Source organism: Lutra lutra, chromosome X (assembly GCF_902655055.1).
Source record: "Lutra lutra chromosome X, mLutLut1.2, whole genome shotgun sequence".
Classification (NCBI taxonomy): Eukaryota; Metazoa; Chordata; class Mammalia; order Carnivora; family Mustelidae; genus Lutra; species Lutra lutra.
This window is the reverse complement of record NC_062296.1, coordinates 77974985-78039916: the sequence shown is the minus strand read 5'-3', so window position 1 is coordinate 78039916 and position 64932 is coordinate 77974985. Positions and strand designations below refer to the sequence as shown.

Below are 64932 nucleotides of genomic sequence, written 5' to 3'. Positions count from 1 at the left end.
AAAGATCTGAAAGACTTTCCATTGAAATGTAGTCATCAGGGACGCCTGGGTGGCTCAGTTGGTTAAGCAGCTGCCTTAGGCTCAGGTCATGATCTCAGCATCCTGGGATCGAGTCCCGCATCGGGCTCCTTGCTCGGCAGGGAGCCTGCTTCTCCCTCTGCCTCTGCCTGCCATTCTGTCTGCCTGTGCTCGCTCTCTCTCCCTCTCTCTCTGACAAATAAATAAAATCTTAAAAAAAAAAAAATGTAGTCATCAAGAAAGATCAGGCCTCTCTGTCACTGTGGGAGGAAAAAAGCCACAAAACAAAAAGACCAATAACTCAACTTAAAAAACAAAAACAAGGGGCGCCTGGGTGGCTCAGTGGATTAAGCCACTGCCTTCAGCTCAGGTCATGGTCTCGGGGTCCTGGGATCGAGCCCCGCATCAGGCTCTCTGCTCCGCAGGGAGCCTGCTTCCCCCTCTCTCTCTGCCTGCTGCTCTGCCTACTTGTGATCTCTCTCTCTGTGTGTCAAATAAATAAATAAAATATTTAAAAAAAACAACAAAAACAAAACAAAAACCAAACCAAACCAAAAAACCCCACCATATTTCTCTAAAGAAAATCTACCAATGGCTAACATGAAAAGATGCTCAACATCATTAGTCATTAGGAAAATGTGAAACAAAGACACAATGGGATAGCATTTTACTAGGGTGGGGAAAAAACATGGGGGGAAATGGGGAAAAAACAAACCAACAAACAAAAAAACAAAAAACCCCACCCAAACAACTGCTCACAAGAATGTGGAGAAATTGGAACCCACATACAGTCCTGGTAGGAATATAAAATGGTTCAGGCTCTTTGCAAAACAGTTTGGCAGTCCCTCAAATTTAAACAAAGAATTACCATATGACTCAGCAGTTGTACTCCTAGGTATATAAATAATCAACATTATTTTAAGAATAGTCAAAGAAATATTGGTGTACAAATATTCATAGAAGCATTATTATTCATCAGGCCCCCAAATGCAGACAACCCAAAATTTCCATCAACAGATGAATAAACAAAACAGAGTATATCCTTGCAATGTAATATTATTTGGTCATAAAAAGGAATAACATACCAATACATGATAGACCATGGATGAACCTTGAAAACATTAGGATAGGTGAAAGAAACCAGACCCAAAAGGTCACATATTGTATGACAACAAGTATAGGAATCATCCAGTCTAAGCAAATTCAGACACAGGGATAACAGAATGATGACTGCCAGAGGCTAGGGAGAGCAGTGAATGGGAAGTAACTTTTTGAAGGGTAGGAAGGTGTTTTCTGGAATGATGATTATGTTTGGAATTAGACAGAGGTGGCTGTACAATGTTATGAGTGTACTAAAGCCACTGAATTGTTTACTTTAAATGTTATATATAAAAAAATACACATACACACAAAATCAGTGGAATGATCGAGGATACCATTCTATAGCCCCTAATGGATTTACAGAAAAGGGTGAAGATCTCAGTCAACATCACCACAAAGCAGAAACAGACATTAGGTATCTCTGAATGGTATCGCTTTGTCTCGGAAATGGACGTGTCAATAAACTGATAAATAGATCTGAATTTGAACAATATTTGTCCTGTGACATTGAGGATTATTGATGCTGAGTTTCAGGTACATTGGGTTCATTATTCTCTTCTCTGTAATGTGTGTATGATTGCTTTAAATAAGTATCATGCCTTTAAATTTGATAATCTACATAAAACGAACAAATTCTACAATACATAAACCACTGTACTGAAGATAGAGTCAAAACCTAGAGCACCATCAGAATTTTCCAAGACAAGTCAGGTTTGGAAGCCGATTATACCAAATGGTTAGGGGAAAACTAACCACCATCTTATTTAAATTCTTCCAAATCATACAAGATGATGGGAAATGGATCAACCATTTTAACAGAGTAGCTCTCCTTGATGCAAATGCCAGGTAAGAATGCCCAATAAAAGAGTACTCAAGCAAAGATCACTCACATGGAGACAAATAATCTTTAAAGTAAATTTATCGGGTGACTAAGAAACACAATGACTGTTATCACAGAAGAAAATACTGACAAATGGAAATTACTACATTCACAGAAAAAGAAAATGCGTTTGTAAAAGTAAAGAATATTTTTCTCTACACCTTTGCTTTCAGTGCTACTGACACCAAATGAATGAGTTTTGGGTTTTTTTCCCCCACACCAACTAGGTATCCTACAACTCGATTCCATTCTGACAATATTTACCTGAAATTAGCATCAAATCTCACAAGTTAAGGGCTCATTCCCGTAAGACGATCATACACTTAATCACAAATCTGGGTGGGCTATAAATCAGGGGTTCCCACAAACCCCTCTTTCGGTTTGAAAATTTTCTAAAATGCCTCACGGAACTCAAGAAAACGATTTATTTACTAGGCTACTAACTTATTATAAAAACAGAATGACCCAGTAACACCCAAACGTAAGAAATGCTTAAAGCCTGGTGTGGGGAAGGGGCACAGGGCTTCCATGCCCTCTCTCCAGCGGCACCCCACCCCCTCAGTACCTCCAGGATTTCAGCAAACTGGAAGCTCTCCAAAACACTCTGGTTAGGTTTTTGTTGTTGTTGTTGTTGTTGTTGTTGTTGAAGAGAAAGAGGGTGCAGGGGGAGGGGCAGAGGGAGAGAGGGAATCCTAAGTCTGCTTCAAGCCCAGCAGGACCCCTAAATCATGGCCTGTGCAGAAATCAAGAGTCTGACGCTTAACAGACTGCACCACCCAGGTGCCCCTGGTTAGGATGTTTACTGAGGCTTCATTACATATGCACAATTAAGTAAATCACTGGCCACTGCTGAGTAAGTGAGTCTCCAGTCTCTCTCCCCTCCCTGGAGGTCAGGAGGTGGGGCTGAAGTTTCCAACCCTTTAAATATGCAGTTCAGGGGCACCTGGGTGGCTCAGTGGGTTGAAGCCTCTGCCTTCAGCTCGGGTCATGATCTCAGGGTCCTGGGATCAAGCCCTGCATCGGGCTCTCTGCTCAGCCGGGAGCCTGCTTCCTCCTCTCTCTCTGCCTGCCTCTCTGCCTGCTTGTGATCTCTGTCTGTCAAATAAATAAATAAAATATTTTAAAAAATATGCAGTTCATTGCCCTGGCAGGCAGCACCCATATTTAGTGGCTTTCCAAAGCCACCTCATTAACATAAACTCAGGTATGGCTGAAAGGCACTTGTTCTGAATTATGCAAAAAGCACTCCTGTCACCTTTATTGCTCTTTTTTTTTTTTTTAGATTTTTTTTTTTTTATTTATTTGACAGAGAGAGAGAGATCACAAGTAGGCAGAGAGAGAGAGGGAAGCAGGCTCCCTGCTGAGCAGAGAGCCCCATGTGGGGCTCGATCCCAGGACCCCGAGATCATGACCCGAGCTGAAGGCAGAGGCTTTAACCCACTGAGCCACCCAGGTACCCCACCTTTATTGCTCTTATCACTTAGGAAATTTCAACACTTTTAGGTGTTATGTGTCAGGAATGGGGACGAAAGCACAACACATATTTCCTATTATAAATCATGATATCACAATTTAATGATATGCAAGAGTAAGGAAAAGGCCTTTGATAAAAATTCATCACCAGTTCAAGTTAAGGAATTTTAGCAAACTTACATTAGAGGGGAATTTCCACTTTGTATAATCTATAGTAAACATACATAAATGGAGAAAGTTCTAAAAATGTCCAATAAAGTAAGAAACAAGATATGGATGTTTGGTACCAACTTTACTATCTGAAATTAAACAATTTTCCTGCTTTGACGTGTAAAGATGTTAGAAGTCATCACTACCATCCTCCCAATAAGAAAATAAAGCCAAGCACACCGAAAAGTCAGTAATTGCTCTTGACCTATTAAGAGAATTGAAATTACACGGCAAACCAATGCCCCCAAACTGAAAGAGACAAGGGAATCACAGCTTACTGGGAGCAGAAGCCCCTGGATTCAGGAAGGGGCAGGAAACCTTACACTGTAAACATCCCCTGGCATCAGGGAAATACAGATCAAAACCGCAATGAGATACCACCTCACATAGGAAGGGGGGAATTAGAAATACTCTGGTGTAAGACACTTGTACTAATAGTGACAGTGCAGTGTTATTTGAAACAGGATTTGAATAAGGTGTAAATGTCTAATGAAAGCTCTGGAAGGTCACAGGAAGGAGTGGTCAGATGAGGAGTACCCGCATGATTTATCAGGAGGACTCTCAGAGAGTTGAAGTCATTGGTATGAGGCCTTAAGTCAGCAAAGGGGAGGTATCACAACTCCCACAAGAAGTCAATGAAAGACACTGAGAGACGATTAAGGGAGTCCCCACCAAAGTGCACAGCCCCCCCCCCCAAAAGCTACCACCTGCTGTCAGACCTGAGAAGCCCTGGGAATAGCAGCTAAGCTCAGACCCCCAAATTCTTACTAGAGGTTGGGAACGAAATGACACCATTGGTCTCAGGCCAGCACACTCAGCACAGCAGAGGGAGAATCCAAGGGACTTGGTAAGAGTCACTGAAAGCCCCTTTGTGAGTTCTGAGGAACTCTCCTCTACAATCCAGCACACCACACACTACCCACATCACTCCCCACCGCAACCACAGGGCCCCGCCCACAGGGCCCCGCCCACAGAGTCCCCTCCAGGGTCCTCCTTGGGGCCCAGACTCACAGGAACGGAAGTGGACCGCCTGGCCCTCAAGAACTTCCTCCTGACCACGCCGTGGGCAGTGAGGCGTTGTCCGACAGCTCCTGCTTAGGGTGAGCCCAGACAGGGGTCCTGCATACTGTTAGGGGTCGAGGTGCGAGGAGTCCCGGGTTACAGTTGGGGGACACAACCTCGACAACCCCCAGCCCCAACTCCCCCGGAAAGAGAGGTCCAACAGGCCCTGCCCCGCTCCGCCCCTGCTCTTGGGGCTCAGAGGCCCCAATATGGCAGTTAAACCCCAGGTCCCTTCACTTATCTCGCGGGGTCTCGGGGATTGCAGGCCTTGTCCCGGGACTGCCGGGCTCTGGCTCAGCTCAGCATAGGCAGAGACCCCCAGGCCTACTGGCGGGAAGGAGATGGCCTTTGTGACGACTGGGGGGAATCCATACTCCAGAACAGAGGCCACGTGGAGTCTCCGCTCCTGGCCTTGGCCTGGGAGGGTCTGGGCTGGTCTAAAGACTGAGGTGCTGCCTCACTTTGTGCTCCAGAAACTCAGGGAGGTAGGGGCCCAGGTCTAGGGGGCTGGCTGCCGGTCAGCAGAGGGAGGATTTCCAGGTTGTGCCGGGACTCAGGGTGAGGACCTTCAGGCTCCTAATGAGTCTCCAGCACCTGCTGCCATTACCGTGAGTGGCCAGAAGCGGGGCAAGGGAGGACCCGGAGTGAAGACTGCGGGAACCAGGAACAATAGGGCCTGTCCTCTCCTGTCGATCCTTAACATTCCAAGAAAGGGACGTCAGGCTGAGACATCCCATCATTTCTCCCATCAGGTCTCAGGCAGGTTTCAGCTTTAATCTGCAGGGGCAGCCTGCAGTCAGAGGAAGGGAGGGTCCCAGGTCCTACACGGAGTCAGAGTGGGGGTTCTGCGTCATTTCGAGGACCCCACGAATTCAGGGCAGAGAAGCCCTCCCATCAGTGGTCAGCACTAGGTGCCCCTGACTTCAGCGGTGGGCTGAAGGCTCCCTCCTTCCCTCCTTGAGGGTACCATGGAAGATCCCAGGGTCGCCTTCAGAGCAGGGGAGGGGGGTGGGGGCCCAGGTCTTCCCAACACTTAACAGGGGACCCTCTCCCCCACCCCCCACTCCTCAGGCCTACCTAGATACTGGGGTCTTCACTGTCAGAAACACTGACGTCACCCCGGTAGTGCCCAGGCAGGGCTGGCTGGCTGGGGCCCAAGGCTCACACCACCTTCCTTCTCAGGGTCCAGGCTGACCAGGGTAACGGAGCCCTGCGGGGTCCTAGAGCAGTGCCCTGGGGGACTGTGCAGGGGTGGCCGTGGGCAAAACCAAGGTGGGATCTCTCTGGTGAAGGGTCTCCCCCCACCTCACTGTCCCCCCTCTCCAGGTGCCCTCGCTGCCGGCCAGCCCTGCCCAGTGTCACCATGCCTCGGGGCCAGAAGAGCAAGGTCCGTGCCCGGGAGAAACGCCACCAGGGCCGCGGTGAGGCTCAGGGTGTCGGGGGTGCTCCTGCTGCTGCACCAGCAGCAGCAGAGGAGGAGCCCCCCCGCGCTCCCCCGGGCTCCCCGGAGGAGGCGGTTCCATCTTCACCACCCCAGGGTGGCTCAGCCCCTGGATTTCCTGGCCCAGGGTCCCCAGACCTGCCAGGCGACCAGGGCGCAGAGAACCCAGCCACGACTGCGGCCCCGGCTGCCCCCCTGGCCGCTCCCCGGGCCGCTCCCCGGGTTGCCCTCCGGGCCATTCGCAAAAACCCTCTGATCCGCAAGGTCGGGATGTTGGTGCAGTTCCTGCTGGGGAAGCACAGCTCTGGGGAGCCCATCACACGAGCGGCGCTGCTGAAGATCGTTGGCAGGAAGTATGGCGAGCACTTTGCCGAGATCTTCAAGCTCACCTCCCAGCGCATGCAGCTGGTCTTCGGGCTGGAGGTCCGGGAGGTCGATGCCCGCGGCCAGTCCTACAGGCTGGTCAGCAAGCTGGCCCAACCCGGCGAGGGCACCCTGGGCGGCGGCAGCAAGGGGCTGCCCAAGTCCGGCCTCCTGATGGCGCTCCTGGGCGTGATCTTCATGAAGGGCAACCGCGCCAGCGAGGAGGAGGTCTGGGAGTTCCTCAACGTGCTGGGCGTGCAGGAGGGCAGGAGGCACCTGGTCTTCGGTGAGCCGCGCAAGCTCATCACCGAAGACCTGGTGCGCCAGGGCTACCTGGAGTACCGCCCGGTGCCCGCCAGCGACCCTCCGCGCCACGAGTTCCTGTGGGGCCCGCGGGCCCGCGTGGAGACCAGCAAGATGCAGGTGCTGCAGGTCATGGCCAAGATCAACGACACCTTGCCCAGATGCTTCCCCCAGCTATACGAGGAGGCTCTGCTAGAGGAGGAGGAGCGCGTGGTGGGCCGTAGCAGGCGCCGGTTCTAGTCAGGCAGTCGGGGCGGCTGCTTTCCCCTGGGGTGGGAGAGGGCACCTTCCCAGTAGTGCAGAGCCCTAGGGATCGGAGGGAACAAAGCATAGGTGTTCTCACAGTTAAGAAAGAATTCAACATTTTAAGTAGTGGGGTTCAAGGTGGATGTAGTTTTAACAAAACATATCTTCTTTTTGTTCCTTCCTCACATGAGTTATTCAAGGTATAGATAAAAAAAAAAAAAACAGGTAGATATTAGCTTAAGATATTTAGTATTTTTTCAAATTTTTTCTTTAATAGAAATTTTACTTAGCTTCATAATATAAATATATAAACAACGTGGGCCATATAGTTTTTGCTGTTTAAAAGGTTTTAATGTTCCAGTTTTAGTATTTATGAAACAATTTAAAAATACTCAATAATTTGTTCATGATCCAGACAAGGTAACATGCCATCAGAACACGATTTACATGGAGATGTGAAGGAATCCAATAGCAAAATAGTTGGGATCACAAAGTGTATGAAAAAGCTTTTAAAATTTAAGATGTTCAATTATTTATTTCTTTTAGTCTTTTTTCCCTAATATTAAAAGTTATCTACCCTGGATTTGTGTAATTTATTAAAGACTGTTGAAGAGCAACTGTATATTCTCTAATATCTACTCGATTAAGAACAAAAAAAATGGGAGGTTGATAACTTTGGGTTTCAAAATAATCATAAATATCAATGATTAAAGATCCAATATTTCCCCGTAAGTGTGCCAAGTGCTTTACAATACAGTGTGTATTCCAACATTCCTACAAGACAGGACTTAGGAGACTCCTTTTACTGACAAAAAACTTGTACATTTCTCACTTTCATAAGGTTGGCAAGTGACAGAGCTAGGGATGGTCACAGGGATGTGAAATCCTTGGACTAACACAGGGAGGCCCCTTCCAGAAGAGGGGCCTAACAGAAGTCAAGGCAGTAACATTGAGTAACAATAAGAATACTTTTCCAAGAAAGAATGAGGCTATATACAGCCTTGTCCCTTGTTGGACCTAGGAGACCAAGGTGTGGAAACATGATGAATCATACTCGTTTCCTCCCATGGCATCTCCTACAGGGGAGAAACCTCATCAAGTCAGCAGAGGGAGAATTTCTAGATTGTATCAGGAGTCAAGGTGAGGACCCTGAAGACTGAGGAGACCACCAACCCCATAACAGTGGGGGCTGAGGCACCAGTCTAGATCCTGACCGAGTGAGATCTAAGGGTGTCACCAGCCTCAGAACACTGCAGTCCCATAGAGCCTCACCCCTTCTACCAGTCTAGAGAGAATATAGACCAGTGGGCGGTGGGGAGCAGATGGGGCTCATGTTTGCTTTAGCCTCTGAAGTCTGGAGTGTGAGCATCTTAATCTGATGTGCAGTTCCTCAGTAGTGTTAGCAAGTTGTACAAGGAGTCCAGTTTTTTCCCTAACCCTTTATATTTTCTATTAACCAGAACAATATAACATGTTACTGGCATAGGGACTGTCATGAAAATGTGAAATAATTATATGGGAAAATTACTTGGGAATCACGAAAAAGAAAAATAGGACAGTAAATGGTTAAATTCTTGGCCAGGCTCATTCTTTTAGTCTTTAATATGTATCTGCATCTCTACCTGTCTATATTTATCTATATAAGATACATATGTAGATATATATGATTATATACATAATATTAAATATATATTTATATATATAATTCACACACACATCTGGATTTTCTCTGCTTATTCAGGAATGTGGGTGAAATGAAATCATAATACATTAGAAATCCTGCTTACTGTCTAATTACCAAGCATTAATTCAGCATCTGCTCTTTGGGAAACTCCATTGTAGTATGGGGGAATAGAAAGAAAAAGAAGACTGAGCCACTGCCCATAGATTTACAAGTCTAGGAGAAGCTATCATCAAAGGAAGATGGTGAGATATACTCTAAGACCTAAAAGTCAACAAAAAAGAAGCAGTGAGGAAGAAGAGGAATTTCCAGATGAGAGCAGTCAAGTGTAGATTATCTGAGGCCGGGCGGTTCGGGGCTGTGACTCTGGAGGCTAAGCGAATCCTAAGCAAAGGACAGACACCAGATTGTGTGTCCGGGAGTGGACAGACTGAAGCCTGGAATGAATTCTTCTTCTTCTTTTTTAAAGATTTTATTCGTTTGACAGAGAGAGACACAGCGAGAGAAGGAACACAAGCAGGGGGAGCGGGAAAGGGAGAAGCAGGCTTCCCACCTAGCAGGGAGCCCAATGCGGGACTTGATCCCAGGACCCTGGGATCATGAACTGAGCCGAAGGCAGATGCTTAACAACTGAGCCACCCAGGTGCCCCTGGAATGAATTCTTAACAGCAACCTTGGGAATGTGGGAAAACCAGAGACACCTCTCCACCTGAAGCGGGAATAGATGGGGTTCTGCACTTTTGTCCCACTGCTGATGAACACAGTGGACAAATTAGGTGTTTCGTGTACATCATATCTAAGAAACTTCTAAGAAACAGGGTTCTACTCCCTTAAAGTATGGTCAAGAAGCCACCAAGTTCACACTCTGCCTTGGATGAGGAGAGCCAGAGCCCACTCCATTGAAATGGCATTGTAATTAGGTTTTCTTGAGTACAATTCTGCAAATTCTAAGTTAGGGACCACTGAGTTGCATCTAACTGGATAAGACTCATACTGAAATTAAAATACATACCCCTCGAATAGGGACAATTTTCTTGCCAGGAAACATATTGGCTATTTTGGTGTTTTCTGGCTTGCAGTGCATTTTCTCTGACATAGGCTGAATGAAAGCAAACAAACAAAAATATTACAAAGGTGTGGGTGGTATCACCTGGGACCAAGATGATCTGAGTAAAAGTTGTCATTAATAAGAGACACAATATTTGCCAATCAGTGTACTGGGTGCTCTATATACATGGATGGATGAAGGTCCTGGGCCTTCCCTGCTCTGCCCTCACGTCCCACTCTGGAATCCCTTAATGGTGTGGTATTTGAGACTGGCCTCCGAACAAAGACACAGATGAGGGAGCTTAACCAAGTGGTCAATAACCAAAGCCTCCCTCACAATTTGGGGATGAGGAATGACCCGGGATTTCACTATGCAGCAAGCACCTGCTGACGCTGAAATCCTCGGAAGCCCAGAGTACTTCTGTGAGAAGAAAGCAGTTCCTTGGGAGACACGCGGTCTTGGAAGAGCAAAGATCAAAATAGTTCAGGTCCGTTCTGTTGCCTCTTATCTCAGTCCTTGCCGCAGAGGAATACCTTGGTTTTTCCTTGCCTACTGGTGCTTGTAAAGTGTCCTGCACGCCCAGTCATGCTGAGGGTTGCCCAGACTCACGAGTTAAGGTATGGACCATGCTTTAATAGAAAGAGAACATTCTTTTCCTACTGAGATTCTGGAATCTACTGCAATGGTTAACCCAGAAAGAAGCTTTTATGAGAAGAAGATGTTCCTTCCCTGCTGAAGTTTTATAGAATCCTTTGGATAAACCTGATGTGATCTTGTATTGTGAAGCACCTGTCACATGGTAGGGTCTTAAGAATGTTGTAGAATTTTAAGGAAGACTTAGCCTTGCCAGAAACGCCACCAGGAGTGGAGGAGATTGTTTTCATAACAAATTCTTTTTTTTCTTTTTAGATTTATTTGAGAGAGAGAGAGAAAGAGAGAGAGAGAAAGCATATGCAAGGGAGGGGCTGAAGGGAGAGGGAGGGAGTCTTAAGCAGACTCCCTGCTGAGTGCAGAGCTAAAGTGGGGCTTGATCCCATGAATCTGAGATCATGACCTGAGCTGAAATCAGGAGTCCAAAGTTTAATCGACTGAGCTACCCAGGAGTCCTGTGTTTTCATAACAAATTCTAATAACTGCTCTTTTCCTGAGCATCTACTATGTAAGTTTATGGGAGAGACTAGAGCTATTCATCCATAGCTGTCTTGCCCTCCTCTTTGGCTCACCAGTAGACTATGCTGCCCAGTTCGCTTGTAGTTAGGAAGGGTCATATGACTACCCTTGCCACTGAAATATAAGTGGAAGCATTTTTTTTCTCATTTCTGGGCCTATATATTTGACAGAGAGTATTCCACCTCCACACTTTTCTTCTTTTGCTCTATAGCAAGAACTGAAACCCATGTTTAGGTGATGGATAGAGCCTGAATCACTGGGTCACGTGATAGCACAGACCCCCCCCCCCCCCCCGCTTCCAATCCACATCCAGAAATGCGCCTTCATTCGATGAAGCTGTTCAGATTTCACATTGTGTCTGTGGCATCAGCTGGCAGTTGCTTTAATACACACCTCCTATTTCTGTTGTCAGACTTATTTAAGTATTTTAATTACCAAGATAATGGTGCATATATTCTTACAGCAAAATAATTCAATACAGAGAAATCATAACTGCCTACTCTACATCAAGCCTAGTAAATTCTGTAACAGCCTCTGTGGTGAATAAAATTAGCCCGTGACAGGTATTATTTTAAAAATAATTCTATACTTTTTTTTTTTTTTCCTACCAGGACTCATTTATTTTACAACTAGGAGTTTGTACCATTTGACTACCTTCACCCATTTTACCCACCTTACTTTCCACCTCTGGCAAAAACCAATCTGTTCTCTGTATTTATCCATTGGGGATTTTTTTTTTTTTGGTTGCTGGTGGTGTTTTTTATTTATTTTATTTATTTTTTAAAGATTTTATTTATTTATTTGACAGATGGAGATCACAAGTAGGCAGAGAGAGAGGAGGAAGCAGATTCCCCGCTGAGCAGAGAGCCCGATGTGGGGCTCGATCCCAGGACTCTGGGATCATGACCTGAGCCGAAAGCAGAGGCTTTAACCCAATGAGCCACCCAGGTGCCCCGTTGGTGGTGTTTTTTAAAGATTCTCACATATAAGTGAGATCATATGGTATTTGTCTTTCTCTGAATTATTTCACTTAGCACAATGCCCTCAAGGTCCATCCATGTTGTTGCAAATGTCAGGATTTCCTTCTTTTTATGAGTATATAATATTATATAGGTATTACATTTTATTTATCCACTCATCCATCAGTGGACACTGAGGTTTCCATGTTTCCATGTCTTGGTTACTGAAATAATGCTGCAATGAATGTGGGAGTACAGATACAGTTTTGGCTTAGTGTTTTCATGTCCTTTGGAGACACAGATGTGCTATAAAAACTTATTGTGGGGGCTCCTGGGTGGCTCAGTGGGTTAAAGCCTCTGCTTTCAGCTCGGGTCATGATCCCAGGGGTCCTGGAATCGAGCCCTGCATCGGGCTCTCTGCTCAGCGGGGAGCCTGCTTCCTCCTCTCTCTCTCTGCCTGCCTCTCTGCTACTTGTGATCTCTGTCAAATAAATATATAAAATCTTTAAAAAAAAACTTATTGTGACTTAAACATACACTAGTCTTTTCTTCTGTCATATCTAATCTGTCATTAGTCAAAAAAGAGTGTATGTTTTTATCTCAGCCACAGAAGTTAGTACCACAAAGTTCATTTGTGTTTCTTTGTCTTATGTATCTCTGTTTAACATGTTTTTTTTTAAATTTTTTAAATTTATTTTCAGTGTAACAGTATTCATTGTTTTTGCACCACACCCAGTGCTCTATGCAATCCGTGCCCTCTCCAATACCCACCACCTGGTTCCCCCAACCTCCCACCCCCCGCCCCTTCAAAACCCTCAGATTGTTTTTCAGAGTCCATAGTCTCTCATGGTTCACCTCCCCTTCCAATTTCCCCCAACTCCCTTCTCCTCTCCATCTCCCCTTGTCCTCCATGTAATTTGTTATGCTCCACAAATAAGTGAAACCATATGATAATTGACTCTCTCTGCTTGACTTATTTCACTCAGCATCATCTCTTCCAGTCCCGTCCATGTTGCTACAAAAGTTGAGTATTCATCCTTTCTGATGGAGGCATAATACTCCATCGTGTATATGGACCACATCTTATTTTTGTTTTTGAAAAAAAAATGGAATATAGTTATAACTCTTTTGATGTAATTGTCTACTCATTCTATTACCTATATCCTTTCTAGATAAATTTTAATCACTTAATTTTTATTCTTGCTAGTGGACATATTCTCCTGCTTCTTTGCATGCTGGGCAATTTTTGATTGGATGCCAAACATCGTGAATTTGGCTTTGTTCACACTTATCAAGCCCTGGTGTGTCAGATACTGTTTTTTTCCCAATACCTATATATTTTTGGGCTTTATTCTATAACTCAGACAAGATTCTTAGAAACACTTTTTTTTTTTCAATTTTTGCTTTAAAGGTTTGTTGGGTGTTGCCAAGCTGCATAAATCTAGGACAAAGCCTGTATCATGACAGAAGCAAGTTTCTGAGTACTCTCTCTGATGCTCTGGGCATGATATGGTTTTCCATTCTGACTTGTGCAAGTAGGAAATACCCCATGTGGAGTCTGAAATTCTCTCCCTGTGCACCTCTCTCAGTCTGGGACTTTGCCCTGTGAACTCGAACTTCCTGGTCACCCTCTGACCCTCAGTCTTATCTTCTCAACTCCTGAGCTATGGGTTTCACTTTAACTACCAGTCTCTGACCTGTAGATTCAAGGCAACAAGCTGGTGCAATTCTAGGCTCACTTTTTTCTTTTCAGTCTCTTGGGGGTCACTGTCTTTCCTTGCCTGATGGCCAATATATTGGAAATGGTTGTCATATATATTTTGGCACTTCTTCCTGTTTTCTTAGTTGTTTCTGGCAGGTATCTAGATCCATTTCCTATTGTTCTATCTTCGCCAGAAATATAAGTAGTATAATCCAAATTTAAAACCTTAATTTTTATAATCAACAAATGCCTTCAAACTGTAAGCCATCCAATATTTGAAATACATTAGAATAAAAACTTGGATGGAAAGACTGTGGAACACACACAAGTATGTTTGTGTGTGTATATATGTATGTATGTGTATGTGTATACATATGTATATATATTCACAGACACATTTATGTATAAGAAGCAGAATATAAACATCCAGGGCAAAATATCAAAAATATTCCTTTCCTCCTTGTGGAAAGGTATATGATTACTTATTTATGATTTCTATATTTTCCGACACTGATAAAATACATATGCATTTCCTTTATGTTTATAAAATACTATAAATATTCAAAATATGATTTACATACCTTGCAGAGAAACTGAACCTATAGGATGTTTGTGTGTATGTATGTACGTATATATATATATATATATATATATATATATATATATATATATACACACACACATCTCTGTGTATCTATGTATCTATTAATCATTCTAGAGAGATTTATTATAGGTAATTGACTCACATAATTATGGAGGCTGACAACTGCCAAGATCTGCAGGATGAGTTGACAAGCTGGACGCCCAGGACAGCTGCAGGTTTAGTTCCACTATGAAGGCCAGCAGACTTGAAACCCCAGTATTTCGAGTCTAAAGATAGGGGAAAAAATGTCCGATCTCAAAGGCAATCAGGTGGAAAGAAATCTCTCTTAGACCTTGTTCAATTCAGGCTTTCAAGTGATTATAAGAGGAGTACCCACATTAGGGAGGACAACCTATACATTTAAATGTTAATCTTATACAAAAACACCCTCACAGAAGCACCCAGAATCATGTTTGATCATGGCACCCCATGGCCCAGTTAAACTGACACAGAAATCTAAAATATCCTGACACTGAAATTAAACACACATTCTCAAAATTTACCTTTTAATAATTAGGAAAAAATTTTTAAATCTATGGATTGGGCTATATGCATTCAACCAACTTAAAGGACTCCATCTAGACAGTTTTAAGTTATATTTTAAAAGCAGAAATATATACATATGCATATACCTACATATAACTTACACAAATCTTCTCTGACATGATTGGATTCATTCACTATATTCAACATTTATATGAATTGCTGCTAGGCAACTAATCATGGCAACAACATAAAACACTGATCGCTTTTAGTATTACACATTGTATTTCTATGTTTGTTACCTGAGCTCATATAAACTGTGCTCTTTATTTTTTTAATTTAATTTTTTTTCAGTGTTCCAAAATTCATTGTTTATGCACCACAACCAGTGCTCCATGCAATACATGCCCTCCTTAATACCCACCACTGGGCTCACCTAGCCCCCCCATACCCCCTCCCCTCTAAAACCCTCAGTTTGTTTCTCAGAGTCCAGAGTCTCTCATGGTTCCTCTCCCCCTCTGATTTCCCCCAACTCACTTCTCCCAATGTCCGCCATGTTATTCTTTATGCTCCACAAGTAAGTGAAACCATATAATAATTGACTCTCTCTGATTGACTTATTTCACTTAGCATAATCTCTTCCGGTCCCATCCATGTTGATACAAAAGTTGGGTATTCATCCTTTCTGATGGATACATAATACCCCATAGTATATATGGACCATATCTTCTTTATCCATTTGTCTGTTGAAGGGCATCTTGGTTCTTTGCACAGTTTGGTGACAGTGGCCATTGCTGCTATGAACATTGGAGTACATACATACAGTGGGGCCCTTCTTTTCACTACATCTGTATCTTTGGGGTAAATACCCAGTGTGCAATTGCAGGGCCATAGGGTAGCTCTATTTTTAATTTCTTAAGGAATCTCCACACTGTTTTCCAAATTGGCTGCACCAACTTGCATTCCCACCAAGAGTGTAAGAGGGTTCCCCTTTCTCCACATCCTCTCCAACACACATTGTTTACCGTCTTGTTGATTTTGGCCATTCTAACTGGTGTAAGGTGGTATCTCAATGTGATTTTGATTTGAATCTCCCTGGCGGCTAATGATGCTGAACAATTTTTCATATATCTGTTGGCCATTTGTATGTCTTCTTTGGAGAAGTGTCTGTTCATGTCTTCTGCCATTTTTTGATGTGATTATCTGTTTTGTGTGTGTTGAGTCTGAGGAGTTCTTTATAGATCTTGGATATCAGCCCTTTGTCTGTAATGTCACTTGCCAAAATCTTCTCCCATTCCATGGGTTGCCTCTTGGTTTTTTTGACCGTTTCCTTTGCTGTGCAGAAGCTTTTGATCTTGATGAAGTCCCAAAATTTCATTTTCGCTTTTGTCTCTTCAATAAATGGTGCTGGGAAAACTGGAGAGCTATATACAGAAGAATGAAACTTGACCATTCTCTTACACCATACACAAAGATAAACTCAAAATGGATAAAAGACCTCAACATGAGGCAGGAATCTACCAAAATCCTAGAGGAGAACATAGACCTCTTCGAAAATGGCCACAGCAACTTCTTTCAAGACATGTCTCCAAAGGCAAAGGAAACGAATGCAAAACTGTGCAATTTAAAATATGTAATATTTTCACTGCTGCCATTAATTTCAAGTAGTAATTGAAAATGTATTTCTTTTTTTACTTATTTTCGTGAGGATGATGTCAGATAAAGCAGATTTTCCCTCACAGACTATTATTTAACACATCTCCTAAGTTAACATGTGAGTATCTTTCACAAAGTAAAAACCATGGAAACAGAACAGGGATCCATGATTTACTTAATTCCCCTCCCCTACTGTCAATGTTGCTAATCTCTCCGTTGTTAGTTACACATCACATACTTATTTTCTGGTTTTGACATTCTTCTATTACAAAGTTTGCATTTATAAATTGTCTTGATAACAAAGGCACTAATGAGGGGTGCCTGGGTGGCTCAGTGGGTTAAAGCCTCAGCCTTCAGCTCAGGTCATGGTCTCAGGGTCCTGGGATCGAGCCCCACATTGGGCTCTCCACTCAGCGGGGAGCCTGCTTCCCTTCCTCTCTCTCTGCCTGCTTCTCTGCCTACTTGTGATCTCTGTCTGTCGAATAAATAAATAAAAATCTTAAAAAAAAAAAACAAAGGCACTAATGATTTTGTTAACATTGATATAAATTTCTATTATTTCACGCCCAAGTAATTTTCTCCCTGTGGTATCACCTGCTCCGTGTTAGTTTCTTTTCCTTTATTAAAGAATTATATTCTTTCCTCTCCAGTGAGCATGTTTTATTTCTTTGCGTTTGAACCATGGCCTTCTTTTAAGAAATCATCAATTCCCGGGTGCCTGGGTGGCTCAGTGGGTTAAGCCGCTGCCTTCGGCTCAGGTCATGATCCCAGGTCCTGGGTTCGAGCCCCACATTGGGCTTTCTGCTCAGCGGGAAGCCTGCTTCCTCCTCTCTCTCTCTGCCTGCCTCTCTGCCTACTTGTGATTTCTGTCAAATAAATAAATAAAATCTTAAAAAAAAAAAAAAAAAAGAGGACGCCTGGGTGGCTCAGTTGGTTGGACGACTGCCTTCGGCTCAGGTCATGATCCTGGAGTACTGGGATCGAGTCCCGCATCGGGCTCCCGGCTCCGCGGGGAGTCTGCTTCTCTCTCTGACCTTCTCCTCGCTCATGCTCTCTCTCACTGTCTCTCTCTCAAATAAATAAATAAAATCTTTAAAAAAAAAAAAAAAGAAATCATCAATTCCCAAGTTTTACCACATGCTTTTGATCTGAAGGTGATTCCGCAGATTTGCCATTACACAGGGCATATACATATTAGTTGGCAGTACAATTCTTAAACTACTTTACTTTTTCTCTTTAAAAGTTTGCCCATATTCTCTAAAAAAGGTGAAAAAGAATGAATAGACATCAGTATTTTCCCTGATACCATTTTATAGTTAGAGCAGCACCTGAATATTGCAAATCGAAACTCGTCCTTCTTTTTCCAATTTATCACCTTGTTTCTTTAGCATGCCTTTGCTGCAGATCTAAACGATCTGCTGCTGCATTCTTGCTTTTAAGTAGTTATACATTCCTACCGGATCATAAAGCAGTTGCTGTTATTTTTTTTTTTAAAAGATTTATTATTTGGGGGGGAGGGAGAGGGGGCCGGGCTGAGTGTGGAGCCCAACATGGGGGTACATTTCATGACCCTGGGATCATGACCCTGAGATCACAACCCAAGTCAAAGCCAAGAGTCAGATGCTTAACGGACTGTGCCTTCCAGGACTCTTAGCAGCTGTTATTATTTTACATGATTATAACAGATGCTCGTCATTTTTGCCCTCTCTGCGACTCATGTGTTCCATATTCCTTTCTGGACATGGACATATATATGTCTGCTGTGCTGAAAACCCCCTCTGCTCAATATTCTGTTTTGTCAAACTGGCATTAGATATTCAGATTCCATGTCCCTGAACACCCAACTCTCAACAAGCAAATTTCTTAACTCCTCTATATTTTACTCGGATTTGAACATCAAGGTAGGACAATCCTCTTACCATCTAACACTGCTTCGCATCTTTTATATCTATATTCTTTGAAAAATGCTTCTGTGTCATTTTCTTACACATTTTCATTTTCCTTCATAACACGGCTTGATTTACTCATCAAAATAATTCAGTCCCATGAGTCTCAGGAACAATTTAAGGATATTTACAGTAAAAAGACTTTACAATAAAATAATGATTTAAAATTTGAATGATTAAAGATAGGTTTTAAAAAAAATTAGAGTAGAGGGGCACCTGGGTGGCTCAGTGGGTTAAAGCCTCTGCCTTCAGCTCAGGTCATGATCCCAGGGTCCTGGGATCAAGCCCCACATCGGGTTCTCTTCTCGTCCTGTCTCTCTCTCTCTGCCTGCCTCTCTGCCTCCTTGTGATCTCTATCAAATAAATAAACATTAAAAAAAAATTAGAGTAGAAATGCCATGTTGAATTCAATGAAGACCTAATACACAAAATGTCTGTTGTATATCCCTGTTTGGGAACAAAGTTTGGTCCTGTCCTTTCTAACATCCAACGTGAACAGGAGATCAAAATACAGTAAGTAATTAATCAGGCCCATAAAATGAAAACAAAAGCCATTATCTGACATAGCTCTTTTTCACACTACCAAAAGTGAAGGACAGAGAAATAGAAAAAGAGATCCATTTGCCTCCTGTCCTTCAACGTCTGAGGAGGAAAAAGCGTAGGTGGCTCACCCTGCTCTTACCTCCTCCTTCCCGCGAATGCGGCATCTGTCACAGCAATAACATTGTCGCACAGGATTATTAAGTAAATGCAATCTAATTTAGATGGTAAAGTTTGAACATACACTGATCTGACAGGGGGTAGAGTTCCTTAAGTTTTTATTTTTTTAACCCCACATGTATTGATTCATGTAACAATAACCATAATCAGGATACAGAACTGTTCTCTCACCATATAAAATGTCTCCAGCACTCCCCATCTGAAGTCTCACTTTTCCCCAAATCTTAAACCTTGACAACCATGGATCTGTTTCCATTTCCTATAATTTGGTCATTTTGAGAATGTTATAGAAGTGGAATTTTATGGTATGTAAATTTCACACTCAGGTTAGCTTTTCTGCCCAGCAAATAATCTCAAGTTCCACCCAGAATGTTTCTATCATCAATTTCCCCTTCTCTTGGGCTCACTTAGGCAGCACATTTACTAAAATTTCCCCTTTTCTTTTTAATGCTGAGGAGTAGTCCATTGTATTGATGTACCTGAGCCTTTTATACATTCCCCAGTTGAAGGACAGTTGGGTACTTAAGTTCTCTTAAATTCCGGCCTGCTACAAATAAAGTTGCTATATGCATTTGCTTGTGATGTTTTAGCTGTTGCTTGATCATATGGTAGGTGCGTGTTTAACTACACAAACCTGGCAAATTGATTTCCAGAGATCCTGGACCATTTTCCTTTCTCACCATCCGTGTATGAGCAATCCAACTGCTTGAAATCCTCACTAATACTTGGTATTTTGAGTAATTTCTATGTTAGCTAGTACAGCAGGTGTACAGTTGCATGTCATCACTGCATGAATTCACAGTTCCTTAATGGACCTTCATGCGGAACGTAATTGCATCTGCCTCTTTTCCATTCATAGATCCTCTTCTGTGAGATGTGTTCAAGTTCTATGCGTATTTTCTAATTGTACTCCTTTTTCCTTATTGTTGTTCAGCATAGTTTTTCTTATTTCATTTGGGTCCAAGTGTTTTGTCACACATGTGAGTTGCAAACATACGCAAATCTTCCTGTCTATGGTCTTTATTCTCTGTCTTTCACAGTGTGTCTTGTAAAGCAAAAGGTTTTAGTTTTGAGGAAGTACCACTGATCAGTGCTTTTGTTATGGATCTAAAGTTAGGTCCAAAAATGCTTCACAGTGGAGGGAAGGCACAAGCCATACACAGCTGTACTGGCTCTGGAGCCTGCAGTAAAAGGTAGACGGTGAGATCCCAGAAGGAAAAAGTCTTAGAGTTCCGCCCTTTTTCTTCTCAGTGAGCCTTGGAAGACTGACTTTCTACTGCTACGCTGTAGGAATCAGAAGAAGCGCCTCAGCCTACACAGAAGGAAGTTGTGGCACGGTGACTCCAGAGAATATAAAAACACCTGAAAACTATAGGTAAGTACTAGAATTTTTAATTATCATTTTAATAAACTATGAAGAATGGATGAAAAATAGAATAGTTATTATCACAGCAAATCACATGGTAAGACGAAGTAATTCATGGAATTTTTTAGATGATGCCTACATATATATGAACATGAAGTCACTAACACACAGTTGGTAGGTGTTCTTACTATTCCATATATATCTTACTATAATTGAGGGTCAAAGGCACTGCAGCAGAATTGTGATATTATGTAATATCAAAAGACAGGGAGCTCACAAAACGTCTGGTTCAGCACCTTATCTTTAGAAAATAAGTATTTTTTAGATGAGGATACATAAAGTCTGGCTGGTGAAGAGAAAGAACAGAAAAGTCTGTTTATTATCTGACAGCCTGCTAGGGCCTGAATGTTTTTGTCCCCTCCAAAATTTATACATTGAAACCTAGCGTCATTAGGCCTTAAGGGAGGAGCTCTAGTGAAAAGGCACCTGAGGGATCCTTCACCCCTTCTACCATGTGAGGACACAGTGGGAAGTCAGCAGTCTTCCACCTAGAAGAGAGCCTTCACCAAAGCTACCACACTGGCTTCCTGATCTGAGACTTCCAGCCTCTAGAACAAGAGAAATTTCTGTTGTTTACAAGCTCCCCAGTCTAGTATGTTGTTACCAGCCCAAATGGACTAAGACACGACACTTCACCTGTCTTGTGCACTATGCCTTTTGCTGCAGGTTCTTTTTTTTTTTTTTAAAGATTTTATTTATTTATTTGACAGAGATCACAAGCAGGCAGAGAGGCAGGCGGCGGGGGGGGGGGGCAGGTGAGGAAGAAGGCTCCCCACTGAGCAGAGAGCCCAATGCGGGGCTCGATCCCAGGACCCTGAGATCATGACTGAGCCGAAGGCAGAGGCTTTAACCCACTGAGCCACCCAGGTGCCCCTTGCTGCAGGTTCTTCATCTCACATCTGGCCTAGGCAAAATCTCAGAGCTTGGAGGGAGGTGCTATTGCTAGAGAGTCTTACCAAGGAGCAATGGTCACATAGGAGGACCTGCCTGGGGGAGGACTGAAGTGACCACAAACCGCAGAACAGAAGCATTCCCACATCCTTGTCTCTGCTTTCAGATCTGAGAGCGGCCAGGCAGCTGTCCTCAGCCTTGGATGAGTGGTAGCCAGGATCTAGAAGGATGTCAGGTCACTGCAGCAACAGTAGAAGCGTCCTTCATTTCCCCCTCTCCTCTTTTCTAGGTGTTCCCCAGTCGCTGCCTGCCACTAGGACACAAAGCGTTCTCCAGGCCTCTCAGATTCCCCCATCCACCACCCAGGGCACTGCAGATTCATCATGCAGCAGAACTGAGGAAGACACCAAAAGCCAAGAGGATGAAAATCCAAGCACTTCACAAGCCCCACCTGGCACAGAGAACTCATGCAGAGACCCTTTAACCAAGAAGGCAGCTTAGCTGATGCAATTTCTTTTGCTCATATAGACGATTAAACAGCCCATCACAAAAGTACATGTACTGAAAAAGGTCAACAAAATGTGTAAGGACCATTTTCCTATGATCCCGTGGAAAGCCTCTAACATGTGGAGCTGGTCTTTGCCCTTGATTTGAAGGATTCTGACACAACTAAACATTGTCCTCGTTAGCAAAATGGATTCACCCACCATGGGAACTAGAGTGCTGCCAGTGGTTGCAAAAGACTGGTCTCCTGATGACCTTCCTGAGCATGACCTTTGTGAAGGACAATTGTACCACTGAAGAGAAAATCTGAGAATTCCTGAATATGATGTAGATATATGCTGGGAGAAAGCCCTTCATCCGTGGAGAGGCCAGAAACTCATTACCAGAGATTTGGTAAAGGAAGGGTACTTAGAGTATCAAGTGAGCTCTTGATAGTGATCCTACATGCTATAAACTCCTGTGGGGTCCAAGAGCTCAAAGGAACCAACAAGATGAAAGTCCTGGAATTTCTGACCAAGGTCAATGATATGGCCCCATTTCTGCCTATGCCAGTATGAAATCTTGGTGAGATGAGCAAGGGAGAGCCTGAGCCAGAGCTGCTGATGCTATGGCTACAGCTCAGATACAGTTCGGGGTCACATCCAGCAGCTTCATTAGCCCTAGTGAGGTCTTAGGCCAGTTCTTCACTTTCTGGTTGAATAGGTCCATCAACCATATAAGTAGTGAGGGGCTGCTGCTGGGCGGGTGGGAACACATTACACACCATCATCATATTTGCTTTACCAGGTTACTTGGAGATTTTTCTTCCTTCTTTCCACCCTTCATTTCTTTCTTTCCACTTAGTTTCTAAATGTTGTTCCTTTAAATAGAAAATTTAAACAGCTTCAGAATGTAAGCTTATGAATCACCGCTTTGATTATACGTTATTGTTTTGCATCAAGTTTAGGAGTAGAAGCTATGTGGTTTCGTAAAACCAACTGGGAAAATTTCCATCTTATTTTGTGATCTAAAACAGAATAATGTGGCAATTGAGTAATTGCTTCTTTGGAAATATGAATGGATTCAACAGTAAAATTGTTGTGCTTAAGAAATAGCGAGGAAGTGAAAAACAAAGGCTCAACTCTTGAATTCCCTAAACATTCAGTTTGTTGCTCTGAAAAATCTGAACACACACAGATCTACTTAGCTTATTCAAGAATGTAGGAGAAATTCAATTTTAATAAATTAGATACTGTGTTCATTGGCTCATTCATTCCCTAAGCATTAACTGAAGATCTGCTTTTGGGAAAACACCATTCTATTTCTGGAGATGCTTGGATTTCTATTATCAGAGCAGGTGGATGTTGGTGGGGTATTATGGTAGTTCAGAGGGATAATATAAAAGAAGAAAACAGGAGGTGGGAATCTAAGCAAGAGCAATTTAGTTTAAACATCCGGAGACAAGTCTGTTCAGGATTTCGGTAACTGCAATTCTTCTGAGGTTCTGGACTTCAAGTTCTGCCCTGTGGTCTGAGAGGTAAGGCTGCAGGAGTGGTGAACTGGTGCCAAAACCTCACATGATGTGTCTCAGAGTTGAGAGGCTAAAGCCCAGAATGCAAAGAAGCTCTCACAGTTGTACATGGATCCTGAATAAGCTCGGGAGAATGTTTCTATTAGAGCAGGCAAGGTACGTGTTATGGGTACCTGTTCCACTGCGTGTGATAACCATTTGCAAAGTATTTCTCTATATTCTCCACTGCAAACACAGTCTGCCTTAAATTTAAAAAGGAAGGATAACATGTTTCATAGATCCACACATAAAGATGTAATGTGGCCAGGGGGTATCCTTAACGACTACACCTAGAAGTCTAATCATTGGTGGGTGGACCTCATTTAAGTGATAAGATTTGAATTTTGAGGTGTTGTTGTACTTGGAACAGGCTTTTAAGGATATTAGATGGGAGAGATGTATTTTGTATCAGGTGGGACTTGAGACAATGGGGCCTAGAGGACAGAGTGTGACATACAGAACTGTACTGGGGCCCATGATTCCCCACCTCCCAATGACCATACCTTTGCATACTTGTACCTTCAAGTGTAGCACTTATGGTTGGATTGACAAAAGTGTTGGGATGTCACTCCAATAATTACATTACATTACATGACATGTTAAAGGTAAGACAACACTCCTCTGATAACAGACACTATGTAAGACACCATATTGCTGTCAGATTTGCTCTTGCTATCTTGCTTATTTTTGAAGAGGAAATCTGCCGTGTTTTGAATGGCCTATGGAGCCGGCAAAGTGGCATGAAATTGCAGGCTAGGTTTAGGTACTGAGGTTAGTCCCTAAACAACAGTCAACAAGGAAAAACCCTCTAAGTCCTAGAGACAAAAGGAAATTAACTCTGGCAAACAAAATGAGTTTTAGAGTGGATTTTCCTTGGTCACTTCCAGTTTCCAGTCTAACAAGTAAGGAACTTACCTTGTCACTCCCATTCTCCCAACAAGAAAACATCTGAACCAACTGCAAACTGACGATTCTTATATCCATCAGAGAACTGAGGTCACAAGGCTAACTGCTGCCCCCCAAAATGAAGAGAGGAACTGGATGAATAGAAAATCACAGCTCAGGGCGCCTGGGTGGCTCAGTGGGTTAGAGCCTCTGCCTTTGGCTCAGGTCATGATCTGAGGGTCCTGGGATCAAGCCCTGCGTCTGGCTCTCTGCTCCATGGGAAGTCTGCTTCCTCCTCTCTCTCTGCCTGCCTCTCTGCCTACTTGTGGTTTCTGTCTGTCAAATAAATAAATAAAATCTTAAAAAAAAAAATCACAGCTCACTGGATCATAAGTCCAAGAGCAGAAACCAGGGCTGGAGCTGGCACCAGGATTGGAAAGCTTAAAGTGTATTTCACAAATTTCTGGAGACTCACTGCAGAGTAGCTTCAAGTTAAAAACTCTAGGCCTCTAGGCAGGTCTAGTCTAATAGGGACCCCAACACTTTTCTAAGTTTTACTTCCAGGAGCCCAACTAGGTTCTTATAGCGATAATAAAGGTCAGATATGCCATTGTATTTCTAGAAGGAGAAAGGACAAAGCATCCAGTTTGAAAAATGCCCAAACTGATCTGTTTTTCATAAGAAGACATTCCTACAGAGAAACTATTTACCAGAGCCAAACTGAGTAGGGTTTTATTAGAGCCTAAGCCATGTGGAGGAGGGGAAATGCCAATTCTAGATCCTCTAGCCTTCTAAGAGGAGAAAAGGAAATACCGCAAAATAGGCCCTCTTTACTTACTGTTTTAACTAAGGCATGAAAAAACTGAGAAGCACTTGTGAAGTCAGATCCCAGGGGCACAGGCTCACTATAAAACAGAGACCTAATCAGATTACAGAACACTCCCCCCACCTCATGTCCTATCCCTCACTACCACATCAACAGGGCTCCTGTCTAATAACAAAGGATTGCAACTGAAGAAGCTGTACATCTTGGGCCTTATTTAAGAAAAACAGAGAAGATGAAAAGGACACCAGAGAAAATTTAGTCACTGACAATTGCAGCTATAGCAAACAATAAACACTGCCTGACTCCAGGCCAGAGAATCATAAAATCTTTCACCCAGTACATTACATCGAGCTTTCAATGGCAACAACAAACATTATAAAGCATACTAAGAGACAAAAAAAACATAGTTTGAGGAGGGAGAGAGCAAGCATGAGATCTAGAATCAGATATGGCAGGCATTATGGCATTATCATAGCAGGAATTTAAAATAACTATGAGTAATATGCTGTGGGCTATAGTGGAAAAAGGGAAACCAGGCAAGAATAAGTAAGGGGTAATATGGGCAGAGAGATGTAAGATCTAAGAAAGAATCATAAAACAATGCTAGAAATCAAAAACATTGCAAAAGAAATGAAGAAAGCCTCTGACAGGTTCATCAATAGGCTGGACATGGCTGAGGAATGAAATCAATAAATTTGAAAACATGTCAACAGAAATATCCAGATGAAATGTAGAGAGAAAAAAGAATGAGAAAGATGGAAGAAAAGAGCCAAAAACTGTGGGATGACATAAGATGTAACATTTGTGTAATGGGAATACTAGAAGAAGGAGAAGGAGAGCAAGAAAGAGAACAAACATATGAAATAAAGACAACTGAGAATTTTCCAAAATTAACAACAGATCCTAAATCAACAGTCCAAGGAGCTGTAAGAATGCCAAGCAGTATGAGCAACAGAAACTACACCCAGGCATGGCATATGCAAACTGTAGAAAACTAGCCCAAAGCAGAAATTCTTGAGAAAAAGAGAGACACAAGAGTAAGAATCACATTGGCCTTCTCCTCACAAACAGGCAGGCAAGAAGAGAGTTAAAGTTTGAAAGATTTGAAAAACAGAACCCTACCAACCTCAAATTCTATATTGAGTAAAATTCTCCTCTCAAGTGAAGGAGAATAAAAGATGCTCACAGACAAACACAGACCGAAGAAATCTGGCACCAGGAGACCTCCCTTGCAAAAAGTGTTAAGAGAAGTTTTTCAAGGAGAAGAAAAATAAAATAGGTTGGAAACTCCCATCTATAGAAAGACGACGGGAATGCCAGAGAAGGAATAAATGAAGGTAAAATATATTTTTTTCCTTTATTTGCTCTAACAAATAATAGTCCAAAAAAAGAAGAGACCATCAATTCCGTAATTATACCTTACGAGGAAGTGGTTTGAATGATAGCAAGTTTATGAGAAACAGGAGGGAGGAGCTGGCACTACCTGCGAAACTGAGGCACATCATTAGAAAGTGGACTTGGGTGAGTTCTAAATGCGTATTCCCGAAGTGAGAGCATCCACTAAAAACAAGTAAAAATAATTGCTATGCCAAAGAGGAGAGAGAAAGGAATCATAAAGTGCTCAATTAAAGCTGGAGAAGGGAGCAAAAGGGTGAAAGATAAAAAAGAAACAAAGAACAAGAGCGGCAAATAACAGGGACAAAATGTAATGGTAAGTATAAATCCAACTATAGCAAGAATTACTTTAAAAGTCAGTGGTCTGAATACACTACTTAAAAGAATACAAAATCTCAGAGGGGATAAAAAAACAAGACCATATAATACACTTTCTACAAGAAATCCACCTTAAATGTAAAGACACCGATAGATTAAAGAACCTAAAGAGATGGAAAAAGACATACCACTCTAATACAAATGAAAGGAAAGCTGGACTAGCCAGTTTTCTTTCAGACAAGCAGAATTCAGATCAAAGAAAATTATCAGAGAGAATGTGAGGTATTACATAATCACAAAGGGGTCAATTCTCCAAGATATATTACTGTCTTTAATGGGTATGCACCAAAAAACACAGTGTCAACACACGTGAGGGAAACACGGATGAGACAAATACACAATTATAATGAAGAGACTTCAGCACACCTCTCTAAATTGCTGACAAATTAGCCAGAAAATTATTAATGGTATAATTAAACTGGATAGCACCATCAGTGAAGACGGTCTACATGATATTTTTAGAAAACATAATGACAGGAGAAAACACATTTTTTTTCCCAAGTTCACATGGAACATACATCAAGAAGAACCACATTCTGTGCCATAAAACACCATCTGATTTAAAGAACAGAAATCATACACGCATACTCCAGGGCCACAGTGGAATTCAACTGGAAATAAACAACAGAAAAAATAGCATAAAGATCTCAAATACGTGGAGATTAAACAACATACTTCTACATAAGAAGATGTTTACTACTATATTGCATTTGGAAATTGCAAATTAAAAGAAAGAGATACCACTACACACCTGTTGGAATGGCTCAAATCTAAAACTCTGACAAACCCGAACACTGGAAAGGATGCAGAGCAATGGGACCTCTCGGTGCTGGTGGGAAGGCAAAATGGTATAGCCACGTGGAAAACCATTTTAACAGAACCTTACAGAAGTAAACCTACACCTACAACCCAGCAAATGTACTCCTTAGTGTGTACCCACATGAGTTGAAACATTATGTTTAGACAAAAACCTGTACACAGAAGTTTACAGCAGCATTATTCATAAGTGCCAAAGAATGAATGCAACCAAGATCTCCTTCAACAGCTGAATAGATAAACTGTGGTACATCCAGACAATGGAACACTATTCAATGATATAAAAAATGAAGTTTCAAGCTATGAAAAGACCTGGAGGAATGCTAAATGCATACTGCTAATTTAAAGTAGCATATATGAAAAGATTACATACCCTCTTTTTTTTTTTAACTGTTCCTCATTTTCTTTTTAAATTTAATTTTATTTTTTCAGTGTTCCAAGATTCACTGTTTATGCCTCACACCCAGTGCTCCATGCAATCCATGCTCTCCATAATACCCACCACCAGGCTCACCCATCCCTGCACACCCCTCCCCTCCGAAACCCTCAGGTTGTTTCTCAAAGTCCACAGTCTCTCATGGTTCATCTCCCCTTCCAATTTCCCCCAACTCCCTTCTCCTCTCCATCTCCCTATGTCCTCCATGTTATTTGTTATGCTCCACAAATAAGTGAAACCATATGATAATTGGCTCTCTCTGCTTGACTTACTTCACTAAGCTTAATCTCCTCCAGTCCCATCCATGTTGCTACAAAAGTTGGGTATTCATCCTTTCTGATGGAGGCATAATACTCCATAGTATATATGGACCACATCTTCTTTATCCATTTGTCCGCTGAAGGGCATCTTGGCTCTTTCCACAGTTTGGCGATTGTGGACATTACTGCTCTGAACATTGGGGTACAGATGGCCCTTCTTTTCACTACATCTGTATTTTTGGCATAAATACCTAGTAGGGCAATCGCAGGGTCATAGGGTAGCTCAATTTTTAATTTCTTAAGGAATCTGCACACTGTTTTCCAAAGTGGCTGCACCAACTTGTATTACATATGCTCTTATTTTAAATATGTGCCATTCTGGAAAAATGTAAAACTATAGAGACAGGAGAAAAGATTAGGAATTCAGGGGGATGGAGGGAGGGTGCCTCCGTGGAGCACAGGGGATTTTTCACACAGCAGAACCACTTTTTGTAATACTATAATGATGGATACATGTCATTATACATTAGTCAAAACCCATTGAATGTACAATGCAAAGAATGAACCCTAATGTATGCTATCTACTTTAGTTACTAATAATATACCAATATTGGCTTATTAGTTGTAACGAACACAATAAATGAATGCAAGATAAGATGTAAATAATAGCAGAAACTGTGTGTAAGGGGATGAGAGGGTGTATGGGAACTCACTGTACTTTCTGCCCAACTTTTCTATAGATTTGAAAGAGCATAAAAAAATAAAGTTTCTGAATAAATAAATATCCCCTCAGAGCTATATTATTTCCAGTAGTTTTTGTTTTCCTGAATTATCTGAATGTTGCAGTTGGCCAATTATTTTTATTGACTTTCTCACATGAAACCTTACTTTCTCTTCTGGGAGAAAAAAAAAAAAGCAACTCTCTTACTAGTGTTTAAGTTTGCTCAAATTTCTTCTATCATTAATAAGTAAAATGAAAACAAAGCAAAATACTCCCATGAACTCTGGAACTTGAAACCTCCTCTAAACAACTCTATTTCGGTCTAGTACTTTTATGCATAAACACACACAGATGTTCAAAAAATCATAAAAGCATTGAGAGATACACTCAACTTGTAAAAACTGTGAGCACCACACATAAAGCTCTATAGCATTCTATTGCTCAAATAGCCCAAGGGGGTACGTACAGGGATATTTACTATATTAATCAGATTTATTACAAACATGTTTAAAACATCCAAACAATTCAAGAAGCTAGAGAAAGAACAGCATATTAAAGACAAAGAAGCAAAGGAAGGAAACAATACAGACAAATGCAAAAGTGGTCAATTAAAAGTAGAGCCAGCTAAAGAAAGCCCATTCTGCGCCTGGGTGGCTCAGTGGGTTAAGCCGCTGCCTTCGGCTCAGGTCATGATCTCAGGGTCCTGGGATCGAGTCCCGCATCGGGCTCTCTGCTCAGCGGGGAGCCTGCCTCCACCCCCCTCTCTCTCTGCCTGCCTGTCTACTTGTGATCTCTCTCTGTCAAATAAATAAATAAAATCTTTAAAAAAAAAAAAAAAGAAAGCCCATTCTTTGAAAGGATTTATATAACAATTTTTATAAGTATTATAAGCACAAATGAAAGAAGCACTTACACATGATAATAGGTAAATAAAACTGGACAAAATTTAGGTGGAGTAGAGACACAACAATGATAAAATAACACCGTAAGTATTACCAATATCTCAAGATGAGTGATGGGCAATGAAGAAGTTCTACCTAACAAAGAATTTCAGATACAAAACTCGGGAATTTTGGAATTAGAAAATGACCATCCTGCTGCCTCTAATGGACTTAATGGATAAAGAAGATGACTGCCAACATTACCACAAAGGAAACAACAGACATTATGGGCATCCTAATAGAAGAGCACATTTTTACCCCTGTAGTGCATTTGCTAATAAACAAACACCTAAACCTTAGTAGGAACAGGATTCTACCTATGAAAATTGAGGATTGCTATTGACTAAAATCACGTAACTGGATTCATCATTCTAGTCTCCATACTCTTGTATACATTTGAGAATTTTTATAATACAAGGGCTCTATTTAAATATCCTGCCTTTAATATGAAATGTGATGTGGGAAGCCTGGGTGGCATGGTCAGTTAAGTGTCTGACTCTCGGTTTCAGCTCAGGTCATGATCTCAGTGTCATGAGACTGAGCCCTGCATTGGGCTCCCCACTCAGTGCAGAGTCTGCTTGAAATTCTCTTTCCCTCTCCCTCTTGCCCCTCTTTCTTATGTTCTCTCTTTCTCTCTCTCTCTCAAAATATACAAATAAATCTTTAAAAAAAAGTTATGTACAGGCAGATCTCATTTTATGGGAATTCTCAGATCATTATGTTTTCTACCAAACGATGGTTTGTGGCAACTCTGTGTAAAGCAAGACTATCAGTGACATTTTTTAATGCAATTTCCTCACTTCGTATTTCTTTTTTTTTTTTAAGATTTTATTTATTTGACACACAGAGAGAGAGAGAGAGAGAGAGCACAAGAAGGCAGAGAAGCAGGCAGAGAGAGAGGGGGAAGCAGGCTCCCTGCTGAGCAGAGAGCCCGATGCAGGACTCGATCCCAGGACCCTGAGATCATGACCTGGGCTGAAGGCAGCGGCTTAAACCACTGAGCCACCCAGGCGCCCCCTCACTTCGTATTTCTATGTTATATTGTGGTAATTCTTCCAATATTTCAAATTTTTCATTATTATTATATGTGTTATGGTTATATATGATCAATGATCTCTGCTATAACTACTGCAATTGTTTTGAGGTGCCAAGAATCACACCCAGAAGATGGCAAACTTAATCAATGCTTAGGTGTGCTCTGACTCTCCCACTGACCAGTCGTTCCCAACATGTCTCCCTTTCCTCTAGATCGCCTATTCTGAAACACAACAATATTGAAATTAGGCCAATTAGTAACCCCACACTGGCTTCTTCGTGTTTAAGTGAAGGGAAGATTTCCATGTCCTTCACTTTAAATTGAAAGCTCGCAATTATTAAGCATAGTGAGAAAGGCATGTCAAAAGCCAAGACAGGGTGAAAGCTGAGGTTCTTACACCAAACAGTCAAATAGTAAATGCAAAGGAAAAGTCCTTGAAGAAAATTAAAAGTAGTACTACAATGAGCACACAAATGTGAGACATGGATAAAGTTTCAGTGGTCTGGGTAGAAGATCAAACCTGTCAGAATATACATCCCCTTAAGCCAAAACCTAATCCAGAGCAAGGCGCTAAATCTCTTAAATTCTGTGAAGTCTGAGAGAGGTGAGGAGGTCAACAAGAGAAAATCTGAACCTATCAGAAGTTGCCTCATGAGGTTTAAGGAAAGAAGCCATCTCCACAACGTAACAGTAAAACGAAATGCACCGAGTGCTAATGTAGAAGCTGCAGTAAGTTATTCCATAGATCTAGCTAAGGTAATTCGTGAAGGTGGCTACACTACACACAAATATTCAGCGTAGATGAAACATCCTTCCATTGGAAGAAGATGCCATCTAGGCTTTTGTGGCTAGAGAGGAGAACTCAAAGCGTGGTTTCAAAGCTTAACAACTCTCTTCTTAGGGACTAATGCAGCTGGTTGAAACCAAAGCCCATTTCCCATTCCAAAAATCCTGGGACCCTCAAGAATTATTAATTAATATTTGTTAATATTAATTAATTATTATCAATTAATAATTAATTCTGTCTGTGCTCTGTAAATGGAAAAACAAAGGTCGGGTGAGAGCACACCTATTTATAACATAATTTACTAAACATTTTAAGCCCACTGTTGAGACCTACTGCTCAGAAAAAAGGTTCCTTTCCAAATATTATTGCTCAGTGACAGCGCACCTGGTCCCCTGAGAGCTCTGATGGAGATGGACAATGAGATAAACATTGTTTTCATGCCTGCTAACACAACATCCATTCTGCATTCTGTGGATAAAGGAGTTAATTTCAAATTTTAAGTCTACGATTTAAGAAATACATGTCATAAGGCTATAACTATCATAGCTAATGGATCCCCTGATGGATCTGGGCAACGCCAACTGAAAACCTTCTGGAAGGAATTTGCCATTCTAGATGCAATTAGGGACATTTAAGATTCATGAAAAATAAAAATATCAATATTAATGGGGGTCTGGAAAAAGTTATTCCAATCTTCATGGATAACTTTGAGGGTTTCAAGATTTCAGGTAGAGGAAGCAATTGCAGATGTGGTAAAAATAGAAGAGGACTAGAATTAAGTGGAGCCTAAAGATACGACTGAATTGCTGTGATCTCATGATAAAGATTGAATGGATAAGGCTTTGCTTCCTAAAGCTGAGCAAATAAAGTAGATTCATGAGATGAAATCTACTCCTGGTGAAGATATTATCAAACAGTGTCAATGCTACAAAGAAACTGTGTGAGAGAAAGAGTCAATCGATGTGACAAACTTTGTTGTTGTCTTATTTTAAGATATTGCCATAGCCACCACAAACTTTAGAAGCCACAAGCCTGATCAGTCAGCAGTCATCAACAAAGAGGCAAGACCTTCCATCAACAAAAAGATTATGACTTGCTGAAAGCCCAGATCATGGGTAGCAATTGTTAGTAATAAGGTACTTTATTATTACAGTATGTACTTTTTAATATTTTTTAAAGATTTATTTGAGAGAGAAAGTGCATGCATGCAGGGGAGGGGGCAGAAAGTCTTAAGTAGGCTCCATGCCCAGCACAAAGCCTGACGTGGGGCTCAAAATCAAACCTCTGAGATTGCAACCTGAGCAGAAACCAAGAGTCTGGTGCCCAACAGACTGAGTCACCCTGGTGCCCCATATTACGATATGCACTCTTTTTTTTTTTCTCCATTTCAGTTATTTATTTGACAGAGAGATAAATCACAAGTAGGCAGAGAGGCAGGCAGAGAGGCAGGCAGAGGGGGAGAGGGAAGCAGGATCCCCGCTGAGCAGAGAGCCCGATGCAGGGCTCGATCCCAGGACCCTGAGATCATGACCTGAGCCAAAGGCAGAGGCTTAACCCACTGAGCCACCCAGGTGTATTGCACATTGAAAAAATGACAATACAGTGTAAACATAACTTTTATATGAACTGGGAAAACAAGAAATTCAATGGACTCTCCCTGTCACAATATTTGCTTTATTCTAGCAATCTGGAACCAAAACCACACCATCTCCAAGGTGTGCCTCTATACCATAGCTTATCATGTATCTCTCAGCTCAGTGTCTCACCATATAAAGCAGCCAGTCAATTAATCTATCTAATAGGTATTCACTGAGCACCAATCAAACTCGGGTTTTCTCCAGAAATTATTAAAAACCAATTTCCCCATTTTCCTCACTTCTAGTATAAGTGGTATTCTTTGAAAGTTGGTGGTTTTTTTTTGCGTATATGTCACCATCTTTGATGACTATTTAAAACTCACTCACCTTTGAGTATTTACTACAACTTCTTAAGTCCTAAAAGTTATAATTTCAATATGGAAATTATCATCTTCTCACTTTATTTTTAAATGTACTTGTAGTATCCTTCGTTCAAATTATATAAAAGTAACACATATTTTATACTCATACATCACAAATAAAAACAAGTTTAATGAATTTATAGCTGAAAGGCATTTAGAAATTTCACTTAGTTAATATGTCCCACATAAACAGAACTGTATGAGCATGGGGTTTTCACTAAGCTATTTTTTTTTATTATTTATTTGACAGAGATCACAAGTAGGCAGAGAAGAAGGCAGAGAGAGAGGGGGAAGCAGGCTCCCTGCTGAGAGGAGAGCCCGATGTGGGGCTCGATCCCAGGACCCTGGGATCATGACCTGAGCCGAAGGCAGAGACTTAAACCACTGAGCCACCCAGGTGCCCCCTTCACTAAGCTATTTTTAAATGAAGGTATGCACACTGTATTTTTTTTTTTTTAGACATAATGCTTTTGTACAAGTAATAGATATAGTACAGTGTGAATATAACTTTTAGATGCACTGGGAACCAAAAAATTCATGTGACGTGTTTTAATGCAATATGTACTAGCTTTATTATGGTAGTATGGAACTGAACCTACAATATCTTTGAGATATGCCTGCAAAATGGAGCATTTTATCAAAATACTGTGAAATTAAATAAAGGAAAACTCATCTAAAATGGAGGCAGAAGGCCAGAAAAAGGAGCTCTCATAATTTACCACTTGTCTTCAACTGCAGACAAGTAGAAAAGTATTCCCAATAGAAAGAAGCTCATAATACTTCACTACAAGAGCAGGAAGAAAAAAAAGATTTTTTTCCTTGCCCAGGAACAGCCCAACCAGTGAGAGACTCTCACAACTTAGCCAATGAAAAGCCATTTCAAACTCCAAGTTTACTCCAATGGACTTTAAAAGAGCTCCCCCAACTCTTCCTTCCAGCTATAAAAGAGTATTCCTCTCCATTGTTCTTGGACTTGACTATGGTTGTGCCTAGTCTCCAAGTCCCAAACTGAAATTCTCTGCTATTTCCAGATAAACCTATCTTCCTGGTAAAATAACTGGATGCGTACTTTTAAGGTTAACGTAATATAAATAAGGAACTAGGCCCACAGAGAGACAGACATCTTCATTCAACAAAATTAGAAATTGAAACAGCAGTTTAACCCAGGCAACATCAAAAGACTCCAGGGCTGGGGCGCCTGGGTGGCTCAGTGGGTTAAGCCGCTGCCTTCGGCTCAGGTCATGATCTCAGGGTCCTGGGATCAAGTCCCACATCGGGCTCTCTGCTCAGCGGGAAGCCTGCTTCCCTCTCTCTCTCTCTCTGCCTTCCTCTCCATCTACTTGTGATCTCTCTCTGTCAAATAAATAAATAAAAATCTAAAAAAAAAAAAAAAAGACTCCAGGGCTATCCAGGCCTTTGGGCTTCTTACACAAAATGATAAAGGAAAAAGTAATCACCACCTCATGTAAACTTTTTTAAATTATACAAAAACTCGGGAGTATTCAACCACTAAAAATAGGCTACCTCTTTTTGATACAAAGACCAGGTGAGAATCCCTCAATAAAATAACACTAAAGCCAAGCTCACTTCATAGAGACAAATATCCTAAATAAATTCATAGTATTTCCAATATAGCAGTGAATTAACATTAGAAAATGCATTCCAAATGGAAATCACTATCATAGCAAAAAAAAAAGAGGGGAAAAGGATGGGACTATGTGCAAGGGTAAAGAAAAAGCTTTTGACAAAATAAATAACACTTGCTGATGATAATAAGTTTTGGCAAGCTTGCATTACAAAAGAATTTCCATGCTTCCTTTGGCACCAAATACAGTAAAATTGGGACGATACAGAGAAGACTAGCATGGCCCCTGTGCAAGGATGACATGCAAATTTTGTTCCATATTGGTAAAAAAATAAAAAGAGAGAGAGAGAGAGAAAGAAAGAAAGAAAGAAGAATTTCCATTTTCTAAAATCTATAATGAATATACTAAATGGGAACTACTGCAAATATATCTAATAGGTTTGACGAGAAAACAAAGACATATGATATCAAATCCACTGTCTACAACTGGATGAAAATACATACACATTACACAACTATTAGACAAGAATATGAATACCAAAGTAAATAAAAGGAAAGAATAATGAAAGAGGTAAAAATGGTGGCAACATAATATCTTAATTAAAAAGTTCCAAGTAATTGGTACAGAAATTATTAAGACACATAAACAGCTTCAGAAAGATGTTGTATAAAGAAATCAACACAGCAAATTAAGGAATCTGACAAAACAAAATCACTAACAAATTACAACATGTAATGGAAGATATATTACTGAAAACAATAATATCCAAGATGTACTTAATACAAAACCAAAAAGACATCTACAGTTTCTTTAGGAGATAACTACAAAAACATACTGATAGGCAAACACAAATCAAAACCACAATAAGATACTACCTTACATCAGTCAGAATGGCTGAAATTAACAACACAGGAAACAACAGATAGTAGTGAGGATGCAGAGAAAGGAGAATCCTCTTACACTGTTGATGGGAATGCAAACAGATGCAAACACTCTGGAAAATAGTATGGCAGTTCCTCAAAGAGTTAAAAAAAGAACTACCCTACAACCTGACATTTATCCAAAGGGTACAAGAATATTGATTTGAAGGGCCAGCAACATCCACAATAGCCAAAATATGGAAAGAGCCCAGATGTCCACCAACAGACAAATGGGTAAAGAAGTGGTGGTATATATATATACAATGGAATATTACTCAGGCATCAGAATGAAATCTTGCCACTTGCAATGACGTGACTGGAACTAGAGTGCATTATGCTAAGTGAAATATGTTAGAGAAACACAAATACCATATGATTTCACTCATATGTGGAATTCAAGAAACAAAACAGATGAACACAGGGGAGGGGAAGAAAAAATAAAAGAAGATGAAAACAGCGAGACAAACCATGAGAGGATCTTTATACAGGACGCAAACTGATGGTTGCTGGAGGGGAGGTGGGTAGGGGAATGGGCATTAAGAAGGTCACATGATGGAATGAGCACTGGGTGTTATATGCAACTGATGAATCACTAAACTCTACCTCTGACACTAATAATACATTGTATGCTAAACTGAATTTAAATAAAAAAAATTTAAAAACTTACTGAAAGGGACACCTGGGTGGTACAGTCGGTTAAGCATCTGTCTTTGGCTCAGGTCAGGATCCCCAGGATCTTGGGATCGAGGCCTTCATCCGGCTCCCTGCTCAGAGAGAAGACTGCTTCTCCCTCTCCCACTCACCCTGCTTGTGTTCCTTCTCTCGCTGTGTCTCTGTAAAATAAATAAATAAAATCTTTAAAAAAATGTATGGGTTGTTTGTAGCAGTGTGACTCTGCAAGCTGTGCTAATAACCAATTGAAAATTTGCCATTGAAAGTGGACTGGGCTTCATTAACATCTCAATAGAACAAAAGGTACAAGGTACAAACTATTTAGACTAGCAAGTATCACAACAATTATACATAAGGATGGAAATTCATTCCAGAATCTTGGAGCAATGAGAATGATGTCAACTAAAAGAAGCCCCAGGAAGGTGGTCAGGTTTAGGAGCACCCCACTTTCCCATGGGATTTCTAAGGGCCTTGATGGGGGTATGGGGAGGTATGAAGTGAGAAAAGGAAGGAACTCCTGACCTGCTAACTCTCTGCAAGTTCCCTGAATGAAACCTGAAGGGTTCATCCACCCAGAAAAGGGATCCCACGGGATTCTTACCCTATGACAGTCATGTGTGGGAAGCCTCAGGCAGGAGCTGTGTGATGAGGTGTACCTTGAATTCCTATCAGAAGGCTCACAGATTTGAAGTCTTTGGTGTGAGGAGTTGGCCTTAGGTCAGCTGATTGGAGGAGCCAAGGACCTTTTAGGAGTGTAGTGAGACACTGAGCGAGTAATGAGGTATGCACCCCCCACATAAGTGGGGCCCAAGAGTCCTATGTGTGGAGGGCTCCAACAACGCAGCTAAGCTCAGGCACCCAAATACTTCCTAATGGAGGCAGGGAACAGAATGAGACCCTTCCTTGGTCTGAGAACAACAGGCTGAGAAGAATCAGTGAAAGCCCCTGTGTGAGCGCTGTGAGACTCCTCCCCCTACAATCCAGCACACCACACACTACCTTCATCACTCCCTACCCCGCCCAAAGAGCCCCGCCCACAGAGCCCGCCTCCACCCTCCAGGGTCCTCCTCCTGGGGGCCCAGACCCACATGACCGGAAGTGGACCTCTTGGCTCTCGAGGACTTCCTCTGGACCACGCCGTGGGTAGTGAGGCCTTGTCGGACAGCTCTTGCCTAGGGTGAGCCCAAACTGGGGACCTGTATACTGTTAGGGGTCGATGTGCAAGGAGTCCTGGGTTACAACTTTGGGGACACACCTTCAACAACCCCCCAGCCCCAACTCCCCCGGAAAGAGAGGTGCAACAGGCCCTGCCCCGCTCCACTCATGCTCTCGGGGCTCGGAGGCCCCAACATGGCGGTTAAGCCCCAGGTCCCTTCACTTATCTCGCGGGGTCTCGGGGATTGCAGGCCTTGTCCCGGGACTGCCGGGCTCTGGCTCAGCTCAGCACAGGCAGAGACCCCCAGGCCTACTGGCGGGAAGGAAATGGCCTTTGAGACGACTGAGGGGAATCCATACCCTAGAACACAGGCCACGCGCAGTCCCCCGTCCTGGCCTTGGCCTTGGCCTGGGAGGGTCCGGGCTGGTCAGGAACACTGCCGTCACCCTGGTAACACCCCGGCAGGGCTGGCTGGCTGGGGCCCAAGGCTCACACCACCTTCCTCCTCAGGGCCCAGGCTGACCAGGGTAACGGGAGCCCTGTGGGGTCCTAGAGCAGTGCCCTGAGGGACCCTGCAGGGGCGGCCGTGGGCAAAGCCAGGGTGGGACCTCTCCACTGAAGGGGCTCCCCCCACCTCACTGGCCCCTCTCTCCAGGTGCCTTCGCTGCCTGCCAGCCCTGACCAGTGTCACCATGCCTCGGCGCCAGAAGAACAAGGCCCGTGCCCGGGAGAAACGCCGCGGTGAGGCTCAGGGTGTCGGGGGTGCTCCTGCTGCTGCACCAGCACCACCAGCAGCAGCAGAAGAGCCCCCCCGCGCTCCCCCGGGCTCCCCGGAGGAGGCGGGTCCATCTTCACCACCCGAAGGTGGCCCGGCCCCTGGGTCTCCTGGCGCAGGGTCCCCAGGCCTGCCAGGCGACCAGGGCGCTGAGAACCCGGCCGCGGCTGCGGCCCCGGCCGCCCCTCTGGCCATTCGCAAAACGCCCCTGATCCGCAAGGCCAGCATGCTGGTGCAGTTCCTGCTGGAGAAGCACAGCTCCGGGGAGCCCCTGATGCGCGTGGCGCTGCTGAAGATCATCGGCAGGAAGTACCGCGAGCACTTCCCCGAGATCTTCAGGCTCACCTCCCAGCGCATGGAGCTGGTCTTCGGGCTGGAGGTCCGGGAGGCCGACGACCGCGGCCAGTCCTACAGGCTGGTCAGCAAGCTGGCCCAACCCGGCGAGGGCACCCTGGGTGGCGGCAGCAAGGGGCTGCCCAAGTCCGGCCTCCTGATGGCGCTCCTGGGCGTGATCTTCATGAAGGGCAACCGCGCCAGCGAGGAGGAGGTCTGGGAGTTCCTCAACGTGCTGGGCGTGCAGGAGGGCAAGAGGCACCTGGTCTTCGGTGAGCCGCGCAAGCTCATCACCCGAGACCTGGTGCGCCAGGGCTACCTGGAGTACCGCCCGGTGCCCGCCAGCGACCCTCTGCGCCACGAGTTCCTGTGGGGCCCGAAGGCCCGCGCGGAGACCAGCAAGATGCAGGTGCTGCAGGTCATGGCCAAGATCAACGACACGGTGCCCAGCTCTTACCCCCAGCTGTACGAGGAGGCTCTGCTAGACGAGGAGGAGCGTGTGGGGGCCAGACCCCAGGCCAGGGGGTCTGCCGCGAAGGGGGCCCGTAGCAAGCGCCGCGTCTAGTCAGGCAGTCGGGGCGGCTGCTTTTCCCTGGGGTGGAAGAGGGCACCTTCCCAGTAGTGCAGAGCCCTAGGGATCGGAGGGAAAAAAAGCATAGATGTTCCTCCTGTTTGTTCTAAACTGTTAGCTTCTATAAACATATATTGTTATACTTATTTAGGTATTCTCAAATGTGTTTTTTCTTGTAATAGGTCATTTAGCTCTAGAATATAAACTTAAGAATGGCATGGATCTCATTTATTGCTGTCTCACAAGGGAGAGTTGTAGGTTTGGTATATGAAAAAGAAAGTCACAAACCATCTATACTATATTTGTGATCCAAAAGCAGATAACAAGGAGCATTAATTTTTTTTCCTGTTGCACATAAGTAATCTGTAGGTCTATTTTTTCTTTAAGTGTTCAAAGGTTGTTCGTTTTAATTGAATATTTTGCATCTGAATCTAAGTTTATTAATGCCATAGATAACACATTTATTACTATTCAGGTTTCAAAGTAAGAGATTTGTTTTTGTAAACAAGCTGAAAAACCTATAGTATTTTCTTTTTGCTACAGAGCAAGGTAACATGTTACTGGAATTGGGTTTTTCATGGGAATGTGAAAGAACATCATAAGAAAATACTTGGGATCAAAAATTGGTGACAAATAAGTAACCATTCTCTTTGTCTTTACTTTTAAAGTTAAATAATATATAACTGGATATGCATAGCTAATTCAAAAAGTGTGAGACATTAAATCAAATAAATTACACTTCTGGCTCATTCCCTTCTTTCTTCTAGCATTAACTGATTACCTGCTCTTTGGAAAACTCCCTAAAAGCACCGGGATTGTTAAGAAAACTAAGACTGGACCATGGCACATAGAATTGTAGACTTTAGCAGTAGTCAGCATATAATGAGGATGATAAGATACATTCTAAGAAATAAATAAATGACAAGTAAAAAAAAAAAAGAGGTGCACAGGGAAGGTCCTAGATGAGAACAGTATGGTGTAAATTACCTGATCAAGGCTGTGCTGGCCTGGGTAAAGTGCCAGTCCCTTGAGGGGGAGGTCTTTCCAAGCCAGGCTGTGCAATCGGCTGGATGTGGCTGTGGGAGCGCCTGGCAGGGCGGGACCAGGTCCTCAGTCAGTTGTTCCACATTGAGAGACTAGGCCTAGAATGGAAAAGATTTTCACAGTTACTTTGGGATTGTGACAAAACCACTGACAGTCCCTGGCTGGGGCCGGAATGGAAGGGGTCCTGTATGCTTGCTCCAGTGCAGGTAACCCAGTGCACAAATATGTTCTAGGCATAGAGTGTCCGGAGAGTTTCTGAGTAATCAGAGTAATACTCCATTGAAGTGAGATTCCAAGAAGCCCCTGGACTTTACCACTTATCACGGGATAAGTAAAAGCTCTTACTCCATTAAAAGGGCATTTTAACTAAGTTTTTTTTAGTATAATTTGTCAAACCCTTAAGGGAGAGACCAAATTTTAGTGGCGATAAAATGAATGAAAATAGGGGGTGGTTTGGATGGAAATGGACCCAGGAGGGAAGTTGTTGATCCTTGGCACAAATAGCAACTTATAGTTGCATCCAACTGGAGAAGACAACCCCAAACCCATATTAAACAATAGATGCTTTGATGGGCAAATACTATTGAGTTTTATTTGTCCAGGAGCATTTCGTGGATTTAGATTTCTATATTGTTTGGAGTTGCATATTATCTAATTCAAGCTGGAAATAAAATTCTGTGAGGAAACAATGTCACCATCTGGGGTCAAAATCATCTTAGTAATAACTGCCATTCATTAAAAGTACCAAACTTAGGGGTGCCTAGGTGACTGACTGTTGGTTAAGCACCTGATTTCAGTTCAGGTTATGATCTCAGGGCCTTGGGATGAAGCCCTGAGCCCGGCTTCACGCTCAGCGGGGAGTCTGCTTGTCCCTCTCCTTCCCTCTGACCTTCCCCCTGCTCGTAATCTCTCTTTCAAATAAATAAAATCTTAATAAATAAAAACACTGAACTTTGCTCAACACTGTGCCAGGTGGGTTAAACACATCAAATGTAGGTCTGTTGTCCTACCTGATAAACATTATTGGACTCACTTTTCAGCTGAAGAACTTAGAATATTCTCAAATTTAAGGCGGGAAAGTAACTCTGCTGGCCTAGACCCTGGCTCTGGATTCCTCTAGAGCCCACACTGTCACTCCTTCCAGGGTGAGGCACACCTGTGTCACTTATTTCATTTTTCAGCTCAGTATTCAAAATGTATTTTAGGTGTTAAAAAGCACAACTTCATACCCAAAATACAGTTCTGGAATACACAGCCCAAGGAACAAGCAATAAGAATAGCAAAATCAGGGTGCAGTATGAATAAAGAAAGAGACAGTATTCAGTGACAATTACATTATCAACAAAGAAAATGTCAGTAAACCTCAAAATATCAGGGACTCACAGTATCATGTGGCTGAGCCCCTTCATTGTAGAAAGTAAATCTTTTAGAAGTGAAATTATGGAAGGGGCTAAGACTGTGATGAGAAGGAAGAGATCAGCTTGCTTTCTGTGAGAGCACACCACCAACCATGGGCCCCTACCCTTCCCAGCTTCTTCATCTCACATCACCCTGGGAATCAACCCATTCACTGCTAGCTTTGCAGTAGGGAGACTAAGCAAGTGTTTGGAAGGATGAGGTATTTCCCAGGAAGCCTTTCAAAGAAGAGACAGAAGTCAATATGAAAATTCTGAAGAATGAGGACTAAGGAGGCAAACACCCCATAATAACTAGAATCACGGGAAGACTGGCGGGTGACCCCCTTGGCAGAGCTGCCAAGATAAGCATTCCCTCACTTATTTTGGGGTCCTCAGGGCCAAGAGAGCTTTGGTCCACATGGGTGATCTTAGGCTGAAAGAAAGTGGAAACCCAGGGCCAGCTAGGAGTCAAGGTAAGGATCCTAAGAGAAGACTAGCGGCAAACCCCCAGCTGGGTCAGAGAGGGCCCCATGAAGCCTGAATCCTGATATCACACCTGGAAAGGAACAGGCAGGAGTAACTTGTGCAGGCCCTGTGTTTCCACTTTCTTTTAGCTTAAGATCACCCATGTAAACCAAAGCTCTTGTGGCCCTGAGAAACCCTAAACAAGTGAGGGCATGCTTATCTTGGCAGCTCTGCCTTGGCCTCCTAGGTCTGAGAGGGGTCGCCGGCCTGTCTACCTCTGATGCTAGTTACTATGGGGCTCCCATGGTTTAAGGTAAGAGACCTCAGACAAGCAAAGGAACGAGTCTCAGGTCCTACCAGTAACGAAGAGGAGAATTCTGAGTGAGAACTTAGGGAACCCTTTTGTCTGAGACCTGAAGAGAATCACATAGAATCCTGCCTTTGCTAGAAGCCCTTGGGTACCTGAGCATTGTTGACATAATGTGACATATTCACTTCCTCCTGTGGTGTCACAGGGGGATGGGAGACTTAGTCTAAGGGGTGTGGCTTAAGCAGCAACAGTGGAAAGATTTCACAGGCCAAAGTGAATACCCTGAGGACTAAAGGAGCCACATGCCCCTAATAGTAGGAGAACAAAAGCATTAGTTTCTTACAAGTGTCCAGCTTCAGGACACCAAGGACAGGTATGACCAGATAAAGAGATCCTCACTTTCTTCTACGGGTCATAGGGTGGTAAAGACCTTGATATGAGGGGCAGGTCTAAGGGTAAGGGAGGGAGGAACTCCAGGCCATGAAAAGGGTCAGGGATCAAAGCAAGGACCAAGGGACTACCTACCACTGAACAGAGAGAGTGACCAAGAATCTGGCTGCAGCCCTAAGAACTAGTGCCAGGTTATCAAGTCAAAAATCCCACAACACTTATTTCTATCAGATTTACAGGGACTGAAATCCTTAGTTTGAAGGTACAGTTACCATTCAATGAAAGGGGTGGAGTTGCCAGGCCCTACACAGACCCAAAGTAAGGACCCTTAATGAGGATTGAGGACCACAAAGAGGCCAGGATAGAAAATTCCCCACTGAACATTCAGACCTAGACAGGAATTATAAGCTGGAAACCACTTTCACTTCCTTATTGTGGGTGCCAGGGATGCTTGTGATGTCAGCCTCAGGAGAACAGAGGAAAAAACCCCATGACCTGCCACTAGTTGAATGCGTGTCTTCCGTAAGAGACTCCTCAACCACGAGACCGGCAGCCCCTACCGTCACCCCAGCATGCCTGAGGCAGGTCTGGCAGGAAGCAGCATAAACCTCACTCTACTTTCTTTCACAGGTTTCCCAACGGACTGGCTGATTAGGGAACGGGAGCCCTGTGGGTTTTTAGAGAAGTGCCCTCGAGGAAAACCACAAATGTAGCCTTCCTTATATACCACCAGCCAAGGTGGTGTTTTCATGCTGAAGGTGGGCACATCCCGTTAAACTTCGTCTTCCTTCAGTGGGTCCTCATTGCCTGCTCAAACTCCTGACCACTGTCCGTGATCATATTCATTATGCCTCGGAGTCAGAAGAGTAAGCACCGCACTCGTGAGAAACGCCACCAGTCTCACAGTAACTCCCAGAATCACAAGGGAGTTCAGGCCCCTGTAGCAATGGAAGAGCCCCCCACCTCCTCTTCTCCTGTTTTGGAGGGTAATACCCAAAATCTATCAGCTACAGAGTCAATTAGCACTTCCCAGGAGTCTTGGGGTGGCCCATCTACCACCATTACCTCTTCAGATATTTCTGGTACAAGATCTGATGAGGGTGAGGACAGCCAACATAAGGAGCACCTATGTTTCCCTACGGTCTCACCTTCTACTAAGAGCTCATGCATTGATATTCTAACTATGAAGGCGGGTTTGCTGGAACAGTTTCTTCTGTACAAATATAAAATGAAACAGCCCATTGTGAAGGAAGACATGATGAAGATTATTGGCCAAAATTACAAAAACCAATATCCTGAGATCCTTAAGAGAGCCTCTGAACGCATTGAGGTTGTCTTTGCGGTTGAATTGAAAGAAGTTGACTCAACCAGACACTCCTATGACCTGGTCAGCAAAGTGAAACTCCCTAACAATGGGAGGGTGCGTGCTGGCAGAGGGTTACCCAAGACCGGTCTCCTGATGACAGTCCTGGGTGTGATCTTCATGAAGGGCAACTGTGCTGCTGAGGAAGACATCTGGAAATTCCTGGGTATGATGCGAGTATTTGCTGGGAGGAAGCATTTCATCTATGGTGAGCCCAGAAAGCTCATCACCAAAGACTTGGTGAGACTACGGTACCTGGAGTACCGCCAAGTACTGAACAGTGAACCTCCACGCTACGAGTTCCTGTGGGGTCCAAAAGCTCAAACTGAAACCAGCAAGATGAAAGTCCTGGAATATTTGGCCAAGGTCAATGGTACAGTTCCCAATGTCTTCTCATCAAGATATAAAGAAGCTTTGAGAGATGAGGAAGCAAGAGCCCGAGCCAGACCTACCACAATAGCCAGTGTGCATCACAGGGGCACATCCAGCAGTTTCTCCCACTCCTATTGAAATCTGAGGTTTTAAAAAAATCATCTAAATAAGAAAATATGACATCATAGTAGGGGTTTTCAGGGAAATGTGAAAGAATCCCACAGTAAATTTACTGTGATAATGGAATATAAAAAAATGATAAAACATCAACTTTGGTGCTCTTTATGCCTTCAGTCTTTTGTTCCATAAAATTAAAGGATTTACACTTCAATATGCTTAGTTTGTTAAAGAATTTAGGGGACATTATTTCACAAGTCAGACCTCATATTCTCTTATTCCCCAAATATCTACTGAGTAACCTGCTTTCTGGAAGGTCCCATGCTAGGAATGGGAATGCTAAGATAAAGACCTAGCCTTTCCCATAGAACTTTAGAGACCAGTAGCTATGATCGTAAGGAAGATACTGAGATACCCTCTATGTCTTATAAGAAAGTTAAAAAAAGAAAAATAGGATGAGAAGGGAGGTGTCCTAGGGCAGATAAGTGTGTATATTCCCTGAAACAAGGCAGTTTAAGTTTGGGGATCTTACAGGTCAATCTATGCGATGTAATTTAAAATTAAACTACATGATGGACTAGACTGAGGGTGTGGGAATGGTGATCAGAGGCTATACCATAAGATGATGCATCTCAGAGATGAGAGAAAAAAAAAATCTCTATACGGAAAACTACACTGTGCTCTAAGGTCTGAAATTAAGGTTCAATATTATGGGTTCCTTGACATTTAGTGAAACCAACAGGGCCTCAAATTGCCTAAATGAAAGTTCCCCTCCAGACTGTACACTTGCAGATAAGGTCCACTATCAAACAACCATCTTCATCAAGGGGATAAGGGGCATACCTTGCTTATTCCTAAGTAGCAGATCTCTGTTCCCTTCCAGCTTGCAGAATTATTCAAAGAAGCTGATTACATGGTACCATGGGAAATAAGGTCACCTCAACCTTTTGACACCAAACATTGCCTCCCACAGATGTGCTCATTCATTGTGTACCTCAGTGACCCTCACATTTTACTATGTAGCACATTGTGCCCTTCTCCCCTAGCCAAGTGAGTACACATGATTAATAACCAGTTGTCTGTCTCATCTTTGCAGTGTCAGGTGGTGCATGTTTGAAGTCCACATAACCATAGAGTGGAAGTTCCTTCCTCACCTCATGGGGTAAAAAAGAGGCCATTAAAACAAACTCTGATAAATTACTTTGGCATTGTAGATAATCCAAAAAGAAATCTCTACCCAGGGCAGTGTATTAACCTGTTAGGAATGCCCTAACACAATAACACACACTGGGTGGTTTAAAATCAAATTTATTTTCTCATAGTTCTGAAGGCTGGAAGTCCAATGTCAAAGAGCTGCAAGATTGGTTTCCTTGAAGGCTCCTCTCCTTGGTTCCCATATGGCCACCCACTTTATTTGGTTGTCCTTTTTCGTGTAAGAATCTCTGATGTCTCTTTTGGGCCCTAGTCTTTTTTTAATAAGGACACTAATCAGAGTGGGTTATGGCCCACCCTAATGGCCTAATTTTAATTTAACCATCTCTTTTATGACTTCATCTCCAACTACAGTCACATTCTGAGGTATGCGGCTGGGGGGGGGGTGGGTGTCATGGCATCAACATACACTTTTGGGGGACACAATTCAGCTCCAAAAAAAACAAGAATCAAAGGTGTCTTTGTTACGATCTCAATAAAGAAGAATATAGTTTACAAATAGGTATTCTAAATACAATGACTCTAGGGTGTTTCAAGAGAAAAGGATGAACTCCCTTGAGGTGACACACCCAGAAGGCACTGTATTGACACTTATTTGCTTTAAACTGGTGAAGTCAGGGGTACCTGAGTGGCTCAGTGGGTTAAGCCTCTGCCTTCAGCTCAGGTCATGATCTCAGGGTCCTGGGATCGAGTCCCACATCAGGCTGTCTGCTTGGCGGGGAGCCTGCTTCCCCTCTCTTTTTGCCTGTCTCTCTGCCTACTTGTGATCGCTCTCTCTCTGTCAAATAAATAAAAATCTTTAAAAAAAAAAAACTGGTGAAGTCAGAGTCCACTAAATTAAAAGAGCATTTTAATTAGAATATCTTGGTTATATTTTGGCAAATTCTAAGAGAAGGTTAGATTTTGGTGGGGAGGAAACAAATGAAAATAGAGGTGATTTGAATGGAAGGACAACTGGGAAGAATGTAAAGAGTAGGTCCCTGACAAAATGCAAGGAGTTTTAAGTTGTATCCAGGTGGGGAAAGAAAAGCCACACACCAAAATTCAATAATAAACACTCTAATAGGGAAGGGATACTTAATTTTACTTGCTAAAGTGAATTTTTGGCTGATTTGATGTTCTTTTGTCTTTTGCCAGTCATCTTGACAGATGCTTTATAAACAGTACCTACATTCCTACAGTCTTACAATATAGTTTACCAAACTCAGCTGGAACATGAAGAACTGCAAATATTCTCATATTCACAAGGTGTTAAGTGTCAGAACTAGACTATACCCCTAGTGTGAATTCATCCAGGGCATACAGTGAGTTACCACTCCCATCCTGAAGCAGACCTTATGAAACTTTATTCACTTTTCTTGTCACTACTTCGAAAGATATCTCAGGGGGAAAAAGAAAGGAATATATGGCCGGAGCAGTAAGAATACCAAAATAAATGAGAAGTACGAATAATGAAAGGAAGGATATAATATCTCCAAACAATGCATAGTGTTGTTTAACTTCAAAAAATGGCAGTCTCATGAAACTGGCTCAGCCTGGTTCCTATGGCAAGTATTTTAGAACAGAAGCTACCTAAGACGACAAGTCTGGGTAATAGAGAGAAGGAATGGATCAGTGTAGTTTTTACTCTGATATTTTGCCGCCCAAGCTAAGTCTCTTAATTGTCTTTCACCTTCCCCATCTCCTATCAGTCCTGGGACACAGACTCATCCTCTTTAAGATTTGCACGAGGGAGATCACTCAAAAGTTTGCAGGGATGTGGCATTGCTCTGAAAGCCTTTCATTAAAGAGACTGGAGCCAAGATGAGGACTGTATGAACAAAGCCTGACGAAAGCAACATGCAGTCACGTAGGCAGTCACACAGCGACCTCCCCTCCCCTGCTCTTACATCTACGCTGTCAGACTGATGTCTCTTCTCTGTAGGTAAAGTATCAAGGATGTAAGGGCCATGTAAGGGTGGTGGTGGAGAGAAGGGCTCAGGGTCCTAGATGAGTGTAACTGACAATCCTGTATGACACTAAGGGTGTTCTCCACCCCAGAACAGAGGGGGCACCAGAGATCCCGCCCCCTTCTGCCAGCCTTGAAAGACCGTGTCGTTGGTGACAGGAAGAACAGCCTTCACTTCCTCTTGGGGCGTCTAAGGAAGGTACGAGACTTTGCAGTCAGCGGCCGCCTCAGGGCAGGCGAGGGAGGAATCCTCCCGAACCAAGCACAAGGTGAGGAGCCTGATTAAGGACTAAGAGAACACCCTCTCCCCTCAACAGGCCTCCTTCTGAGGCCCCCACCGCCACTTTTGGTCCTAGCCGCCCCCCGCCTACCCGTCACGCCCACGCCTCCCTACCCCCCCTACCCCCCCCACCCCCGTGCACCAGTGCGCACATGCGGCAGAGCGGTTAATTAGGCTGAGGTTGATTCTCAAAGGTTGCAAGGTGAGGGCTTTGGTGGGAGGCGCTAGTTCAGTAGAGGGAGGAGAAGACCCTAACAAGAATCAAGGTTAGAAAACTTAGGTAGAAATTCTGACCGGAGCCATGCTAGCGGCTCCCGGGGAAAATAAGCATGGCGGTCGGTCAGGTGGGCCTGAGTTTTCCCTCCATATTTGAAGGACCCGGAAGCTGAAGGTATTGATGTCAGGGGAAACGTACCATGCCCTGAAGGAAATCAAGGGTGTGGAAATCCGAATTAGGACTGCAGGGACCAATAATTCTAGAACAATAAGGTGGCATAGAACTCACTGCGGCCATCAATCCTGGGGAGCTCTGGGGCAGGGCTGTCGGGCTTCTTGGGGATGAGAGAGCCATGGTCTGAGGGCCAGGGCCCTAAGTTAGCAAATGAAAGCATTCAACTGGGAATCAGGGTAAGGACTCTGTGAGAACTAAAGGAATCTCTGTCCTGGTGACATATTGACTAACATTCATTTTTTTCCTATGGTGTCACATGAGAGTTGTGGGGGAGGAGAGTATGTGCTGTTGGGGAGGGGGAGGTGAGAGATTTGGTTTAAAAGGGATTGTTTGCCCTCTGCAGTAGAAGGATTTCTAGATCTTTCTAAGAGTTAATGTGAGGACCAAGACGTCTGAATAGAACAATCACAGTGAGAGTACAAGAGAAACCATCCCCAGTTCTTAGCCTTGGAAAACAATGGGCAGGGAAGACAATTCCCATATTCTCACAGGTGGTGTAAAGAGATATTGGCAGGGAGAGAAGATTTCCAGACTATGCTAGGGGCCAAAGAAAAGTTGGAAATGACCACTTGTCATTTGGAAAGATAACAAAAATAACAAAAAATCAGATCCCTACCTTTGCATTCAGAACTCGAGTTCTTTTTTTTTTTTCCCAAAGATTTTATTTATTTATTTGAAAGAGATCACAAGTAGGCAGACAGGCAGGCAGAGAGAGAGGGGAAAGCAGGCTCCCTACTGAGCTGAGAGCCCAATGCGAGGCTCGATCCCAGGACGCTGAGATCATTACCTGAGCCGAAGGCAGAGGCTTAACCCATTGAGCCACCCAGGCACCCAGAACTCGAGTTCTGAGACTCACCCTCACTTATTTATTATCAAATCTGAGAGAGAAGAGATCTTTAGTGTGAGGGTACAACCACCAGTGAGCAGAAGGGAGGTGTGCCAGGCACTACCTGGAGGCCAAATGAGTACCCTGAATGAGAAATAAGGACCAAAACAGCCCAGGAAGGAGAGGGCTCCACACAGCTCTCAGTTGGGGACCCCCGACAGGGATAGGGAGTAAGAAACTGCTAGTTTACTTCTTCCACTGGGGTCTCTGGCTTTTGTTTGAGATATCAACTTCACAGCAATAGAATAGAGGAGGCCCAGGACCTGTGGAGAGTTGACAAGATGATCTTGAAATTGAACTGAGAAACCCTGGCAGCCCAGAATAGAGGTTCCCCACTGGCAGCCTCTGATGTCACTCCAGTACACCCCAGGCAGGGCTGGCAGATAGCAGTCTAAGGTTCCCTTTAATTTCCTCTGTAGGGTTCTCAAGGGACAGGCTGACTAGAACGGGAACCTTGTGGGTTCCTGGAGCAGTACCCTCAAGTAAACCTGCAGAGGCAGCCTTGGTTAAAGCCAAGGTGGAATCTTCCTACTGAAGGTGCTCACATCATCTCATTCTCTTTCCTTCAGGGGTCCACATCTCCTGATCTCTTGCCTGACACTCTAGTGTCATCATGCCTCGGAGACAGAAGAATAAGCTCCGGGCTTCTGAGAAACGCTGCCGGGCTCGAGCTGAGGCTCAGGGTGAGGGTCCTCAGGCCACAGTAGCCATGGAAGAGGAGTCCACTTCCTCCTCTCCTCCTCAGAGTGAAGATACTACCCAGAGTCTGCCTCCTGCTGGGTCAAGTAGCACTTTTCAGGGGCGTCGAAGAGCACAAGCCATCACCATTACTTCTACAGCCAATATGTGCACTAGATCTGATGAAGATTCCAACAGCCAAGATGAGGATAGGGCAAGCCCCTTTGAGGTCCCATACTACACTGAGAGTGCAGGTGAAGATTCTTTAATCAGGAAGCCTGGCTTGCTGGAGCAGTTCCTTCTGTACAAGTATAAAATGAAACAACCCATTTTGAAGGAAGACATGCTGAAGATTATTGGCCAAAATTACGAAGACCAATTCCCTGAGATCCTCAAGAAAGCCTCTGAGCGCATTGAGATTGTCTTTGCAGTTGATCTGAAGGAAATCGACTCAACCAAACAATCCTACGACCTCATTAGCAAGCTCAAACTCCCCAACAATGGGAGGGTGCGAGCTGGTAGGGGGCTACCCAAGACCGGTCTCCTGATGAATATCCTGGGAATGATCTTCATGAAGGGCAACTGCGCTGCTGAGGAAGACATCTGGAAATTCCTGGGTATGATGCGAGTATATGCCGGGAGGAAGCATTTCATCTATGGAGAGCCCAGAAAGCTCATCACCAAAGATCTGGTGCGTCTGGAGTATCTAGAATACCGCCAGGTGGCCAACAGTGATCCTCCACGCTACGAGTTCCTGTGGGGTCCAAAAGCCCAAGCTGAAACCAGCAAGATGAAAGTCCTGGAATTTCTGGCAAAAGTTAACGATACCATCCCCAGCGCTTTCCCGTCCTATTATGAAGAAGCTCTGAAAGATGAGGAAAAGAAAGTCCAAACCAAAGCCATGGTCAGGGCTGGTAATATTGCCAAAGTCCTTGTACCTTCCAGGCCCATGCCCCAGAATATCTTCCCACCCCTAGTGAAATCTGAGGTCTGTTATCCTCAAGATAAGAAAACATAAATTCACAATAGGGATTATATTATTAGCAATGTGAAAGAATCCCATAGTAAAGTAGTAAGCATAATGGAATAGAAAAAAAATTAAACATGGTTATTCGAGTTTTTACTTGTTCCCTTTAGTCTTTAGCGTTAAAAATTAAAGGATTTACACTTCAGTTTTGTTAGTTTGTTCAAGAAAGAAATTAAATCTTAAGAAATTATATTTTGTGTTTATTGGCTGTTCTGTTCATCACACAGTGAATATCTGCTCACGGGAAAGCTTAGTGTTAGGAGTGCGGACGCGAGTATAAAGGAAACCCAGCCTCTACTCACAGAATTTTAAAAAGAATTTGAGCTTCATTCATACAAGTAAGCTGATGAAATATCCTCTGTGGCCCACAGACTTATCTGTCAAAGGAATGGGTGAGGAGGAGGGAAATCATTGTGAGAATAATTAAGTGGAAATTTCCTGAGCGATGCGGTTTGGAACTTTAGGAACTTGCCAGCCCTCGGTGGGATCTAATTTTCATTTCTGGTGTGTGGTGGGCTAGCTGAGGTTGTGGAATTGGTGGGTAGAGGCCAGACTCCTCAGTGCTACACTTGAGAATTGCAGGACACTACCCTGTGTTAGTCTGCTCTGGCTGCTATAACAACATACCAAGGACTGGGTGACTTAAACAACAGACATTTTGACCATGATGGAGGCTGGGAAGTTCACAATCCAGGTGCCAGCACATTCAATTTCTGGTGAGAGCCCTCTTCCTACCTTACAAATTGCTACCTTCTCCACGTGTCTTCACATGGCAGAGAGAGAAAGTTCTGGTTTCTCTTATTCTTAGGAGAACACTAATTACATCATGGGTGTGCTATCCTCATGAACTCATCTAAACCAAATTATCTCCCAAAGTGTCCACCTTCAATTACCTTCAGATTAGGTGTTAGGGCTTCAACATATGAATTTTGGTGGGGGGTGTGTGTGTGGGAAAGGGCACAAACATTCAGTCTATAACAGAAAACTGGTGCTACCAGTTTACTTTGGGATTATGGGTAAACCAAAGAGAAGTCACCATCTGGGACAGGAAAGGAAGGTGTCATTTGTTCTTATTTAAGTGCAGATGAATACAGCAGGCAAAGTAGGTAATCTATGCACAATATCCTCATGAAGTTTCTCAGAAATAAGGGTAAGAGGGGCACCTGGGTGGCTCAGTGGGTTAAGACCTTTGGTTCAGGTCATGATCCCAGGGTCCTGGGAACGAGCCCTGCATTGGGCTCTCTGCTCAGCAGGGAGGCTGCTTCCCCCCCACCCCTCTCTCTGCCTGCCTTTCTGGCTACTTGTGATCTCTGTCTGTCAAATTTAAAAAAAAAGTTAAAAAAAAAAAAAAAGAAAAAGAAAGAAGGGTGAGAGCCCCTTCAGGTGGGATGCCACTGTGCTGGCACTGCTTGCCCTGAGTTGGGAGAGCCAGAGCCTGCTCCATTAAAAGGGCATTTTAATTAGATTATCTTGAATATAATTTGGCAAACTCTGAGCAAGGGCTAGCTCTTGTTAAGGGTTAATGAATGTTAACAGAGGTCATTTGGGAGGACACTTAGAAGGGATGGGAGGGCCTGTACCTTGAGACCAATTGTAGGAACCTGAGTTGCATCCAACTGAGAAAAACAACTCCATGCCTGAATTAAATGACATATGATCTAATAGGGAAAATGTAGTTACTTTTACTAGCTAGGGCAAATTTTTGGTTGCCTGTGTTCTTTGAGAATACTGCATATTCTCTGATACTTTCTGGATTTAAAAAAAAAATAACAAGAGGGGTGGGTGGTATAATTGGGATCAAAATAATATTAATTACCATTTTAAAAATACTGGGTAATATTTGCTAGTCATCTTGTCATGTGGTTATGTGTATATATTCCAAATGAAAGAGTTTACCAAACTCACTTGGGTGGTGCAGAACTTGCAATTTTCTCAAGTTTACAAGAATGGCCCATATCAGAGCTGGGAATAGACACCTGGCTTGAATTTACCTAAAGGCCACATGGTTCCACTTCTCCCAATGCAAGACAGACCTTATATACTCACTATACCAAAATTTTTCTCAGGTACTACAAAGGCATTTGAACTCAAAGTACTGAAAGCAGGCCTACTAAAGGGAAAATAGACATAAAAATAAATCATAATTTGGAGATTATCCTTCGTTTCCTTTTTCTAGGATCCTACTGAAAGCTAACTCTGCCCCAGACCTGGTATTTTGTCCAGTTCCAGCAACTTCAGTCATTACAGCACCCTTCACCTGGGACTTCCCAATGTGCCCTCCTTCCAACTCTGGAACCTGACCTTCTGACCAGTTCTTCGCTGTGGCCTCCTCTGATGGCTGCTCGCTGTTCTTAGTGGAGCAAAAAACCTGTATTAACTGCTCGTGCCCTAACTTAGAGCATTCCAACTCCTTGGCAGTCACTTGCTTCACCATATCATCTTTATATGGTGTTTATGTGGTAATATGGAGATCTTCATTTCTTTCTCTCTCTCTCAACACACCTGAGATTGCCTTCTCCAAATGTTAAACCTTTTAATAGATGGTTTAAATAGCTTCTGCATATAAATTTATGAATCATTTTCTTCACACATTTATTAACGTGTATCAAGTTTACAAGTAAGGTTTTGTATTTTGTAAATCAAATTGGAAGACCTTCCCAATTATTCTGAATCCAGAACAGGACAACAGGGCATCAGAATAGGTGCTACTTTGGGAATATAAAATAACTCCGTAGGAAAATTATCTGGATCAATAAAAAGAGCAAAATAAAGTAAAAGATTATCAATTCCTATCTTCCTTATCTTGTCTAGACTGTTGTTCAGTAAAACTTAATGGCACAAACCTGGATTTGCTTACTTAAGAATTTATAAGAAATTAAATCTTAAATAAATTGGAAAATATGTTCATTTATTCTCTTAATATTAATCAGGCATCTGCTCTCAGAAATACACTCTGCCATTGCTGGAGATGCTAGGATTTTGGGGGTGGGGTGGGGAGGATGTCTAGGAGCAATAATCTTATAAGGATGATAGTAAGGTATTATAGTAAACTAGAAGGACAATTAAAAAGAGAGTGAAAAGGGGCACCTGGATGGCTCAGTCGGTTAATCCTCTGACTTTTGATTTCAGCTGGGGTTGTGATCTCGGTGTTGTGGGATTAAGCCCTGCATTAGTCTCCTCACTCGGCACGGAGTCCCCTTCTCTCCCTCTCCCTTTCCCTCTGTTTTTCCCCATACTAAATTAAGGAGGGGAGGTGTTGGAGTCCAGATGAGCACAGTGAGGTGGCAGGTAGGAGGAAATGTTATGTTTGGAAAACTGCACTTTTTCAATGAGACTGAAGTTCAGGTTTAGCAATGTGAGCTAAGACTGTGGGAGTAGGCCAGTTCTTCACATGAAGTGTTGAAAGACTGAGAAACAAACTTGGAGCGAAAATGGCTTTTGAATCTTGGATAAACTATGAAGAAACTTTCCATTGGCTGAGGTAAGGTAGGCATTCTTGACTCCTTTTCACTGCATTGTAATACATTGTGTAAAGTCCTATATCTCATGCACATAACAAAACCTGCACAATTTTCAGTAAGTTATCTTATCATTTTACTTGATACAAGATACATTTTAAAAATTTCTCTTGCGTTTTCTTTTTACACTCATGTAATTTATTAGTGTTTTATTTAACCTTCACGCTTTGGAGATTTTCCAGTCATCATTTTCTTAGTGATTTCAAGTCTAATTCTATTATTGTCTGAAATAGAAACTACATGATTTCCATTTTTTAAGTATTTGTTAGATGCGCTTTATGGCCCAGAATGTAGTTTATCTTGGTGAGTGTCCCATGCGAGCTTGACAAGAATGTGTATTCTGCAGTCGGATGAAGTAGTCTATAGATGTTAATCATATCCAATTGACTTATGATGCTAATGAGTTCAACTATGTCCTTATTGATCTTCTGCCTGCTGGATCTTTTCATTTCTGATAAAGTTGCAGAAGTCTTCAACTATTCTCACAGATTCATCTACTTTTTCTTACAATTTTTGCCTCATACATTTTGATATTCTGTTCTTAGGCACATAGCCATTAAGATACTGTTATGTAATCTTGGAGAATTAACACTTTATTATGTAATGCCCTTCTCTAGCCCTGATAACTTTCCTTGATCTGAGCTTTGCTCTGTGTGAAATTAATACACCTACTCCCATTTTCCTTTGGTTAATAATACCATGGTATATCTTTCTTCATTCCTTAACTTTTAATCCATGTGTCTTTATATTTAAGGTGGGTTTGTTGTAAACAATATGCAATTGAGATTTGTTTGTTGATCATACAGATATTCAATCTTTTAACTGGTGTTTTCAGTTTGTTGATATTCAGTTCAAAATTATTATTAATATCTACCATATTTGTTATTGTTTTCTATTTATTGACCCTTTTTTATTTTCTTATTTTTGACTTATGCTCTTTTTCTGTCTTTTGCAATTTTTAAGGTTAATAAACTTGATTGGGGGAATCATTACACAAGATAAATGTATACCAAGACATCACATTGCACACATTAAATAAACACAATGTGTATTTGTCAATCACATCTCAGTAAAACTGGAAAAAATCAGGCATTTTTTATGATGCCATTTCTCTCCTTTCTTAGCATATAAATTCTCAATTTTTAAACATCTTTTCAGGGGTCACCCTAGTGTTGACAATATATATTTATAAGGAATCCAAGCTCACTTTGAAATAAAACTGTATATGGGGTGCCTGAGTGGCTTAGTCAGTTAAGTGGCTACTTTTGGCTCAGGTCATGATCCCAGGGTCCAGGGCTCGAGCCCCACATCAGGCTCCCCGTTCGGTGGAGAGCCTGCTTCTCCCTCTCCCTCGGCCTGCTTCTCCCTTTCCCTCAGCCTGCTGCTCCCCTACTTACGCTTTCTATCTCTCTGTCAAATTAATAAATAAGATCTTTAAAAAAAAGAAAGAACACCGTATAACTTTTATTATTATTATGTTCAGTTAACCAACAAATAGTACATCATTAGTTTTTGATGTACTGTATGACTTTGCAGATAGTTCAAGTAGCTTATGTAATCACAAAGTATTCCTAATTCCTTCCTGCTATTCCTCATTTCATTTCTGTCATTCATCTCACTTGTGCATTAAGTTATAATCATCAAATATACTACTGTTATTATTTTTGAACAAACTGTTATCTGGTTAAGAATTAGAAAAATAAGTCTCATTTTACCTCCACTCGTTTCTTCTCTAAGTCTCTTCCTCTTTTAATATAGATTCTATATCTTTCTTTTCTTTCCTTTAACAAACTTCTTTTATCATTTTTTTCCACACAGTTCTAGTGGCAACAAATTCCCTCAATGCTTGACTGTCTGAGGCAGCATTTCTCCTTCAGGATACAAACTTATAAATTGGTGGATTTCTTCTCTTGATACTGAAATATCTCACTACATTCTTTACCTGTTTGTATGGTTTCTGAGAAGCAGTCAGATATAATTCTCATCTTTGAGGTATGTTGCTTTTCCTCTGGTTTCTTTGAAAAATTTTATTTTTTCTTTTCTGCATTTCAAATATAATATGCTACAATGTGTGGGTTTCTACAATCAAGCAATTCCCCAATTTAACTCAATAATGACCCTATCTACCTAGAGAACGCATCAGATTTCAGGCCACGCAAGACTGCCCCCACATCAGATACCCATCATAAGTCCCAGGATGCTAGTTTTACTTGTGACCTACAGGTTACAAAGTTCAAAGGTGACTCTCAGTCCCTACATACATTAAACAGGACAGGATGGCTATATGAGATTGAAGTCATTTATTTTCATCCTCCCATATGGAAGGCTAGAGAAGTCTCTGGTTGAATATTTCCTTTCTCCCAAGTCAGCTGAGCTCTGATACAACTCCATAGTTTCAACTCTGACAATAAGAATTTTTCCGGAGGACAGGCCTTTCTGAGAATGGAATGCTCTGGCATATCTCAAATGATTATTTTTCTCCCCCTTCTAGAAGCCAAAGAAGACTTTCCATATTCATTGTGAAAATCTGTAGAGCTCCTGAAGGTACTACTCATAAATGTGCAGAGTTTTAAACTCTCAGTCTTTTCTATGAAGAGCCTCTAGCTATTTATCAATTGCATTTCAGATTTTCCTACCTTGGTACTAGTTCCTATGGAGGTCTCTCCTCTGCTAAGTTCTGGTTCCCTGTACTCCCTTTAATTGGAGGGACAGTAGTTTGCCATGTGACCTCACTTCTCTGGTTAGATATAAGATTTGTTGATTTTTCAGTTTCCCCACCTTTTTACCTAATGTTAGGATGGAATGATGACTTCCAAGCTCCTTACGTGACAGACAAGAAACTGGAACTCCTTTATTTCTTCAATTATTCTTTCTGTTCCCTTCTCTCCAATGTCTTTGAGACTCCCATTATATGTATGCTTTTATAATTAATGGTGTACCACAAGTCTCTTAGGTGCTGTTCATTTTTCTTAATTATTTTTTCTTTTAGTTTCTCAGAGCAGATAATCTCAAATGACCTATCTTCAAGTTTATTAAGTCATACCTTTGTCTTCTCAGACCTCCTGTTGAATCCCTACAATGTATTTTTCATTTTTGTTATTCTTTGAAATTCTAGAATTTTTATATGGTTCTTTTAAATAATTTCTATATCTTTTTTTTTTTTAAAGATTTATTTATTTATTTATTTGAGAGAGAGACAGTGAGAGAGAGCATGAGCTAGGAGAAGGTCAGAGAAAGAAGCAGACTCCCCGTGGAGCTGGGAGCCCGATGCGGGACTTGATCCCGGGACTCCAGGATCATGATCTGAGCCGAAGGCAGTCGTCCAACCAACTGAGCCACCCAGGCGTCCCAATAATTTCTATATCTTGATTGATATCCCTTACTTGGTGAGACTTCATTCTCATAGATTCCTTTAGCTCATTGTAGATGGTTTCCTTTATTTCTTTGATAATGTTTAAAATAGCTGATTTAAGGTCTTTGTCTAGTAAGTCCAGCCTTTGAGTTTCCTCTTATACTGATTCAATTGATGTCATTTTCCCCTTACTTTATTATTTTATTGCATGCTTCATGATTTTTTTTTTTTGAAGCTTAGACATTTTGAATATTATAATGTGTCAGCTTTGGAATGAGATTCTTCCCCATTCCTGGTTTATTTTTTTTTCTTCTTATTGTAGATTCTGTTTGTTTGCTTCATGAATTTTGTAAACTAACTTTTTTAAGATCTGTGGTTTTTTCCATGTGTGGCCAATATCTCTGTTCAATTCATTTCTATGCCATCTGGTAATTTGGCAAAAATTTCCTTAATGCCTGAAACCAAAATATAAATCACTTCCATTCTCTGCAAATGGGCTCTGTGTTTGTATTGGAGTATGCCTTCTGCAGTCAACTGGGCAGCTTACAATTTTGCCTATACTTCTGCTTGCACAGAGCCTAAATGTGAGCCTGAAGGAAGAGATTTAGAGCCTTCAGTTTCATTTTTCAACAGAACCTCATTCTAGGAATTCAAAAAGTCATCTAGAGTCCCAGGAACATGTGATAGCTTTTCAAAACCTCTTTTCTTCAAAGTATCTCATTCCTCAAATTTTCTTTCCATGGTTTTTATTTGTCTATTGGTTGCCCCAACTGTTACCCATTGCCATAAGTATCAGCAACTAATACATTCATCTTTAAAAGTTTTTGACATACATCCCCTAGAAAATAATTCCACCCTGGGAGAGTTCTGAGTTAGGAGAAATAAAGGAGTCCTTTGAACTCATCCTTCAGAGAGACACAAAACAGGTCAAAACAACTATAATCCCCAAGAAAAAGTCCTTTCTGCCCTCTCTGGCACGAGGGACCCATATCTCTGGAAAGCAAGCTCCCATCCTCAAGGCTATCACTGATTGGGGGAGCCAGGTATGTGGTAAGTAAAATTTCCACAAAGATCTCTGAACAAGATTCAGCTACCTTTTCTTAAATGGTCCACATGGTTGTTGGAAATCAGTGATTAATTTTCAGAGTTCTAATAAAGTTGATTCTGACAGTTTTTACCAGTTTATTAGATTTTTTTGTTGCAGAATAGACTTTTGGAGTTCTCTACTCCACCACTCATGGATTAAACTCCACCCCCCACCCTTTTTTAGAAGAAACAGCCTTAACTTCTACAGTCATGAATTGTTTCATAATATGTTTGTGACTTTCCTCCACATACTTAAAATAGGAATGGTTAAAAGCTTATTATATATTGCTGGCCAAAGGAAAAGAAAATGGCTGAATATGATTAGGTATATAAATGAGATTTTAAACAACTTAATAGTAAAGGCTTTTATGATGGATTTTTGGTTTTCCAATATTCTTTCTGTTCTCACTGAATTGACCCTTCAAAAGGGAAAAATTGTTTACAAACATTTTTTTCAATAATAATGTTTACAACACATAGCATTTCTAAGTATTTTTTACAAGATCATAAATTCTTTACTGTGACTTATTTTTGTCATCTTTTTTTTTAACATTGCTGAGGCAAATTTTTTTCCCATAAAGACACAATAAATGCACAGCTAAGTGGTTTGCAAAATGTCACACAGAAGTAGTAATGACATTAATATTATAAATTTTATTCATAATTACATGGCCTAAAAAATCATGATCTCACTCATTTTCCTCAAAAATCTATAGATAGAGCTATAGTGTGACCACAGATAGGCTATGAAACAAAAGTAACCTCTTCACAATGTAACTTATATATAATTATTAGAAAATACAACATTTTAAAATACTGATTTCCAAAAAACTACTTTGGCACGTTAAAATTTATGCATGCATACCAGATAATATAATAGTAATGCCCATTCTTACAAAGAATTCATATAATGAATACTGATGGGAATCCCTTGAGAATTAATATGTATAATTGCTTTCACTTCATGAAAAGCAGTTTATGAAAATTGAAATTTAAAGCACAATGCTAAAATACTGCATGGGTCCTAACCACCTGCTATCTATGAAGACAATACTTCTCTTAAAACAGTATTTAGAATTTTAAAAGTTTATCATATAAGTATTGTTGGAATAGTTCACATTATAATAAGGTTATTTTTTTAAATTGAATGTGACTAGTTCATGATATGGTCCAGTGAAGTATAAAACTTCTCAAAGAGAAAAAATGTTTTTGGACCAATGCATGATACTGAAACAAAAATGTCCTCCTTTGCCTGTCACTCATGTGATCATATTTATTAAGTAGACTTTCAGACCCTCAAAATACTTTTTTTAGCTTTTGCAAATGGGGTATTGTGTATTTGGTAAATAAGACTTAATCACTTTTTGATTTGCAGTTTGTCTAGCATAAATTCTTATAAGTAGTGAGGTGGGAATTCTTTAAATAATTATAGCAAAATAAGAATAAGTGAATTCCTTAATTCAATAAAATCTTTAAAATAATATGCCACATTATTCCTTACAAAGTATAAGTACTGCATTACATAGGCCGTGCATTACACAAGATATTTTTATCAGACCATACCAAACATAGAGTACAAATATTATTTATGTAGATTACGATTATATTTAATTGTAATTCAGCTAAAATCCTATCTGATTTTTCAGCCTGAAAATAAAAAAAGCATTAAATAAATGGCTAAAATAATGAAGGAAAGGATGCCTTATGATCTTTTATTTTGTATTGACTTTGCTGTGATATTTTGAAAACAATCGAAATACCACAAATTATTTAAAATAATTTAATGAAATTCTCATTAACAGTGGTCCTAATAGACCTCAAAGTGTTGATGCTTAATGTGACCAACCAAAGGATATTAAATGATATAAATTCCCCTTGGAAGGATACCTCTGGGTATTCAGTATAGTATCAAGCATACTATCAATATTAAATGTTTGAAAATAGGCACATCAATTGATAAATTGGATGACACATTCAATTATAGTTGGTATTACTGTACTGAATCACATTCTATTGGAAATAAGTGGGATTTGTGTTAATTCTTTTAACCAGAATATCAACTTAATCATCACATCCCATTATCTTTCCAAGACAGGTAATAGGAAAAATTTACCCAGAGCAAATGACTAAAATACCTTTGAATTTTCACAATAGATATCCATAGAATGTGAGAAGTGAAAGGGACCATAAAGGTACTAGAAAGTGTTTACATTTAAAATCGCCTCTTTGACTCGATGTATTCTGTAAAATAAAGCTAGATGGGTAACGATAAAAACCCATTCAACAGGCTAAAGAAACAAATCATTTAGAAATTACAGCTCTGGACTGTGAAGTCAGTGTTCAGGTAACAAAACTGATGTTAAAAAAGCTTTCAAAGAAAGACAAAAGTAATGACTATATCAATTCCACTTATTGCTTTTGAGTATCTAGTTCTAAAATGCTAGAGAGGTTTCTGCTGATGGACATTAATTTCCTACCCTCTTTTAAAGTGAAGGGGAGTAGAATTTGCCATACCAAAACTTGTCTCTTTGTCAAGAAGATTATTTTGAGCAGATTACTTTTTATGAAATTCAGACAAAGAAGCAGCTCTGAGAACCAATCTAAGGTTACCCTTTCTGTAATAGACATTTACAAGGGAAATCTCAATTTGTAAGGATGTCTCCCTTTCTGTACCTGGAAGAGACAGAATGCAGATGAGTCAAAATCTCTAGAAACTCTTTATCACTGGAGAAGGTAAGGATGTAAATTGACCTAAAATCAATAACCTTTATTACTGTTCTTTTCTTTGTAACCTCCCACTATAGGCTTCCCCTCCTCCACTTTTCACAACACGTTCTTTTGTTTTTATCAGGAGATGTTATTTAAGGTGGTGATCTGAGAGCCATTTTGAAGAGTTAACTCAGTTTTCATGGGTATCTCCTATGTATACATGAAGTGAACATGTTATTAAACTTATTAAAATATTAAATTATTAAAATTAATTTTCTCTTGTTAATCTATTTTTCTCCTGCTAATATTTTACTTGGTTTCTCAGCTAAGAACATAGAAAGACAGAGGGAAAGTCACTTTTCCTCTCCTGAAAAAGTATATTTACTAAAACACACATTTCATCACATACCTCATTTTGCTCATTTTGTTTTACTGTTTTGCAAGCATTATTACTGTTTTGGAAATACTATTTAATTTTTAATTATTTTATAAATTGCTGAGCAGCTCAATAGACATCTGTGAAATCTAAAATAATAAATGATATGGGAAACAAAGGCAGAAGAAAAAAATTGTTAAATTTCCTTACAACCTAGAGCCCACTGACAACTCCTTGAAACAGGCAAGAGTGACATTTCTTCAGGGACTCAACTGTCTTGATGTTAATACTTTGCTAAGGGCAAAAGGCAATCCTAGCCTGAGCTCCCGCTTACCCCAGGATCCTCTAAGTCTACTTTAGTGTATAAATGGATGGGACTGGAAAAGATTATGCTGCGTGAAATAAGTCAAGCAGAGAAAGTCAAGTATTATATGGTTTCACTTTCTTGTGGAGCATAAGGAATAACACAAGAGGACATTGGGAGATGGAGAGGAGAAGGGAGTTGGGGGAAATTGGACGGGGAGACAAACCATGAGAGACTGTGGACTCTGAGAAATAAACTGAGGGTTTTGGAGGGGCGGGGGTGGGAGGTTGGGGGAGCCAGGTGGTGGGTATTATGACGGGCGCGTATTGCATGGAGCACTGGGTGTGGTGCATAAACAATGAATGCTGGAACACTGAAAAATAAAATAGAAATAAAATAAAATAAAATAAAATGGAAAAAAATTCCTTTAGAAATTTCCTTTATCTCCAAACCCCCTCAAGATTCATTTTGGCAATCATCACCCAAGCATATGGCCCACTGATATACATCTGAAGGGTCTCATGACTAAGGTTTTATTGGACGGTAATAAAAGACCTTTTCCCAACAATAGCTAAGTCCCCTCGAGGTCCTGAAGACCTTGTTTTCCAAAATTCCTTAGACACTTATGCTATCCCTAAACCCCCTCCCAACTCATAAGTATATAACCACCACCCCTCACGACCACACTGCAGCTCTTCCTGTCCACAGGTCCTGTCCCTGAGCTTTAATAAAAATCACCTTTTAGCCCCAAAGATGTCTCAAGAATTCTTCCTTGGCCATTGGCTTTGAACCCTAAAGTCTTTCCTGTGTCACTAAATACATTAAAATCCAAAAAAAGTACAAAAAACGGGCATACAAACTGCTTTGTCCAATCTGGCAATTGAAAGACTGTAAGTGGATGAATGCTATCAAAATTCCAAGATACTTTTTTTAAACCACCAAAATGAAGAGAACAAGAGGAAAGTATGAATCCTCATATTTTTGCTGATTTCCGAGATAACCATGCTAATAGATTATTTAAAAAGGGAACTAACACAGCAGCTATATAAAGATACAATTGAAATGTGAAATAAAGAGAATCACCATTAATCAGCATATGAAGAAGACCCATTACAAACATACTCCCACAGAGCAGACACAAAGAGTGACCAAATATTTTGTAATTCATGTTTAAGAAAATATAAACAAACATTCAAATATCTGACTGATGACCCAGGACAGAAATACAATAAAGTAGGGAAGAAGAGACAAGAAAATGATTAAGATGAAAATTAAGATGGCAAAGCTGAGGAACATCATTAGTATGAAACAAACCATCATAGAAAGGAAGATGTACTTTAGAATGGACCCGAAGGGGTGCAGAACAAGTATCCCCAAAATGTGCCACTTTGGCACATGGACCATTTTAAGCTGAAGGCAATCAAGACCCAGCTGACTCAAGAAAAACTTCCACCTCTCCCTTAAGCTACCTAAAAGAATTTGTTTTTTGTTTAATATTTTTTCTCAAGTGAGCTCCATGCCCAGTGTGTGGCTTGAACTCACGGCCCTGAAATTAAAGAATTACATGCTCTACTGACTGAACCAGCCAGATGCCCCATACCTAAAAGAATTCAGATAGCAGTTCTGGCCCAGAAAGCAGAGATATTACCAAAAGGTGATCTGAATGACCTATCTAGAGG

At 41.8% G+C, this 64932-nt stretch overlaps 4 protein-coding genes, 2 long non-coding RNA genes and 1 pseudogene across 7 annotated transcripts; 5 read left to right on the top strand and 2 right to left on the bottom strand.

The window, feature by feature from the left end:
• Positions 1–4733: 4733 nt before the first annotated feature.
• On the top strand, positions 4734–7282 carry LOC125092092 (melanoma-associated antigen B17-like). Its single transcript, XM_047716400.1, has 2 exons — positions 4734–4782; positions 6071–7282. Exon 2 carries the CDS (start codon positions 6108–6110, stop codon positions 7089–7091), a length of 984 nt encoding a protein of 327 aa, XP_047572356.1. The 5' UTR covers positions 4734–4782; positions 6071–6107; the 3' UTR covers positions 7092–7282.
• Positions 7283–9147: 1865 nt separating this feature from the next.
• LOC125092098 (uncharacterized) lies at positions 9148–17143 on the bottom strand. The gene is made up of 3 exons (XR_007124823.1): positions 17034–17143; positions 14404–14527; positions 9148–9162 (listed from the first exon to the last, which is right to left on the bottom strand). It is a non-coding gene; the product is annotated as an uncharacterized LOC125092098 (long non-coding RNA).
• An 18621-nt stretch (positions 17144–35764) lies between these two features.
• Positions 35765–35865, top strand: LOC125092511 (uncharacterized; annotated as a pseudogene).
• A 1379-nt stretch (positions 35866–37244) lies between these two features.
• Positions 37245–38332, bottom strand: LOC125092097 (uncharacterized). The gene is made up of 3 exons (XR_007124822.1): positions 38187–38332; positions 37735–37876; positions 37245–37294 (listed from the first exon to the last, which is right to left on the bottom strand). It is a non-coding gene; the product is annotated as an uncharacterized LOC125092097 (long non-coding RNA).
• On the top strand, positions 38217–40707 carry LOC125092091 (melanoma-associated antigen B17-like). Its single transcript, XM_047716399.1, has 2 exons — positions 38217–38310; positions 38945–40707. The coding sequence occupies exons 1-2, from the start codon at positions 38222–38224 to the stop codon at positions 39960–39962; spliced, it is 1107 nt and encodes a 368-aa protein (XP_047572355.1). The 5' UTR covers positions 38217–38221; the 3' UTR covers positions 39963–40707.
• A 2717-nt stretch (positions 40708–43424) lies between these two features.
• On the top strand, positions 43425–45566 carry LOC125091966 (melanoma-associated antigen B5-like). The gene is made up of 2 exons (XM_047716164.1): positions 43425–43557; positions 44205–45566. Exon 2 carries the CDS (start codon positions 44422–44424, stop codon positions 45445–45447), a length of 1026 nt encoding a protein of 341 aa, XP_047572120.1. The 5' UTR covers positions 43425–43557; positions 44205–44421; the 3' UTR covers positions 45448–45566.
• A 3219-nt stretch (positions 45567–48785) lies between these two features.
• On the top strand, positions 48786–52064 carry LOC125091950 (melanoma-associated antigen B5-like). Of its 2 annotated transcripts, none has more exons than XM_047716119.1 (2): positions 48786–48855; positions 50773–52064. In XM_047716119.1, the coding sequence occupies exon 2, from the start codon at positions 50817–50819 to the stop codon at positions 51897–51899; it is 1083 nt and encodes a 360-aa protein (XP_047572075.1). In that variant the 5' UTR covers positions 48786–48855; positions 50773–50816; the 3' UTR covers positions 51900–52064. The 2 variants fall into 2 exon arrangements, with proteins under 2 accessions (XP_047572075.1, XP_047572076.1); XM_047716120.1 differs by having other exon boundaries at positions 48811–48855; positions 50810–52064.
• The last annotated feature ends 12868 nt before the right edge of the window (positions 52065–64932 follow it).

What these genes read in the sequence shown, in the direction of transcription:
- LOC125092092 (XM_047716400.1), top strand. Translation starts at nt 6,108, where the DNA reads ATGCCTCGGGGCCAGAAGAGCAAGGTCCGTGCCCGGGAGAAACGCCAC.
- LOC125092091 (XM_047716399.1), top strand. Translation starts at nt 38,222, where the DNA reads ATGACCGGAAGTGGACCTCTTGGCTCTCGAGGACTTCCTCTGGACCAC. An exon ending in TCGGACAGCTCTTGCCTAGG is followed by an intron (nt 38,311 to 38,944) that starts GTGAGCCCAAAC and finishes CCCTCTCTCCAG; the next exon opens with GTGCCTTCGCTGCCTGCCAG.
- LOC125091966 (XM_047716164.1), top strand. Translation starts at nt 44,422, where the DNA reads ATGCCTCGGAGTCAGAAGAGTAAGCACCGCACTCGTGAGAAACGCCAC.
- LOC125091950 (XM_047716119.1), top strand. Translation starts at nt 50,817, where the DNA reads ATGCCTCGGAGACAGAAGAATAAGCTCCGGGCTTCTGAGAAACGCTGC.